The 63,114-nt window shown below is 42.1% G+C and overlaps 2 protein-coding genes across 2 annotated transcripts; both read right to left on the reverse strand.

Annotated features, from left to right (window-relative positions):
- Positions 1–9,596: 9,596 nt before the first annotated feature.
- Positions 9,597–16,543, reverse strand: TTR (transthyretin). The gene is made up of 4 exons (XM_069960067.1): positions 16,419–16,543; positions 13,249–13,397; positions 12,961–13,096; positions 9,597–9,886 (listed from the first exon to the last, which is right to left on the reverse strand). The coding sequence occupies exons 1-4, from the start codon at positions 16,482–16,484 to the stop codon at positions 9,770–9,772; spliced, it is 468 nt and encodes a 155-aa protein (XP_069816168.1). The 5' UTR covers positions 16,485–16,543; the 3' UTR covers positions 9,597–9,769.
- Positions 16,544–25,435: 8,892 nt separating this feature from the next.
- On the reverse strand, positions 25,436–59,906 carry DSG2 (desmoglein 2). The gene is made up of 15 exons (XM_069957668.1): positions 59,662–59,906; positions 44,781–44,816; positions 44,147–44,275; positions 43,812–43,973; positions 43,409–43,553; positions 42,056–42,216; positions 39,805–39,942; positions 38,813–38,998; positions 36,805–37,211; positions 36,179–36,321; positions 35,724–35,951; positions 34,086–34,316; positions 33,339–33,466; positions 32,489–32,851; positions 25,436–27,723 (listed from the first exon to the last, which is right to left on the reverse strand). Exons 1-15 carry the CDS (start codon positions 59,713–59,715, stop codon positions 26,821–26,823), a joined length of 3,414 nt encoding a protein of 1,137 aa, XP_069813769.1. The 5' UTR covers positions 59,716–59,906; the 3' UTR covers positions 25,436–26,820.
- Positions 59,907–63,114: the final 3,208 nt, after the last annotated feature.

The raw sequence follows: 63,114 nt of genomic DNA on the forward strand, positions 1-63,114 counted from the left end.
TTCCGCCCGCTTTTTATGGCGGAATTCGGGCAGAATTCCGCTAGAATTGCTCAGTGTGCACATACCCTTGCAGGAGGAATTTCAAGCAGAATTTAAGAGCGGATTCCTCAATTCCTTGTCTTTTGCTCAGTGTGGGTATGTGCACACTGAGCAATTCTTGAGGAATTGAAGCAGAAAGTTTTCAGGCAGAATTCAAGCAGAATTTAAGCCCCCCATTGACTTCTATAGGATTCCTCTAGCAGATCTACAGCAGAAAATTCTGCTCGGAAATTCTGCAGTGTGAACAGCAGAGCAGAAAACCCATTGAACACAATGGGACTTTGCTCTGTACATATTTTACAGGAGGAATTTGAAGCTGAATTTGAAGCTGAATTCCTCGCCTTTTCCTCAGTGTGCACATAGCCTGTGCATGAGCCCTATGTGTGTCTGAAACATGTTCATTATAGTGTTTTGGTTTTTTTTGTAAGCTGCTGACATCTAGTGGCCATTTTGTATATTACAATTAAACACTTCTGATAAGTTTTCCTTTAAAGGGAACCAATAATACAGCCCAGAAAAACAATGTCTTTAAATATATATCTAATAGCTTGTACATGTCCTGCTATTGCCATTGAAAATGTAGTTTGATTCCCGCACCATATGCTATTTACAATTATTTTGGCACCTGGGTGGTCTTTGCCTCAGAACTAGTCCTGACTGGCAGGAACATTCGCCTGTAATCACGTCTCTCTGGGTGTGATCACTGTGCAGGAGCCTGCAGCGTCACAGAGGGGCCATCCCATAACTTTTGCTGAGCTCTGACACATTAGCTGAGCTACACATGTGCACTACAGGAAAACAGCAGCAGGGATTGGTTGCCGATGTCCAGCCCAGAGAGACCAGATTACAGACACTAGCCGTCACTAGATCAATGCTCCAATGCTTAGTTAAGGGTATTAGCATGGGAAATAATCACAGCACATTTTCAGGTAATAGCAGGGCATGTGAACGTGATAAGATATATGCTTAGAGGCATGGCAGGAGGCTGGTATATTAGGCTATATTTTGACATTAGTACCGCAATTGTGATTCCCTTTAGAGATGAGCAAATTTACAGTAATATTGCTGAGCTTCTGGATGGTTGGCTTCTCAACCTGCTGCTTTTAAACTCTGTGTTGCTCCTCCCTGGTTGCCTGGAAAAGCTGGATCCAGTCCTAGGAACTTCTCCTAGTTTCCTAGGATTGGATACAGCTTTCTCAGGCACCTGGAGCAGAGCGTCATGAAGGTCAAATGCAGCCGGCTGACAAGCTGACCGCAAATAGCTATTGCGAGTGACCTGCTCTATGAGGTTGCAGGTATGCATAATGGAGCTGGTTGACTTGCTGTAAAATAAAATATTCCACTCACCCCCTGAAGTGTCTCAGAGCGGGTGTGGCCCCTGCCAGGGCCCCATACTGCCAACTTGTCTGGGCCCCCACCTTACCAAAGACATTAATCCAAAAAATCAGGACATACGTTTGGCTATTTAAAGCCCATAATATGTGTTAAATTATGAGTCAATTAAGTCATGTTTTCAGCCTTAAAAATAACTATTGTTTTATAAGAGTGGCTGAAAAATGTCATGTTTTTTTCCACAAATAATACTGACACATCATAATCACAATAATGTTTTGCCTGACTTCTCCTTTAATATACTGTATATAGACAATAGATGCACAAACCCATACTGTACAAATAGGCAGATACACACACACTCACACAAATACATATAGATCCACAATACATGTATACACACATATAGGCATATTACAAGATGTACAAATATACCAACATAGAGAAATTACACAGATACAAACACATGCAGATTCCATATATACCTCTACACAGACACACAGCATAGATGCAGACACACACATGCAGATTCCATATATACCTCTACACAGACACATAGCATAGATGCAGACACACACATGCAGATTCCATATATACCTATATACACAGACACATAGCATAGATGCAGAAACACACATGCAGATTCCATATATACACAGACACAGCATAGATGCAGACACACACATGCAGATTCCATATATACCTATATACACAGACACATAGCATAGATGCAGACACACACATGCAGATTCCATATATACCTCTACACAGACACATAGCATAGATGCAGACACACACATGCAGATTCTATATATACCTATATACACAGACACATAGCATAGATGCAGACACACATGCAGATTCAATATATACCTATATACACAGACACATAGCATAGATGCAGACACACACATGCAGATTCCATATATACCTATATACACAGACACATAGCATAGATGCAGACACACACATGCAGATTCTGTATATACCTCTACACAGACACATAGCATAGATGCAGATACACATGCAGATTCCATATATACCTATATACACAGACACATAGCATAGATGCACACACATGCAGATTCCATATATACCTATATACACACACAGACACATAGCATAGATGCAGACACACACATGCAGATTCTGTATATACCTCTACACAGACACATAGCATAGATGCAGATACACACATGCAGATTCTATATATACCTATATACACAGACACATAGCATAGATGCAGACACACACATGCAGATTCCATATATACCTCTACACAGACACATAGCGTAGATGCAGACACACACATGCAGATTCCATATATACCTCTGCACAGACACATAGCATAGATGCAGACACACACATGCAGATTCCATATATACCTCTACACAGACACATAGCATAGATGCAGACACACACATGCAGATTCCATATATACCTCTGCACAGACACATAGCATAGATGCAGACACACACATGCAGATTCCATATATACACAGACACAGCATAGATGCAGACACACACATGCAGATTCCATATATACCTCTGCACAGACACATAGCATAGATGCAGATAAACATGCAGATTCCATATATAACTATATACACAGACACATAGCATAGATGCAGATACACACATGCAGATTCCATATATACCTATATACACACATAGCATAGATGCAGAAACACACATGCAGATTACCCAGATACAAACACATGCAGATGACATGTATACCTCTACTAGCACACAGACAGACACACACATTCATCCAGAAGCACACACATGCAGATTGCACAGATATATGATCAGGGGCTCAAACACACACACACACACACTTTTTATCCTTGAGGCCCCCAGTGATACAGTGCTCAAATACAGATTATAAGTGACACGTCTATAGCTCAGATACAGATATGAGTGACACGTTTATAGCTCAGATATGGATATCAGTGACACGTCTATAGCTCAAATACAGATTATAAGTGACACGTCTATAGCTCAGATGTGGATATCAGTGACACGTCTATAGCTCAGATACAGATATCAGTGACTCGTCTATAGCTCAGATACGGATATCAGTGACACGTCTATAGCTCAGATACGGATATCAGTGACACGTCTATAGCTCAGATACGGATATCAGTGACACGTCTATAGCTCAGATACGGATATCAGTGACACGTCTATAGCTCAGATACGGATATCAGTGACACGTCTATAGCTCAGATACGGATATCAGTGACTCGTCTATAGCTCAGATACGGATATCAGTGACACGTCTATAGCTCAGATACGGATATCAGTGACACGTCTATAGCTCAGATACGGATATCAGTGACACGTCTATAGCTCAGATACGGATATCAGTGACACGTCTATAGCTCAGATACGGATATCAGTGACACGTCTATAGCTCAGATACGGATATCAGTGACACGTCTATAGCTCAGATACGGATATCAGTGACACGTCTATAGCTCAGATACGGATATCAGTGACTCGTCTATAGCTCAGATACGGATATCAGTGACACGTCTATAGCTCAGATACGGATATCAGTGACACGTCTATAGCTCAGATACGGATATCAGTGACTCGTCTATAGCTCAGATACAGATATCAGTGACACGTCTATAGCTCAGATACGGATATCAGTGACACGTCTATAGCTCAGATACGGATATCAGTGACACATCTATAGCTCAGATACGGATATCAGTGACACGTCTATAGCTCAGATACGGATATCAGTGACACGTCTATAGCTCAGATACGGATATCAGTGACTCGTCTATAGCTCAGATACGGATATCAGTGACACGTCTATAGCTCAGATACGGATATCAGTGACTCGTCTATAGCTCAGATACAGATATCAGTGACATGTCTATAGCTCAGATACGGATATCAGTGACACGTCTATAGCTCAGATACAGATATCAGTGACACACACTACACACTCTCTCACACACTGTCTCACATACACTCTCTCTCACATACACACTGTCTCACATACACACTTACTTTTAATCCTTGAGGCCCCCAGTGAGTGAAGTCTCTGCTCCCAGTCAGCAGCCTGCAGCCCCTCCTCCTTTGCCCCGACTGCAGAGCTGTATACTGGAGGGAACAGACGTCACAGCTGGGAGGGAGGGGGAGGCAGGAGAGAGGAGAGGGGGCCCGCTGCATCTTCCTGTCACCTGGGAAAGCACACAGGCCGGAAGTCACCAGCTCCGCACCAGCCTGGGAGCTGCTGAGGAGGGGGCCGGTCCATTGTGAAGGGAGGGGGCGGATTCTGCAGCCCGGTCCACAGACAGTGCAGGGGGGAGGAGGGCCTAATGATTTTAGTTAAGTAGAAGGGGCCCCTTGCATCTGCGGGTGCTCTCCCCTCTCCCTGCACTGTCTGTATACCAGGCTTCTCATAAAGTGAAGTGTGTGGGAGACCCGGGCCCCCCCATAGGCCGGGCCCCATACACCTGTACTGCCAATAATGCCCTGTTGGCGGCCCAGGCCCCTGCTATGTTTCTTGTCCACCTGTAGTTGACAAGGTGAGATTTACATTTTATCTTTCTTATTCCCAAGTGACTATCCCTGTCCAAACTGAGTAAGCTGAGCGCTAGCGAAGAGGACATGACACCAGGCAAAAAATCTCCTCTCTCAGTTGAGTTAAGAAGTGCGCACTCACGCTTTATTTGGTTTCACAAGAAATATATATAACTTTTAATACAGGCACATACATGTTACACTCTGATTGGTCAGTCCATAAATGGTCAGTGGCTTCCTATCCTGCGCAGTCAGGCTGACACAACGTGATGTTTACCATATATATTGTTTATATAACAGTCTGGTTCTTGTGTTTGTGTTATGGCTACGATGTAGGTTCATGGTGCTTTTCTCATCGGCCTGCTGCCAGCATTCCTCTCCTTCTTCTAGAAGCAGTTACAAGGCTGAATCCATTTTACAATGTTTTTACCCAAAGTAATAACCCCTTAATGGCCACCTTCACATAGTCACCTATGTATAGGACCCCCAGGGTGAAGGGAATCTACACTCTGCCTGTATTTCCTAGTTATGCCTGCACTTCTTATTTTATGCCACTAGATGCCACTGAATTGTATGAACAGTCATGGCCAAAAGTTTTGAGAATGACACAAATATTATATTTTGACATGATCTGCTGCTCTCTGGTTTTTATGTGTGTTTGTCAGATGTTTAAAATCACATACAGAAATATAATTGCAATCATATTATGAGTAACAAAAGCTTATATTGACAGTTAGAATGAGTTAATGCAGCAAGTCAATATTTGCAGTGTTGACCCTTCTTCTTCAGGACCTCTGCAATTCTCAATCAACTTCTGGACCAAATCCTGACTGATAGCAGTCCATTCTTGCACAATCAATGCTTGCATTTTGTCAGAATTTGTTGGTTTTTGTTTGTCCACCCGTCTCTTGATGATTGACCACAAGTTCTAAATGTAATTGAGATCTGGGGAGTTTTCAGACCATGGACCCAAAATCTCTATGTTTTGTTCCCTGAGCCACTTAGTTATCGCCTTTGCTTTATGGCAAGGTGCTCCATCATGCTGGAAAAGGCACTGCTCTTGGGCAGTTGGGAGAAGCTGCTATTGGAGGACATTCTGGTACCATTCTTTATTCATGACTGTGTTTTTAGGCAAGACTGTGAGAGAGGCGATTCCCTTGGCTGAGAAGCAACCCCACACATGAATGGTTTCAGGATGCTTTACAGTTGGCATGAGACAAGACTGGTGGTAGCGCTCCCCTTGTCTTCTCCGAATAAGCTGTTTTCCAGATGTCCCAAACAATCGGAAAGGGGATTTATCAGAGAAAATGGCTTTACCCCAGTCCTCAGCAGTCCACTCCCTGTACCTTCTGCAGAATATCAGTCTGTCCCTGATGTTTTTTCTGGAGAGAAGTGGCTTCTTTGCTGCCCTCCTTGAGACCAGGCCTTGCTCCAAGAGTCTCCGCCTCACAGTGCGTGCAGATGCCCTCACACCTGCCTGCTGCCATTCCTGAGCAAGCTCTGCACTGCTGGTAGCCCGATCCCGCAGCTGAAACACTTTTAAGAGACGGTCCTGGCGCTTGCTTGTCTTTCTTTGGCGCCCTGGAGCCTTTTTGGCAACAATGGAACCTCTCTCCTTGAAGTTCTTGATGATGCGATAGATTTTTGACTGAGGTGCAATCTTTCTAGCTGCGATACTCTTTCCTGTTTGGCCATTTTTGTGCAGTGCAATGATGACTGCACATGTTTCTTTAGAGATAATAGAAGGGTTAACAGAAGAGAAACAATGATGCCAAGCACCAACCTCCTTTTAAAGTGTCCAGTGGTGTCATTCTTACTTAATCATGACAGGTTGATCTCCAGCCCTGTCCTCATCAACACCCACACCTGTGTTAATAGAGCAATCACTGAAACGATGTTATCTGGTCCTTTTAAGGCAGGGCTGCAATGATGTTGAAATGTGTTTTGGGGGATAAAGTTCATATTTTAGGCAAATATTGTCTTTGAAAGTAATTGCTGTTAAGCTGATCACTCTTTATAACATTCTGGAGTATATGCAAATTGTCATTTTAAAAACTGAAGCAGTAGACTTTGTAAAAATTAATATTTGTATCATTTTCAAAACTTTTGGCCAGAACTGTACTGTATGCACAGCCGAAGAACATTGTTCACAAAGGGTTACCTTACCAACTGCCACTGTGGTATAAGGTGATATTCTCCTGACCAATCAATGAGCTGCGTACCTAAAGTGATCTCACCAATCACTGGCTAGAGTAAAGGCGTTCCAGTTGTGTTCTGCCCAATCAGGGAGTAGTTTATTCCCTAAGGGAGATCCAGTGAGTTGCTGTGAGGATTTCTGTGAAGGAGCTGCTGCTATGGCTCCCCTGTACAAGACCCCAAACCATGGATTCCTTCATCATTTCTTTTCAAGCATCTCAATCTTGGCCATGTCAGGCTAAAGGCACATAGAGGAGACTGAGGTGAACAGGGACTAAAGGGAATAACTCTACCTATGCTAGACGGCTGCTCTCTATTCAACCTGATAACCAAGATAGGATCACAAGTCAGTGACTAGGTAAGAGGATAAAGCCCAAAAGACTCCACTGTGAATGCTAGGTTTTCTTAGGCCCCCCCTGGCGGCTAGCTTCACCCACAAAGTTGGGGCCTACGTTCCTGTTTTATGTCACTATGCGCCCATAGACAGCAAGGTGGAAGTTCATACCCATGGGTGTAGGTACTTTTTCTCTAAGCCCACAGCTAAGTACCTAGGGGTCTAGGTAGGGCCCCCAAATATCCCTGAAGTAGCTCTTAGTCACTCCTCTCTCCTAAAGCCAGTCTATCTAACCTATTCAACTAAATTCAAGCTACAGTATCCAAAGACTTTTCAATTAAATAGATATAAAACATTATTCCTCCAGCAAGAAGCTGTATTCAAGTCTAAGTACCCAGCTCAAGGGATTGGATTTTATGTATTACACCTCTATTGAAAAAGAGAACTTTTTACTCTGTACTGCATCTCCTGTTCAAATTCAAACAAGACTACACCTATACTAAAATAAAGTGTGTGTTGGTGTATCCAGGGGTGGGGGCATACCACTCCTAGCCACCATGACAAGTGCCTCAGGTACACCACCATCTTGCCCAGCTATACATCACCACCTAGCAACCCCTGGTCACCACAACTTACCCCCCGACATGTTTCACCACAAACAAATAACATCCTCAGAGGAAAATGCGTCTGAGTAATTGCTGTTGCTGACTGGCAAAGAAATTGAGCTTAATTTAACCGAACCCTTGCTGGGTTTTTAGTTTCAGAGACTTACAACACAAAGTTAGGTTTCAAGATAATACATTACGTGAATGAGAAACAAGGGTTTTCATTTACTAATTGGAAACAAGAGAATTAAATCATTATTTTTTAATCACCTAGACCATTGTAAATTAAATATGAAAGCCCTATATTTATATTATTGTCCTGACTGTTTTTACTTACACATCCCTCATGAAGAGTGCAGACTGTTCTTACTTTAGAAGACTTATGGTACTTTTACATGGAGCGATAATTCGCCCGATCGCACGATTAACGATTTTGAATTAACTATTTTTTTTTTTATAACGATCAGCGTTTAGACGGAGCGATACATCGTACGGAAAAATCGTTATGTGATCGTTTAAGCCTATCTCACACATACGTGAAATCGTTGAACGACTGTTTACACTGAACGATCTGCAAAGTTTTTGCGAACGATCAACGATGATTTGAGAACATGTTGAAAGATAAAAATAAACGATTTCTCGCTTGTTGCTTGATCGTTCGCTGCGTTTACACGTACGATAATCGTTCGAATTCGATCGTTATTGTGCAAATTCGAACTATAAATCGTTCAGTGTAAAAGGACCATTAATTGGTGCCGCCAACACAGGTGAAGTAAGGTAGGAGGAGGTGCAGGCTGTTTAGGGGAATGTCATTTTCTGACAGCCTCCATCTTGTCCCTTCTTACTTCAGACGTTTCTGTTCCTCTAAGGCTTTGCGGGAACACAGAAACATAGAATGTTTTTCAGCAGAAGAACACTTGGTTAATCGAGTATGCACTTTTAGTATTTCCTTTCTTATTATCTTAGAATAGATATATTTTTATCCCATGTATGTTTACATTCAGTTATTGTGGATTTACCTACCACATCTGCTGGAAGTTTGTTCCAAGTATCTACTACTATTTCACTAAAGTGATATTTCCGTGTGTTGTTCCTGATCTTTCCCCCAACTAACCTCAGATTGTGCCTCCCTGTTTTTGTGTTCAGTTTTTTTTTTTTAAATCAAAACACTTCCCTCTTGAACCTAATTTAGTCCTTTAAAGGTTTCGATCATGTCCCCCCTTTCCCTTCATACCTCCAGCTTATACAGATTTTGATCCTTAAAGCATACCTGTCATGAAAACTAACTTTTGACATGTTATTAGAGGTACCGTATTAAGGAAAATGTTTAGAGAAATAACAGTAATATTTATATATTTTTTATTATCTAATTTCCTTTGTTTCCCAGGGAAGCCCTTTAATAAACAAGAAAAAAAGCTTGTTTCATAAATATTTTATCCCGCTGCTCTTCTCTATGTCATGGACTCATGTTAGTACTTAAAATTCATGTTCATTTCCACTGAATATTTTACCACCGTGTAAGTATCAGGAAATAAATAAAACCTTAGCTGAATACAAATACAACATTTAATGTCATAGCTAGAACAAAACTTTATTTAAATTTGAAGTTAACATATGGACATCAGATTGTTTTGAAGAGATAAAAAATAATAATGTTAGCTACAAAATATCATGTAATACTTGCATATAGTTGAGGACAAGTAGAGGAGACTGCATATATGTTATACATGGGCCTCCACTTGCTCACTGACCACAGCGGTTGTGGAGAAGGAGTAAGGAGTGAGGAGTACAGCGATGGTGTAGTGGCGGTGACCGGCATCATTAGCAGTAAACACCACCTAGGATAGAAGCAATAGACACTTAGCGTTACAGGAAAATATGTGGTGACCATGGTGATCTACTGTACCTACATAGGGTGGAAATGAGTGAGTTATGACCATGGAGTAACTATCAGAGAAGCAGTTGCCAATACGGCCAACAACTAGGGGTCCATTCCATTTAGACATAAGGAGCAATCATCAGCTGGGAGGAAGGGGCACATGGAGGAGGCAATGGCACACAAATGGAAAGCTAAATATCCAGTTAATTGCTGCAGGGAACTGGTCTATGCCATATTACTACACAGCTAAAGAAATGGAATGCAATGGAAACTACTGAAACATAAGTAATTCTGCTGTAAATTTTTCTTATATATGCCTATATATTAAAGGGAATGTCACCAAGTATGGACCTATTATTTGAATACATTTTTGTCTGTTAAACATAAGAGCAGGGGGGACCGCGGGAGGGCTGCCTGGGTGATTGCTAGATCGTCCGGGCAGCCCATAGAAGATTACAGGGTCTGCTGCTGCTGCTCCTATTCCATGGAGCGACGGCAGCAGATCGCTGATATATTAGTCTTTTGCCTTTAACATGTTGAAAGACGACAGACATCTATCAGCCAACATCGGTCATGTCGGCTGATCGTTGACTTCTATTACACCGTGTAATCTATTTCGTGTAATAGGGCCTTAACACTCCAGATTGGCTAAAAGCTCCACCGCTGCAACTGTCCTCTCTGGAGCTGGTAGTGTGAGGCAGAGAGATTACCAGCTTCAGAGAGGACACAGCTGCAACAGTGGAGCTTTTAGTCAATCCGGAGTGTTATGGTGTGTTTACACAGAGAGATTTATCTGACAGATTTTTGGAGCCAAAGTCAGGAACAGACTATAAACAGGGAACAGGTCATAAAAGAAATACTGAGATTTCTCCTCTTTTCAACTCCATTCCTGGCTTTGGCTTCAAAATCTGTCAGATAAATCTCTCTGTGTAAACGCACCAATACTCTTGGTCAAGGTGATCTAGGCCCAGAGGGGAGTGTTTACTATACTCCCAGGAGTGAGTAAATGCATCTTCTTCCTTTTTAGTCCTGTATTGTTATGATTATATTTAGATTACTATCACTGTCGGCTATCCATTTTTCTATTTTGTAATTTTTTATTATTGCCATACCGGAGGGAGAGATCTCAGTAACCCAGGAGGATAGCAGCAGATCTGATTAAGGAGATAATTTGGGCATTGTCTATTATGAGAATGGTGAGCCTCAGCACTCGATAAGTGTAAGTGCGATTTTTCTAGTTTGGTACCAATTCATATTGTAGGAACGATTCCACTCCCGTTTGTTTTCTTCTTATAGAACCAGTAGATAGTTCTAGAATAAAGGTGCCCATACACCTTTAGTAACAGTTACTTATCTCTCCCTTCCTCCCCCTACACATGAACATTCTTTATAGGGAAAGAACATGTCAAGAGAATAACGGGGTCTGGAAGTGAAATTCTATCACACCTGACCTCTATCTCCACCTGCATCATCTGTTGGTGGAGTCTTAGGAGACCCCCCATTCACTTAATACTTAGGGCCATGAGCAGTGGGTTTCAGCAGACATAAGTATAATGTGTATGGAAACCTTAAAGGGGTACTCCAGTGGGGGGGGGCACTTTTTCACTGGGACCGGGGAGGAGGTGGCTGAGGGAAAAGACGTCCACTCACCTCCCCCGATCCAGTGGCGCTCCGGTGCCCGGTTCCCAGCCGCTTCCTGGTGTCTTACGTGACGTGACGTCTCAGGTCCGCTCAGCCAGTCAGTGAAGGAGGCGGGATCCGTTTCAAGTCAGCTCAGATCCCGCCTCTGTCACTGACTGGCTGAGAGTACCTGAGATGCATCGTCTCAGGCCTGCGTCAGACACCAGGAAGCGTCTGGGAACCGGGGACCGGAGCGCCGCGATGCGGAACCCGCCGGGTCCCAGCGTAAAATTGCCCCCCGCTGGAGTCCCCCTTTAAGACTGCAGCTCACTGTAGAATGACCTTGGTAATGTTTAACATTCATTTCAAAAGGACAGGTCCTGTCTATTGTTTTCTATGTCCCTGGGGCTTCCTGTAAAGCATATCAGCAAATGCTGTTAAAAACAGCTTAGGAAAGATGGCTGCCCCCTATAACAATGTTGAAAAAATTTAATCTGCAAAGAATACTGGAGCACCTCTACAATGACGTCTGCTGCAGAGGAGTGTCTGAGAATTCATCAGAGGGTATTGCTAAAGGAATGGACATTTCAGCTAACAGGAAAATGTGATGTGGTGAATGTTCATAGTACTTGTGGAGTTGAGGGTAATTATGTTGAAGGGAAAACATATATTCAGCAAGTAGAAGTAGTTATGTTCTATGTGCAATGCTCTGTAGTTATGATAGTCTGCAGAATAGCTGCAGAGGGAGAGCCCCCTGCTCCAAGTTATGTTATATGGTTGATAAAAATGTAGCCACCAAGCCAAGAACATCAGTTTCTTATCTGGTATATGTGAGAAGATGTGAAATGTTAGACACAGGATATGTAACTGCTGGTAGAAGAAGGCATGTACTTTGAAACTGTTTCTTTTTGCTTATCTTTGCTTATAACAAGACTCTCACCGCCCAAATAAACAGAAATCTTTCAGCTTGAACACAGTGTTTTCTCATGTGTCCTTTCTGAACTTGGGCAGACTGCTGCTGCCTTAAAAGGGTTATGCAGTGCTACATAAACACGACCACTTTCTTCCAGAGACAGCACCCCTCTTGTCTCCAGTTTGGGTGGGGTTTTGCAACTTAGTTCCATTGAAGTGAATGGAGCATAATTGCAAACCCTACCTGAACTAGAGACAAGAGTGGTGTTGTCTTTGAAGGAAAGTGGCCATGTTTTTGTAGCGCTGGATAACCCCTTTAACTTAATAATTCGAAGCAGTCAAGTATACCTATGTTAGGTGTAAATACATCAACATATCATACTATATATCTTCCATATCAATTTCTCTTTGCTCTGTGAGAAATCCTGAGTCCCAGAAACTCCTATAATTTTATGTTTCCTTTCATATTGTCACAATATATACTATGCGTTGTATACTTACATCAACATATTCATGAAATGGGGAAAGCCCAAGCTTGCTCCAAAAACGCTTAGTTGCAAGTTCTAGCTTATAAACTCCTTCAACAAAATCTGCTTCGCTGATGAGATTATGGATTTCTCCTTCTTCAGATGTTACTCTTTAAACATAAAGTCAGAGAATTACTTTTGTTATCATGTTTTCTTTTCTCAGCATCATATAACAGAATTGTTAAAAACAAACAGAGGGACAGGATCTTCTTTAACAATCTAGACTAGAGTGAAAGTAATGGCTCTAGTCAGAATGACATACTTTGTAGTAAGCAGGTCCCAGCTCTTGTCTTCCTTCTGCCTGTAAACCTTGACAGATAGTTTAGCTGCCGGGATTCCTCTTACAGCATCCAGTGCTTTGACCATTAGTGGACACTTAGAATACGCCTCCCCATGTTCTGAGGCTTGTGCCTTTAAATAAGAAGAAGAAATGACAATGACTCTACCTTGTGTCTTATGGATACACACATTTGTCAGCACTCTACCGCCCACCACTGTCTCTTAGAGTAGGTGACTCATTCTGAGCATGGCCCTATAAGTATTATACAGTCATTTATACAGCATGATCTATTTAAGGATCGTCCACCAAGACTCTTCAGCCAAGCAGCTCCACCTCCATGACCACAAGTATGTAATAAGCATACAGCGATAAAAGTTTTTTTCTAAACTAATGCAACTACTATTAATACTTATAAAGCCTTTTTCCTTACACTATATGGCAGTTATATTTCGGATAGTGTATTGGAAGATGTTATAGAATATTGTACAGAATGCTCTTCATGCTGCCCCAGGGAAACCATGATAGTGGTAGACCATGCAGTATGATGATAGTTATGCAGTTGCTTCTCAATGATGTCTTCTACATTAAATAACAAAATGATTAAAAGGTCTTCTCCAATCATGCCAACCCGGAATTTACTATTATGTTTAGGGAAACCTGGCAGCAAAGGTCCCTTTATATTTCTGACGCTCGAACCCCCAAAAAATGATGTTGGTGGAGATAGGGGTTGGGCGTGATGGAAAACCCCTGCCCACCCTTTTGTTTCCAGAGAGATAAGCTGCAGCCAGAGCTGTGTGGCTTAACCCTCTGATTCCCATAGAAAGCACTGGAATGCTTGGCCATGGCAAATGTTTATAAGTATGGGCAAGGCCGTATTAACAGCTGCTGCTGCCCTAGGCACTAAACCTGAAGACGCCCCATCTTGGGGAGCGTGATTTCGGCCACATGTATTTCTCTACATGTAGAAACATGTCTGAATGGCATTTTCATGGTTTTTAACTGCCTAAAACATAAATTTCCATATAGAATGAATGATTACAACCGTCTGCATATTGTCTGAAGGAATTCTCACCACAGGATTGGTAGATTTGTAGGTAATAGCTCCAGGCATCACAGCCATACCAGACCTGACTAGGGATGGTCCGAACCGAGTTCGGTTCGGGTTCGTACGAACCCGAACCCTCCGCAATGATTACCGCTGTCTGCCCGCTCCGTGCAGCGGGCGGATCCAGCAGGAGGACCGGCCGGAAAACTGGGATACAGCCATAGCCATAGGATGTATCCCAGTTTTCCAGGCATTCCTCCCGCTGTATCCGCCCTCTCCACGGAGCGGGCAGACAGCGGGAGTCTGCTGCCGAGCATTCGGGTTCATACGAACCCGAATCTCGGCAGGTTCGGACCATCCCTAGACCTGACCATACTTCCCCCTCCTCAAAAAGTCACCAGATTTAATGGCAAGTCTGACCGGGAGGTGGGAGACTAAAAAAATAAAAACAAAAAAAAAAGTTGTTTTTCCCCCTCCCCCCCTGCAAGGTGCTGCCCTAGGCACCAGACCACAGGTGCCTAGTGGTAAATACTGCCCTGTGTATGGGGAGGACAGGGGAAAAATGTATGGCCATCTTTAGAGCTCCGTTTTCCAGCAGTGCCGACACAGGAAAAATAAGGTGCTTATTCAAATCAATGGCTTATCTAAGTAGCACAGGAAAAGACAGATCATCCAGAGTGAGAGGCGCACTTTATAACCACTCCACCCTAAGGCTGCATTCACACGTTCTGTGATTTTCCCAGTCCATGATTGTGGTCCGGCAGCTACCTCTGTGATTCGTGCAAAACAGTCTGTTTTGCATCCGTGTCCATTTTTTTCATGGATCTGTTTTACAGCATTTTAAATTGCATTGATTACATCACGTCCGTGTATGTCAAGGATGAACACGGATTTCACATCCGTGTACATCCAAGAAAAACACGGATCTCGTTGATTTCTATGGGGAATCCGTTCTGTGCTTTCGTTCCGAGTAATGACACGTCCAATTTTTAAACGGAACGGATCACGGATCCGTGAAATCACAGAACGTCTGAATAGCCCAATAGAAAGCAATGGTCTGTAAAATTATCCGTGCGTACGGATCAGTGAGCACGGACAACTTCCCTGATCGTGTGAATGAAGCCTCAGAGATGCAGAATGTAAAGGAACATGCCATAATTTTTTTAGGGACTCTATATAAAAGTCTATATTTCCACATTTCCAGCCTCAAAAATGAATTTAAAAGCAAGCAGAGGTACAGTATGAGATTGACAGACTTCTATGAGTGCTACATTATCGATTTGTTTAGGGATTTTTGGCAGAGATAGCAGAGTTCTGCACTTGGCTATCTCTAGTGGATCATATAGAGAATGAATAGAGCAGAGACCTCCCCGATCATTTTGTTATCCCCTATTCTGTATATAACAGATAACTAGATTTTGTGGGACAACCCCTTTTACACAGATCTGTAATGCAGCCTTGCAAAGGAGACCTTAGGGAAATTTATTTTGAGCAATGTGGCATCTTACAAAAATATCTCACAGATATCAGGCATAATAAAGGGGTATACTGTCAAAAAGTGGTGTATTTTTTCCAGTCTGACATGGTGCTCTCTACTGCCACCTCTGTCTGTAACAGGAACGGTCCGGAGCAGTAGCAAATCCCCATAGAAAATCTCTCCTGCTTTGGACAGTTCCTGACATGGACAGAGGTGGCAGCAGAGAACAGTGTGTCAGGCTGGAAAGAATAAACCACTTCCTGCAGAACATACAGCAGCTGATAAGTACTAGAAAGCTTGCTTTTTGTAACATATGTTCCCCCACGGTTCTGCTAAATCAAACTTGGATTATTATGAGATCTGCAGGGGGTCCACTGTGTTACATCTGAAATACAGTCAGAGAAACAATATGTCAGTCTACTTTACATTCTTTATATGGCATATGACTCATTTGCTGCAAATATGCTTCTGATATTTGTTGTAACAAAAATGTATAAATTTCCCTTGAAGCATTCAATGTTATGATTTCATATATTACGTATTACAACATATGATTCCAAAACCGTTTTAGACTCAAGCATTGTCCAAGTATGGACCCCAACATAAATAGTATAGATCTGATTCACTCACCCACTGGACTGTATCAGAGAAAACAAGGGCAGCCATCAATACCGCAAGGACCTTAAAGTAAGTCATCTTTGTGTTCAAAGTAAACCAAACTCCAGCATAGAGAATGGAGAGAAGTACAACTCATTGCCTATATAAAGGAGAACCTGCTGATTCAGGTTATTGACTTAGTAAACAAGAGGAGAATAAGTAACTCATACAAAGCTCCTATTTGAAGAGGGAATTCATTTGGGCTGTGTTAAAATCCAGTACTTTTAGTAAGATATTCTGTTGCCTATGGAAAAAAGAAGCAAAAAAAAAAAAAAATTACAATTGGAACTGAAGGTCTAGGCAGCCATAGACATGAAGGGACTCCATAGCAAAGGAAATTGGATCTCACGTCTGGTACTGCCGGACGCTGCTTGTTTACCCTATAAGTGACAGGAACATCACTTTAATTTATTTGGATTGCGGGCACATTTGGGTGTGCCTGCAATCTAATTAACTATTGAAGTCCATGCAATGTATGGCCGTCAGTACGGCCATACATTGTATGAACAGAGCAGAAACAGCGGCCGTTGTTCCTGCATTAGCGCACGCAAATAATTGACAAGGCAATTATTTGTGCGGCCGCAGGGGAGCAACAGCCGTTGTTCCCTGTAGACTTCAATACAGTGCATTATTTTAAGGCAAGAAGATGTTTTAATATCAAACAATGGCCATACGTGTCTTAAAGAATACAGTGTGTGAACATGGCCTTATAATACTCATAGTTGGACAAGATAAAGACATAGGCACAATACTTTAGGGAGAAAAAAACAAAACAATGGAATGCGCCAATGGAAATGGTGTAATTCTCCAATTTACCTGTGGTGGTGCTGCAAAGAGAGGTAATCACTTGCTGCTGGGTCCCCCTACTTATTGTAGTTTTCTAGTTTCTGGGGGCTCCAGTAGTAGGAAACTCTGGGAGCAGTAGGTAACTGTTCAAACAAAAAGCCATTGTCTAAGCATACATCCTCTTTAACCATGTCCAGCAGAACGTCATACACCTCAGCAGGTACATAAATGTGAATGTAAAAGGTCACTTGTTGCAGGACATTGCCATTAAAGTTTATGATGTTCATGATAAGTTAATCAAACAAAGAATTATCAGAAGTACACAGTCCTGTTGGTCACTAAAGTCTGATGTGGAGAGGGGGTGGCTACTTGGACATATATGCCAGACCATGAACTCACAGACCAGGGTTCACAGATTTGTACATCCTTGTGCAATACTTGGAAAAACTAAATTTAAAAGGAATATTTTTTTTTTTTGTTTTAGTACATAAAAAATGATATTCAAGTTCTGACCAACAGCTCCATTTGACTACTTCTCCAGTTCCATCATTGCTGGGGTGTCCCACTGCCTGACTGGTTTAGTCACCAGGGATCCCTGGTGAAAGACTTTACACCTAACTTAACAATCAGTGCCAGACTGGTTGCAGCGTAAGCTTCCACCCTATTAAATGGGCACTCTGAGTACTCACTGTGCAGAGGCCGCTGGGATCCTGTTAGGCAGCCTCCCCCCCATACACAGGATAGGGAGGAATAAACGCTGCTTCCTGCTTTGTAAAGAGCTCAGCAGTGCTAGAACAGAGCAGTTAATGCAGTTCCCGACACAAACAGCGGTGGCAGCAGAGAGGCTGTGCCTCCCCTTACTGTTTCTTACAAGTTTCTTTGTAAAAAAAAAAATATATATATTTCTCTTGTTTTAAAAAAAAAAAAAATTATATTACAAAGTAATACTGTGTTTCCCCGGAAATAAGACTGCATTTACTCAAAAACAGGCACTATGGGGGAGATTTATCAGACTGGTGTAAAGTAGAATTGTCTTAGTTGCCCCTAGCAACCAACCAGATTTCACTTTTCATTCCTGACAGATTCTTTCAAAAATGGAAGGTGGAATCTGATTTGTTGCTAGGGGCAACTAAGACAATTCTACTTTATACCAGTTTGATAAATCTCCTCCTATGTCATTTTCGGAGTATGTCCTATTTCACTCCCCCCGGCTAGGGGGAGAGAAATAAGACATCCCCCCACTCCCCGGATGTCCCTGAAATACCCTGAGTCCTGCGTGGCCTTAATTTTGGAGGCGCCTCACTTTTGGGGGGTGCCCTAGTTGAGGGTAGGTGGTTTCTTTTTTTTTTGGGGGGGGGGGGTTGCGCCTTACTTTAAAGAGTAGGGTGGTTGGTATCAGCAGCTGGCTGGTGTTAAAGGATACCTCTCACTTCTTGACTGTGGCAAGATCCTCTGCCAAAAATCTTACAGGTGAGTGGCCCTCTTAACATGAACAGTGGTACGGAACTCCCGGAAGTACCGTAGATTGGATAGGTTGGATTTATTTTGGAGGATCCTGCCGTGGTCACAAAGTGAGAGGTATCCTTTGACCCCTTAATTGTCCTTTTTGCATTTTAGTTTTTTCCTCCTCGCTTTCTAAGACCCATAACTCTTTTATTTTTCCACCTACAGGGCCATTAGAGGTCTTGTTTTTTTCAGATTCAGGTGTACTTTGTAATGGCATCTTTCAATCTGCCATAAAATGAGTGATGGGACCCCCAAAATATCATTTATGGGGTTAATTTGGCTCAAAAAATGTGATTCCGCAAATTTTTTTGGGGGGTTTCCATGTTTACATAATGCACTTTACGGTAAAACTGACATTTTTTCTTTATTCTATAGGTCAGTCTAAACACAGCGATATAGGAGAAATTAAAAAACACTGAGGGCGCACATAGTGTGTTACTGCAAACTGGACATTCAAATAGAAATGGTGGCTTTGGAGCCACTCACCTGGGGTGGTCGTGCTACGAGCCAGACACCGCCGATCGCATAATCAAATAACGAGCCTCTTGCATCCAGTCCGCGGGCCGGGAGATCCCGGTGGAGAATCAATGGAAGGTTATGCCAGCTGGAGGTACAACCGTGCAGGAAGATCCCATACTTTTGGTGGCACTGACGGCATCAGATAAACATCACTCCTTCAATGATGGGAGTAGTAGTACTTGATGTAAAATCAAAGCTTGATGTAAAATTAAAGTTTTATTGCAGGAATTCCGCGTTTCAAGGCACAGCCTCTTCATCAGATTCGCATGGTAATGGGATGTACACCCTGGATTTAAAAAAAAAAAAAAAAAAAAAAAAAAAAAAAATCGGGAAAACACTGTTTGAATTGCCCGGGAATCACTCTCATAGGTCATTTGCATAAACACTTAAAACATGAATTCCAATGTAAGAAATAATAAAATTATTAGATTACAACATCATTGAGTCTATGTCATGATTAAAAAGTAATAAATAGTAATAATAATGTGTGTGGTTAAAAAGAACAGCATTAAAACACGGTGTCGGCATAGACTTGGGATAGGGACTTTATGTAGTAAAGCAGGGCTGAGTTTATGAATGGCTTTGTGGAGTAATGGTATCGTACCAGCCTGCCATACACAGGGTCCTGAGTTCAATTACACTGAATTGATGTGTTTACAATACAATAAAAAAAAAGCATAAAGGAGTTTACTAATATGTGGGATACAATTAAGTAGGTAATGTATTTACAGCTAAATTGGAAAATTGACGTTAATTATGATGGAAAGCATGAGACTCTTTAGTATAGAGTAGTATAGGAGTAAGTATAGCATTAAAGGGAACCAATCACCTCAAAAATGCATATAAAGCTAAGTACATGTGCTGTTAGAGCACACAGCACACTTCCCACACATGTATTCATAGCCTCCTTGCCTCCCCCGTGTAAGCCACAAAGTCACTTTATAAAACTGGCGCCCTGTATGCAAATTACCTGAGGTAGTCATCGGGGCGGTGTGCGGATAGCAGGTAGTCACGGTCTGCTGGGCGTCTCCTATCGTCCTGGGCGTTCTTCCGCTTTAATCACGCCTCTGTGGGCGTGATTCAAATTGCCCAGTAGCATGTAAGGGAAACATGTATGGGAAGTGTGCTGTGTGCTCTAACAGCACATGTACTTAGCTTTATATGAAAGAGAAAAGATTCGTCTCCAGCTCTTCAATAAAAGTCCAAAGTTTTATTTCAAGGCATCATAAAAAATACAGAAATTTAAAAACACGCCCGTGTTTTTAAATTTCTGTATTTTTTATGATGCCTTGAAATAAAACTTTGGATTTTTATTGAAGAGCTGCAGACGAATCTTTTCTCTTTCATATTGGACTATACGGGATACGGCCCGCAATATCTTAGTCTCTCGTGCTCGGAATCAGGAGAGCCATATGCACCATCTGAACAAGGTCTGGTGAGCTGATTTACATTTTTCTGGTTTGCTGAGGTTACTTAGCTTTATATGCATTTTTTAGGTGATTGGTTCAACCCTCTGTTTGGTTCAACCCTCTGATAGATCCCCCTATACTTACGTGATCCCGCTTCCTGAGCCGGCCGGGTCCCGGAGATATCAGCGCCCGAAGCCCGGCGCGCGCTGACAGCAGAGTCAGATGCCCATAGAGAATGAATGGGGAGTCTGATGCTCCGTCATTCTCTATAGGCATCGGACTCATCTCTCAGCGCGCGCGCCGGGCTTCGGGTGCTGAAATCTCCGGGACCCGGCGGGATCACGTAAGTATAGGGGATCTAACAGGGGGTCGGGAGCCTGTCACCCCGGCACGGGGGGTGACAGGTCCTCTTTAAGTTCCAACATAGCTACTACAGCAAAGGTGGCTGTGGTACAGTGGAAAGTCTATTGCCCTTGGAGCATGAGGTCCAGAGTAAACACAGCGATATGCATGTTTACTAGGTTTTATTAGTAACTTTTTTCTAGATTAGACATATTGATTGCTTTTTATTAATTTTTTATTACATAAAATGTAATTTAAAAAAGCAATCCCTTTGTTTTTTTATCGCTTTTTGTTCACGCCGTTCACCGTGCAGGAACAATATTGTTTTATTTTAATAGATCGGACAATTATACACACTACGGTATATATTGACTAACTTTATTATTTTTATGTGTTTTATGTATAAAATGGGAAGGGGGTGATTTTCACTTTTATTGGGGAGGAGCTTTGGGACATTTTTTAAACCTTTCACTGATTCTTTTTTTCACACTTTTTAAGTCCCCTTAGGGGACTTTTACATTAATACATTGGATTTCATACACTGATCAGTGTTATCTGCGATCTTCTGATAGAGCCTGCCTGTGGAAAATCAGACTGCATGGAGGTAAGCATAGTATAGTCAGACAGTAGGATCAGGATCCCTGCAGACACACTGCGGGGGTCCCGATCGGTAAGTGACAGGAAATGCTCCTGTCACTTACATTTAAACACCGCGATTGTAGCACCCTGCCATTGAGGGTGAGGGCCTTGCTGCAGATAGCAGCTGATCCTTACCCACTATGGAGGGGGCTCAGCTCCTGAGCCCGCTTAATAGCCCGGGACCCTGGCAGGGCATACATTTACACCCTCTTGCGCCAAGGCCTAGGCTGCAGGGGCGTAAATGTACACCTGTGGTAAGGGCTGGATTAAAGGGAGGGCACCAGGGGCACGTGCCTAGGGGCCTCCACCACTTAGGGGCCCCCACCAGCCCGAACCCTAGCAGACCAGTGCTGCTTACCCAGGATAGCAGGCCATGTAATAGGGCCCTAACACAGTGGGCAACAGCGCACAGAAAGTGCTGTGTTCTCACATTGCGTTATTAACACAAACACAATGTGGGAATACACTCTGATACTTAGCCCTCCCCGCTCCTGTCTCTAGGGCCTTGTATCTTCCTCTGCACTGCAGCCCCTAGTGACCATTACGTGGGCAACAGAGGAGGATACTGAGCCATACAGCCAGGAGCGAGAAGGGGTCTGTGCTAAGTCACCTACAGTAAACAGCCATCTTTATAGATTGCGGAAGTTTATTTATTTATTTTGGGGGGAATTGTCGCCCGGGGCCTCCACCAACCTTAATCCGGCCCTGCCTGTGGTCCTTAAGGGGTTAAAAGGGAACGATGAGCAGATTAACCTGCCTATAGCTCCTTATTGCACATGTGCTGAGGATAAAGGTATGTTTGTTACCCTTATCTTCAGTGCTCTTCCTGTGCAGTTTTAATGTAGTGCTCTGTCATGTAAGGCTGTTAGGAGCACTGCTCCGCCCCCAGAGCACCGATCCACCGCCAGCCAGCCAGTGGAACGGGCCAGCCAGAGGAGGGCCGGATCAGAGCTCTGGGGATGGGGCAGTGCTTCAAACTGCCTAACTGGACAGAGCATTACACTGCACAGGAATGGTGATGAGGATGAAGGCAAGACACATACCACATATCCTCAGTGCCCCATTCGCAATAGGAAGCTATCAGCAGGTTTGATTAGTCTAACCCGCTGATAGTTCCCTTTTAAAAGGTAGGGCTTACGTGAGCAACACAACCATAAAGAAAAACAAAAAACATGCTTTTTTTTTTTAAAACAAACTTTATTTGCTAACCAAAAATAGTGGTGCAAAACCAGTGCAAAACATTGTAATTTACACAAAGCATAAAAAGTAGCCATTTTACAATCCTTTGTAATAAACGCATAGCTTAAAGCTGTTAAAGGATTACTTATAAAAACCAAGCGTCAACGTTTTAGTCAGGAAAACACAAGTACATATGCATTCATTCTAAAAGATGAGAGACATTGTTCTTTTAACAGCTCTAACATTTACCGAACCACAGTAGAAAAGCAAAAAGAACCAGACCTATTAGACAGATGTAAAAATCCCATATTAAAAATGCAGGTTTTTAGTGTTATACAGGGACGCAATATACTAAGGAAAACATTCAACCAATAAAAGTGCCTTTAAGTACAGAATTAACAAATAATGGTTAGTAAGATTTTACATGACTTGTTATGTTTATTCCCAGATTCTCTTTATTGCATGCGTAGATTATACGGTCATCAGCTCCTCTTTCTATAGTATAAAAACTGCTTTCATGTGAACATTTTAAAGCAAAACATTATGGTAGAGCAAGAGGCACTAAAAACCAATAGACATTACATGAATGTGTGCAGATCCTTTTACATTTGGACCTGGCAATGCTACAATGAATATGACATATGCTTCTTAGGCACCATACTGGAGTTTCCACCCATTCAAATTAATTTGTTTGGTCAAGGTAGGTATCACCACATACGACCGGGAAATGTGCTCTTCCCCTTAGAAATTACCAAGCACTTGGCCAAACCAAATGGGCATGCCAGTTAGTTGTAATTGCATAATTTAACTGCGTTATTATGTTTCCACTAAGTTATTCTATTAATATATGCCAATAGGTTGAGGTCACATTGACATGTCTATACTGTAAGTATATAAAAACCTCAGGTCACTTGTGAGAAGGGGAGACAGGTGCTTTATAGACATGATGTCCTGCTCAGCAGCAGTTTGTGGCCACTGTAGTTGGTGCACTCAGTGCTTACTATTCGACTAAAAGATGTCTGTATCAAAGCAACCTTTTGAAATAACAGGCTTACTTTAATTCCACAAAAATTGGCAGTCTATAAAAATTTTTTACAAAAACACACACTTCAATGGACGTAAGGATAACATCTATAGCTATTAACATCATTTGTTTTCCCCTCCCTCCCATTTCTCTTTTTACAAAATTTCATCAAAAGTCAAAACATTTTTTATACGATTATAGTAGATAGCATTCTTCTAAAAGTCAAACAGCCAAGAATAATTTCCAGTGATTGACAGTTCAGGTCATAAAATGTACAATATATACATAAAGCCATTTCTGGAAAAGGTATAGTTACCCTTCACAAACAAAAAGCTATATTAAGAGCAAAAACAACAACAACAACAAAATAAGAAATATTTTCTCGGTATGTACTTCACAGAATCAGACTATTTTTTTTTTTCAGTTTTTTCGTACTAGAATAATTCTTAGTTGTTGGCAGATGTTGGCCTAAACCAAAATAATGTAAACATGGAACGCTCTGCAGGTTTGTCGAGATGCAAACGCCTTACTATGCAATGCACATTCTTTTATTGTCATTACTATTGATTGCACAAGTTTGTGTGTTATTGTTTAAACATTTCTTTAAAAAGTAAAGAATATTTAAAAAAGACAAAAACAAACAAACACGCACACAATGCTAAGTGTCCCAAGCAGAAATATAAAATTTTCTTTGCAGAATTGAGCACTAGTGTGTTAATTATCCAACAAAATATAAAAAAAAAACCTAACTGGTTATGTATTGGGTCCCATAAAGTTTTAAAAATACAGCATTTTATTTACAAATCAGCTGCTTTATTGAATGGGGTATTTCCTTTTTAAAATTAGGTAGGAATTACATAAAATTACAGCAGTATTTTCGTAAGCAAATCTAAAATGAGTGTTTGCTGTAGTGAAAACTAAAAAACAGAATAAAAGTCAAGGATAAATCAGGAATGTGTTCAACCATGTGTGCAAACAGTCAAAGGTGGATATGTAATGCAACATACTTAAGCAAGCATATAGGCTTTTATCAGATGTCACAAACAGGGGAAACCTGAAAGTTCTTACTAACTCATAAGTCTGCCGCTTTATGGGGAGAAATAGTTTAGCAGATGTAAGTTTCTTTTCAAATCACTCCAACTACTTTCATAACAAAGGCTAGCATAAAACCCCAGTCTAAGGTCACAGGGCTATTAGGGGGAATTTATCAAACTTGCAACTGGTGTACTTTAAAGGGAACCTGTCACCCCCCGTACCGGGGTGACAGGCTCCCGACCCCCCGCTACAGCCCCCTATACTCACCTGATCCCACCGGGTCCCGGAGATCTCAGCCGCTGCAGCCCGGCGCGCGTGCTGAGAGATGAGTCCAACGTTCATAGAGAATGACAGGAGAGTCCAGCGCTCCGTCATTCTCTATGAGCGTTGGACTCATCTCTCAGCACGCGCGCCGGGCTGCAGCGGCTGATATCTCCGTGACCCGACTAGATCCAGAAGCGGGACCCGGCGGGATCAGGTGAGTATAGGGAGCTGTAGCGGGGGGTCGGGAGCCTGTCACCCCGGCACGGGGGGTGACAGGTTCCCTTTAAGAAAAGGCACAGATCGCTGTTTTCGCAAAAATCAGCACCTCAAATCTGCCGGATTTACTGAGCTGCCTCCTAATATTTCCAGTAGGGATGGTCCGAACAGAGTTCGGTTCGGGTTTGTACGAACCCGAACTCTCGGCAATGATTCCAGCTGTCTGCCCTCTCCATGGAGAGCGTGGATACAGCCATAGGCTGTATCCCAGTTTTCCAGGCGGTCCTCCCGCTGTATCCACCCGCTGCACGGAGCAGGCAGACAGCGGGAATCTGATGCCGAGCGTTCGGGTTCATACGAACCCGAACCTCGGCAGTTTCGGACCATCCCTAATTTCCAGCATGGGTCATGGGGACGGGGCTTTATGTCAGACTTGTACACCAGGGTTTATAAATTCCTACCATTGTATTTTATTAGAAAAAGTCTGACAAAAGCCATTTAATCAAATAGAATTGTAGAAGAAGGGAGGAGGGGGATGCAGCTGCAGCCTTCATGCCTCATACTGTTCTAGGCAATGTTCACACTACGTAAAGGGCCGCAAAGAACTGACATTGTGGCCGTAGGAAACCCTGTCAGTTCACACAATGAAGCGAGAGGCTTCAGTCGCTAGCTTCATTGTGTGCTATGGGGAGTTCTCGCATCAGAATACTACGGCCATAAAGATCATCCCGGGCGGTACTGCAGTACCGGCCGGGATGATCTTGGCAGAAACCGGCCAATCCGATGATCTTTTCGGAGACCGGCCAGGTCAGCCGGCCTTATTCGTTGTGTGAACATAGCCCTAGACTGCATGCTATGAGGGGGGGGGGGGGGGAGCAGCAATGGTCTGAAAAAAAAGCAGCCTGAAAAGAAACATGAGCTCAAGATGTGCAGAGGAAAAAGAAAGTACTTATTTAGAATACATCTATTGTGGTCTAAGGCTTCATCCACACATCAGTTTTTTGGAGAATCAGCGTGGCATCAGTTTTTGCAGCTCAGCAAAAACAGATAGAAGGGCAATAATAGTCCACAGGGTGGAGTCAGCCTAGGGCTTGCTAGGCAATGCTTCAGTAAAAAATGGACAGCACATGAATGGTGCATCCATGTATCATTCTTTAAAAATGGACCCATTGACTCCAATTGGTCCTTCCAAACTGATTTGTAGGACCTGCACTTATACAGGCTGTTTTTGTGGAACAAATCAGTTTTCAAAAAGGATGTGTGGATGACCACATTATAATCCATGGGTCCTTTTTCTGTCAGTGATTCAGATTCCTAATTCACGAACAGAAAAGAATTGTGTGGATGGGGCCTGAGGAGGGATTGTAACTTTGTATTTGTTTGAATGATGAAACTTCCATAATAAAACATCTGTTATCTTAAAACAAAATTATTAAAAGGAAAAAAAACCTTCCCATTAGGAACGTGTATACTGTACAGTGCTGAATTTAGTCACCCTGCTTGTTGACTTCTCTACATTATTACCTGCAGGGTGTAGATCATCCGCTAAATAAGCCCCCTGTTTGAAATGCGTCTGTCCTTGCACTCCACCATCTAAGATAGAGACGCTCTCCTTGAGTAGGTTTTGTGACCCAGACACCTCTAGTGGAATCCCTGCGCTCCCATTAATAGCAGTTACAGGAGTGTAATGCCTCTCTGTCACTACCACATTCTGCCCCATGGAAACATCAGGAATGCTTAAGGAAGAATTCAGATTAGAGCCAGGGGCCAGGAACCGCTCTGTTACCAGCATATACTGGGAATCGTCAACAACGTTATGTAAACTGGCGGCCGGACGAATGATCCTCTCTGTCACCAATAAATTCTGTTGACGTACTGGCTCGAGAATTATTGTGGGAGCTGTGGTATACTTTTCGGTCACAAGCACATTACTCCGCACAACCTGTGGTTGTACGTATCTAGAAGACGACTCGTAAGACTCCTCAGTCACCACACGCTCAGGTTCTAACCTTTGAACCAGAGTTTCGAATTCAGAATTTTCCATTTCCTGGTAATGTTCTTCTACAGTCTCTTCCTTCTGGGCTACACGGATGTCTGTAATGGCTTCAGACACAAAGGCACCTTGGTTAAGCGCCTCATAGGATTTGTACTGAATATTCACATCTACACCATGACAAATATCTGCTAGGGTCTTAAACTTCAGTCCTAAGTCATCCAGGAAGTCTTCTTCAAATTCACTTTCAATCATACTGCAGCAACCAACTGAGCCAGCAATTGAGCCCGTCCCTTCTTGGGAATAAATAAGAATACAGTCCTTTGCAGGCTCGGCTACATCTTCATCGGCACATCCCATGACTTTCTATAAAAGGATAAAGAATAAAAGTATGGTTAACTGTAATGACAAGAACATGCTACCGATATGGTCACATATCACTAATATAGCATAGCATTAAATTAGATAAAATTATGGTAGCCACCATTTAGGCTATGTTCACGATACGTATGAGACTGGCCTTTCCATGACCCGGCCGGGTCACGGAACGGACGGTCTCTGAAAAGATCATCCCAGAAGGTACTGCAGTACGTGCGCGCCCGCATCAGAACTCCCCACTGCACACCATAGAGCAAGCGGCCAGAGCCGCTCGCTCCACTGTGCGTACAGACAGGGTTTTCTGCGGCCGCTATTCAATGAATAGCGGCCACAGAAAACTGACATGTCAGTTTTTTACGGTGCCGCTAGGGATCCTGGGCGGAATGTATACACTTCAGCCGGATTCCCTCAGAAGGCAGCACTACGCAAGTTCCGTGGGAATCACGGTTGTTGTAACAACGGCCGTGATTCCCACGGAACCTACGTTGTGTGAACATAGCCCTAGGGTAAAATCTAATCATATGCTATGAGAATTGTTTGAGAAGGCAATAATCCTCAGCCATGTGCAGCGCTGTGCTACTGCTCCCTGTGAACTGCAGACAACGCAACAAGGTCTTGTCATGACTCTCTCATCGATATCTATGGAAGCTTCAAAGTAGGATTGTGTAGGGGGAGTTGCATATCTCCTATTGAGATTAGCACTGAAACTGTGCAGTTTTTAAAGGGATAAACCTGTGTAGACTATGCATGTGTGAATATACCCTAATCTTTTTAAGCTTTGAAACCATGTTCAGTCGTGATGGTTTGTTGTAGATTTTCCCAAAACAATAAAAATAAATGTAGTCTTCAAAAGCAATTTGTATATAGTAAAAAAAAAAAAGAAAAAGAAAAAACAAACAAATCTAAAATATTTCAGGGCAGGTTGCAGAAACTTAAAGTGTCACTGTTGTGAATTTTTTTTTTTTGCAGTAATCAATAGTCCAGGCGATTTTAAGAAACTTTGTAATTGGGTTTATTACCCGAAAAATGAATTTTTATCATGAAAAAGCAGTTTGAAGCTCTCCCCCTGTCTTCATTGTTCTCCTATGGAGAGAGCTAAATAAGAAATCTAAACAGGACAACAAAGAGTTAATTAAAAGCTACAACATGGGCTCTTTCCTCTGAAGTCAGCACTGAGCTATCTGACAGCTGAATAGCTCCCCTGCTGAGGAATCCTTTGTTCTCTGTTTTCTGCTGTTGACATTTCTGCTCTGTCTCTTTTCCCCCCTCCCCTCTTCATAGAACAAACAGGATGCGTCTGATTTAGGTCTCCTGATTCTGAGCAGTGGATGACAGAAAGGAGAGGAGGAGGGGGGACCTGGTAAAAGGCTTTTTAAATGCAGATAATGGCATATTTGGCTAATAAACCCAATTACAAAGTTTCTTAAAATTGCCTGGACTATTGATTTCTGCAAAAAAAAAAATTTCACGACAGTGATTTTTTAACCTCTTAAGGACATATGACGTACCGGTACGTCATATGTCCTCACTTGCACTTCAAAGCGGGGCCGCTCGTCGGCCCCGCTTTGAAGTGCCGCGATCCCGGGTGCCGCGAGTAGCCCGGGACCGCTGCTATTAGCGGGCACGGTCTGATCGCCGTGCCCGCTAATTAGCTAATCGGAGGCAGCTGTCAAAGTTGACAGCTGCCTCCGATTACCGTAGGCAACGTTTCCCTGGTGTCTAGTGGGGGAGATCGCTCCTCCGGGACCTTGTCCCGGAGGAGCGATCTCCGTTACTGATGCCGGCCGGGGACGCGTCCAAGATGGCGCCGTCCTCGGCTCGGCACTCGTTCGTTTTCGGCTGCAGCAGCCGAAAGCAAACGAGTGCCGATCTCATGGATCTCTGCAGCATATCTATGCTGCAGAGATCTCAATGAGAGATCACAGTGTATATACTAGAAGTCCCCCAGGGAGGCTTCTAGTATATGTGTAAAAAAAAAAAAAAAAGTGTTGTTTATAGTAAAAAGCCCCCTCCCCTAATAAAAGTCTGAATCACCCCCCTTTTCCCAGGTTTTAAATAAAAGTAAACAAATAAATAAACATGTTTGGTATCGCCGCGTGCGTAATCGCCCGAACTATTAATCACATTCCTGATCTCGTACGGTAAACGGCGTCAGCGCAAAAAAATCCCAAAGTGCAAAATTGCGCATTTTTGGTCGCATCAAATCCAGAAAAAATGTAATAAAAAGCGATCAAAAAGACGTATATGGGCAATCAAGGTACCGATAGAAAGATCACATCATGGCGCAAAAAATGATACCTCGCACAGCCCCATAGACCAAAGGATAAAAGCGCTATAAGCCTGGGAATGGAGCGATTTTAAGGAACGTATATTGGTTAACAACGGTTTGAATTTTTTACAGGCCATCAGATACAATATAAGTTATACATGTTATATATCGTTTTAATCGTAACAACTTGAGGAACATGCATAACAAGTCAGTTTTACCCCAGGGCGAATGGCGTAAAAACACATTTCCCCCAAATAAAAGAAATGCGTTTTTTTTTTCAATTTCACCACACTTTGAATTTTTTTCTGGTTTCGCAGTGTACTTTATGCAAAAATTCAGCCTGTAATTGCAAAGTACAATTAGTGACGCAAAAAATAAGGGGTCATATGGGTTTCTAGGTGGAAAAATGCAAGTGCTATGACCTTTTATGCACAAGGAGGAAAAACCGAAAACGTAAAAACGAAAATGGGCCATGTCCTTAACCTCTTAAGGACATAGGACGTACCGGTACGTCCTATGTCCTCACTTGCACTTCAAAGCGGGGCCGCGCGGCGCGCGGCGCGCTTGAAGTGCCGCGATCCCGGGTGCCGCGTGTAGCCCGGGACCGCTGCTATTAGCGGGCACGGTCTGATCGCCGTGCCCGCTAATTAGCTAATTGGAGGCAGCTGTCAAAGTTGACAGCTGCCTCCGATTACCGGAGGCAACGTTTCCCTGGTGTCTAGTGGGGGAGATCGCTCCTCCGGGACCTTGTCCCGGAGGAGCGATCTCCGTTACTGATGCCGGCCGGGGACGCGTCCAAGATGGCGCCGTCCTCGGCTCGGCACTCGTTCGTTTTCGGCTGCAGCAGCCGAAAGCAAACGAGTGCCGATCTCAAGGATCTCTGCAGCATATCTATGCTGCAGAGATCTCAATGAGAGATCCAAGTGTATATACTAGAAGTCCCCCAGGGGGGCTTCTAGTATATGTGTAAAAAAAAAAAAAAAAGTGTTGTTAATAGTAAAAAGCCCCCTCCCCTAATAAAAGTCTGAATCACCCCCCTTTTCCCAGGTTTTAAATAAAAGTAAACAAATAAATAAATAAATAAACATGTTTGCTATCGCCGCGTGCGTAATCGCCCGAACTATTAATTAATCACATTCCTGATCTCGTACGGTAAACGGCGTCAGCGCAAAAAAATCCCAAAGTGCAAAATTGCGCATTTTTGGTCGCATCAAATCCAGAAAAAATTTAATAAAAAGCGATCAAAAAGACGTATATGGGCAATCAAGGTACCGATAGAAAGGTCACATCATGGCGCAAAAAATGACACCTCGCACAGCCCCATAGACCAAAGGATAAAAGCGCTATAAGCCTGGGAATGGAGCGATTTTAAGGAACGTATATTGGTTAACAACGGTTTGAATTTTTTACAGGCCATCAGATACAATATAAGTTATACATGTTATATATCGTTTTAATCGTAACGACTTGAGGAACATGCATAACAAGTCAGTTTTACCCCAGGGCGAATGGCGTAAAAACACAGTTCCCCCAAATAAAAGAAATGCGTTTTTTTTTTCAATTTCACCACACTTTGAATTTTTTTCTGGTTTCGCAGTGTACTTTATGCAAAAATTCAGCCTGTTACTGCAAAGTACAATTAGTGACGCAAAAAATAAGGGGTCATGTGGGTTTCTAGGTGGAAAAATGCAAGTGCTATGACCTTTTAAACACAAGGAGGAAAAACCGAAAACGTAAAAACGAAAATGGGCCATGTCCTTAAAGGGTTAAAGGGTTAAAGCAGTATTTCAGTAAATGTTACATACTGCCTATTCTGTCCTGACATGTCAGAAATGGCCACACAGCCAATCACTGTCTGCAGTGACCAACCCGCCTAGATCGGTGATTGAAGTCAGGTCATCAATAATGAACTTAAAGGGCCATATAAATGAGCCAGCCTGTGACTGACCCATGTGAAGTCTCCACATGAGATCAGCAGATTATCATGTCCCTATAAGCCTGTGTAAAAAGAGCCTAAAAGTAGCAGCATAGACCACTTTAGACCATTTTATGTTATACTGCCAACTTGGGCACTTTTAAATGTGAAATGTGTTCTCTGGAATACCCTTTTAAGTTGCATAATTGCTATGGATATAGATTTACAGATTTCCAAACCTGCAGCATTACCTGCCTCATCTGTATGTAGTCTAAATCTTTATTTAAATTTTTTTTTTTTAAATCATGTCAGTGAGGCGACCACTTGTGGTGTAGTGAAGATACAGTAGGCTAGGAGGAGTAGTTTTCTTTTAATTAAGTCGCCCTAGTGTTGGTGGCAAGCAACTACATTTTTGTTTGTATATTTGAGGAATAACTTCTATACAAAAATAGGGAGCTCCAATACACATAATATATAGCTAACCAGATTTTTTTTTTTTTCAGATACATTAAAAGCAGTAAATGCCATAATCCATGAGACAGAACGTAACACAATAAAGAGTTACTTACATCATAAAAATATCCTCTAATGAATTCTTCATTCAGGGCTGCCTGACTCCCGGAACCAGTAGCAATGGCATAACTTTGTCCAAATCCGAATCCTGCTGCACCACCAGCTGCTCCACCCATCATTCTCATACCACCAGCAGCAACAGCTCCTGCGCCAGCTCCACTTGTCATTTCCCCTCCACTCATAAAAACATGGTTTTCGTCATAATGTCTATCCATTACCAAGCTGGAATGGTACATATCCTTGGAGTAGCCATAACCTTCCATAGTCTGCATACCATAGGCATCTCTCATGCCAGCCCCAACTCCAGCACCAGCAAGTCCTGCAGAACCAACTGTTCCAATGACTGCTGGAATTGCTGCCTAGGATGATAAAGGAGAAATTCAGGATAATTTATAAAATATAGACAAAAGATATTTTTCACACATTTTAGGCATCTTTGAACATTTGTACCATAATGCACACGCATATCCTCAAGACTATTAATTGCATAACCTTTTTGCTTGTCATACTATAAATTCCCATACACAGAAAATCCTACTGGGTACTGCTTCTACTATGGCTTGACATAGTGCTTAGATTGAAGTTGACCAAGCCCACTGATTTTGATGGAGTCGACCATCTAACATGTATAGTGGCCTCCTGAATCTTCCCAATTTTTTAATACAAGAGTCGTCTGGTTGACCCACATTAAAGATGCAATACTTTAGCACAGAATATTGCTATCCTTGACAGAAAGGCCCAGAGCGTTTCTTCCTCTAATGCTCTATCACATTTAGTTAAATTCTTTACCCCTAACTAAAAATAATTCCAATCAGTTTTCTAAAAAGTAAGCAAAATACTACTCACTGTATCCACAGGCTCTGGACCTTCTTTGTTGTGTATGAGAATGGACTGGTCAGCAACATCTAAAGTCAAAAATTTCTTCCCTGCTGAACCTCCAGAACAGGAGCATAACAGCAACAAGAGTGGCACCACTAGAGAAACATACAAGAAAAAAAAATGAATGTGAATTTAGGATACAAAGCAACACATCTTAAAATTTTTTAACCAAGCAAAGCACAGAACAACCAAAAATGCTTTATGGTATGAGGTTACTCATCTTGGGCATTTATGGCATATCCACAGGAAATGTCCATAAACACCTAATAGGTGCAAATCCCAGGACTGGTGAGTTAGTGGGGGTCCTTGGATCAACATTTGTTTAATTCTCCAACGGTCTTTTTCCAGTTTATTTCTCCAGGTCTTTTTACACAGTCCGATGTGTAGGGACGCAAGACAAGTGGAGATCAGAGGTCGGCACTCACTTGCAGCGTCTTTAGACGGTACAATCAATTGAGCAACCAGGCCACACAAACAACCTCTGTATCGTTCCTGTGGCCATTAACATTCATTGTTATCAGTTGCACCCCGATTACATCTAGAGAAATGTGAAACTAATAACTATAATATTTACTACCACAGAAATGGTGGATGACCGTAGCCTCATTCCCCTGAAAAGTAAGGATCCCAGATGATGGAACACCTCCTATAATGCATTTTGGCATATCTGTATATTTTCAATTAAATCATGTAACAATGCTATTGTATACTTACATAGTAATAATAGACAAGCAAGTATCATGAGAGCAATCGCGCCACCTCCGAGGGCTGCAGAAGTGTCAACCATCCTCTCGCTACAGGCGTAACCAGCATCATTACAAGTGCACACTGTCAGTTTTAGGACTTGCTTTTCTGGGCAGCTTAATCCTTGGTTGTCTGTTATTACAACTTTTACTTGATGTGGTCCTTCCCATAGCTCTTTTGGAATCAATTGTGCACTAACAGCTAGGGGAAAAATAAAGAAATTTAACATTCAAAGGAGATTATCACAGATACCTGCAGAATACAAAAATGTTAATAAGGTATCTGCCAGTTTGCTGCACTACCAGTCCCAGGGAGAAGACTGACCTGGCCTTGAGGGGTCATTGGTATCAGTACAGACGAGACCCACACACTTGCAATCAGACACCAATAAAATAGTAGGGAGTAAAATAAGCCAAACAATAATCCATGGACTACAGAAGGGACTGGTTAAGTCATTACTAAAGTATCTCACCCATGTTTAACAAATATTGCTTTTCTAGTTAAAGAGGATCAGTCGTCAACCCTAAAATTTACTTCAATTCCTTGTTACGTTTCCCTCATTCCTGAGGTACAGGGGGTTAAAGGGGTATTCCGAGAAGGTTTACTTTTCTCCAGTCCACAGGATAGGGGAAAAGCAGATAATCGCGGGGGTCCAACCCCCGAACCCCCCGGCCATCTCTGTATTGGACCTTGGTGGTTCTGCACAGGATAGAGGAAAAGCAGGAGGAGATCGGGGGGCGTCCGACCCCTGAACCCCCTGTCCGCTGTGTTATTAGTAGAACACCGGGTCTGCAAGTGACCCGTGGCTCTATTCATTTCTATGGAGCGACAGAAAAAAAACAAGTATACCGGAAGAGCTATGTACTCTGCTCTTTTCGTCGCTCCATAGGAATGAATAGAACCGCAGGTCACGTGCAGACCTGGTGTTCTACTAATAACACAGCGGACAGGGGGTTTAGGGGTCGGACGCCCCCCGATCTCCTACTTTTCCTCTATCCTGTGCATAGGGGAAATGTAAATTGTTTCCCGGAATACCCATTTAACTATTTAGCTGACTATCTGCAGTTTTCACTGAATAGTCAGATGGGCAGGAAATTCATTGCAGAATTGGGTTTTGCAATAAAGTTTCTGCCCATCTGACAATACAACTAAAAGCACAGTTAATCAAATAGATAGTAAAACCCATATGTTTTGGAAATGGAAGGTACTGCAAAAAAGTTAAAGCACTTAGAATTGGGGCGCCTGAGGCTACAACATAATATAAAACTGGACTTTCTTTCTGAGGAGTTACAAGCATTACCGTGTAAAAGAGCATGCCTAATACAGGGGAAACTATGGTGGACACACTCAACAGTCAAGCGATCACTTCTCATAAAGACTATTTCCATGATCATAAAAGGAAGGCAGAAGAAAGAGAAGGGAAACCCCCCCCCCCAAAAAAAACCATGCCATTAGTAAATTACTTTTCTATCTGATTCATAATAGAGAAACGTTACTATATTTTACAATTTTAGGATATGTAATAAGCAAAAACAAAATAACAAGTAAAATGTGTAATATCTATGGGTTTTTATATTTTGGAAAGACAATGGGTAAATAGTTTCTTACCATCAGTCTTCCCAATTGACCACAGCTTGGCATTCCCGGGAGGTTCATCCACAATCATAAATTTCAGTGGAGGACCATTGGGAAAGTCATCCGTATCTTTTGCTGTCAAGTTGATGAACTGTGCATTACTACAAACCGTCTGCACTGGATTTACTAGTTGAGGGCAGTTGTCATTCACATCTTCCACCTCTATAGCTATGGTTCCAGTAGCAGTTTTTCCTGGAATATCTAATAGAAAAACAATAGTTTTCGTTTTATAGTTTATTAAACAAAATCTTGGTGACAATCAGAAATGGGAAAGTGTGTAGCACGTCTGGCAATTTTTGCCAAATGAATCATTCTTGTGTGTGTCATTCTGACATATTCAGAGCTAATTAACACTAGAACTCATACGTTGGACCCTGTATGTTTAGGAGAAAAGATGGAGAGAGGGTTGTGTGGGAAGTGACTCTTACCTTCACTAATAGCCAAGATTTTGGCTATGTATGATCCGTTGACTACATATATAGACTCCCGATCAGGTATTTTTATAAGTTTAATATCAGCTGTACTTGAATCAATCATAAACCAGTTATCTGGATCATATTCTTTTGCATACCTGTTAAAAAAATAGGAACATGGAAATAAGCCACATGGAAATACAAAGCATTGTCGGCATCATACAAAGCTTATGGGCTGTGGAGCGGTTTCTTTACAGTATGAATAGGCCTGTTTTAGTGTCAAGCACTAAAGGTGCTTTTACACAGACAGATTTATCTGACAGATTTTTTAAGCCAAAGCCAGAAATGGATGTGAAAAGAGGAGAAATCTCAGAGTTTCCTTTATGACCTGTTCTCTGTTTATAGTCTGTTCCTGGTTTTGGCTTTAAGGATCTGTCAGATAAATCTCTCAGTGTAAAGGCACCCTTATATCTGTGCATTTAGATGGAATACCACCTAGATTTCCATCCAGCTCTGTCTAAGCAGAGTTGTGCTGAAAACGTGGAATGATTAAATAGCTTCTTTTAGTACATTTTATTGTGCAATTTTGCATTGAAACATGAAATAAGATTTTTTTTCCTTGAAAATATAAAAACACTTACTTCACATTGTCAGCAACTTTCCCAGAGTCTCCATCATATGCTTTATACGATCCAATGACTTTATTTATTACATTCTTTCCTTCAGGAACATTAAGAATCTTCTTCCGGGGCTTGAACACAGGACCCTCCCGTACATTCTTCACCTTTACTCTTATGGGAATAGCTTTTGCTCCCCCCCCACCTGCTATCACTCCTCCTGCGCCTCCTATTGTTCCACCTGTTCCACCGACTCCACCTGCTCCTCCTATTCCACCTGCTCCTCCTATTCCACCTGCTCCTCCTATTCCACCTGCTCCTCCTATTCCACCTGCTCCACCCATTATATACTTAATGGAGCTGTGATATTCCGCTCGGTTTGAAACAACGACACTCAGCTCAGCAGACTGCATGAATTCATAATCAGCTTCCTAAAAAAGAAAATATGAATATCATTTTACAGGGGTAACTTAGAATAGTACTATGGCATCAAAGTAGGGGATACTCTTCAAAGTAGGCATACTCTTTTGTTAAAGCGACTCTCCACCCACAATCTGACCCCCCCGAAACCACTTGTACCTTCGGATAGCTGCTTTTAATCCAAAATCTGTCCTGCGGTCTGTTCGGCAGGTGATACAGTCATTGTCCTAAAAAACAACTTTTAAACTGGCAGGCACGTGCCCAACGGGCGTGGCCTAGCTTGTGTATGCATTAGGCTGGCACACCCTCTCAGTCCCTCCTCCCCATCATCATTAGGAATGCTCCAGGAAGATTGCCTCCTATTAATCATCTGTGTTAGCACGGCTAATGGGCTGGATCGTTAAGCAGCTGTGCAATGTTCAAACAGCAGTAAATGTTTCAGTGGCATTCCTAATGGTGAAGAGGGTGGGAGGAGGGATAAAGAGGTGGTGGAAAGTTAGGGCACAGATACTCCAGTTGGGCACAGGGCTGCAAGTTTAAAAGTTTTTTTTTTTAGGACAATAACTGCATCACCTGCCGAACGGACCCCAGGACAGATCTTGGATTAAAAGCAGCTATCCGAAGGTACAAGTGGTTTTTTTTTGGGGGGGGGGGGGGGTCAGATTGTGGGTACAGAGTCACTAACTTCAGTATTAAAAGAATGCAAATAACCACAGTTACCAATCTTTCTACCTTCCAAAGGCTAAAAAAAAAAAACAAATGAGAAAAACCCCAAACCAAACCAAAATATAACATACAGATTTATAGCGGTTATCCAGGATTAGAAAAAACAGCTACTTTCTTTCTGAGACAGCACCACCCGTGTCCTCAGGTTGTGTGTGGTATTACAATTCAGCTCTATTCCCTTTAATGAAACTCAGCTGCAAAACCATACACAAACTGAGGACAGGAGAGGTGCCGTTTCTGTAAAAGAATGCCCATGTTTTTGTGCACTCTTCAATAATTAATGAGTTTCTGTGACCCAAATTAAAACTAGCGGCAGCACAGATTTCTATTACATAGTTAATTTTTTCATGTAGGTGAAACATGGAGTATAGATGATAACCTAGCCTTGAAATATTTGCAGCAAGTGCCCAGTGTTGAGAAGTGTTAGGCTAGGTCCACCTTGCATTAACGCAATACATCAGAGAGGTATGACGACATCCAAAGAAGGGATGCTGACATATACCATGGCAAACTGCAGCAGGCTCCATTCACTTTCATATCTGGAAGATGTTGGGGTCATAAAAGTGAACGAGACCTGCTGCATTGCATCATATGACGTAAGGCATTCACACAGTTTGGGCTGTATGTTGCTGGCCTGGTATATGCCAAAATATCAGCAAAAAGGTATGCTTACATATCAGGTGACCCATTAACTTTAATAGACTTGTGCATAGACAATAGCAAGACAGTAAAATGGAAGACTACAGTAATCATTTGCCCATCTTTAGTAGCCCTGATCTGCCTGATTATTTGCACCAAAATGAGCAATTTAAGCTAACTAGTGTGCATATGGGGAATCTACATAACCAAGAACAGTTTTGCTATGTGCTCAGTTAGTTCATATTACCTTCACCAACATCAGAATTCCTTCATTGGTTTGAGTGTCTGTTATGATTTCAAAGAAGTTGCCTTCATTGCCCGACAATATAGTAAAGTTAGCAAGCCAGTTATCGGTGAATTCTTCATCATCATCAAACACCTTCATACGTAATATTTCAACATTGGCAACATTTTCTTCAACATCTCCAGAATACTAAAATGGAGATTAGATAGACCATGAAATAATATAGCAATATTTAAATAAAAAAAACAAACAAACAAACAAAATTTTATAGAAAAAAAACAAAAACACAAACAGCAAAAAAGTCAACAAAGGCAAAAAGGTTGTGATCCAGGAAATGAGGCCCCTCTTCCAGCTCTATTAAACAGTTGGTTCTTAATACCTAGACTATGTTTTTACAAAGTGTTTTTTTGACCATTGCGATTTCAGAATGATGGGCGTTTTTGTTTTATACAATCACAGATTGCTGTCCTAAAAGACGGCCATCAAATGGCATTAAAAAAAAGGAAAAAAAAAAGACTGTTTGAACATAGCCCTGGACTGCAATAGACCCAAACTTTTGACATGTCTCTGATGTGTTAAAAGTTTTTGTAAATGACAGGGTCTCTAATTTTTGCTTTGTTACAATTTATTGTAATGCATGTACAGCATATTCTTTAATTGGGGTGGCCTGTAACTCTACACCTATTTGGCTATGACACGACAAAAGTTTTGATTGGTCAGGTTCTGGGTGTTCAGACCGCCACGACTGCTAGAACTAGCAGGGAGTAGCATGTAGTTCCTCCCCCCATTCTTTGTGTATGTGGCCCAAGGCAATGCCATAAGTGAGATTACATTACAAGTTCATCTTCACCAAGCGGCAAAAAGTCAGGGGAAAACACATAAGGACTGTTTTTGGAAAACTCAATGACCCTTTTAAGTCCTGTTAAATCTTATATGTAAAAGTTTCCTTCTGTTCCGAAGCGATCACATTGAATCAGTCCTTCTGCTCAGCATACCTGTTCCTTTTCAAGTACTGGAATATGATCATTCACATCCTTTATTCTAATTTTAACAGTAGCTGTTTCGGCTCTGCCTTGGTCAAGATCTCCATCTCGATCTCTCACTTCAACCACCAGGCTGTAGCTGGTTTGTTTCTAAATGGAAACAAAAACGGATCACAGACTATTACCACCATAAAAGAAAATTCTCACCAATATTTTACCAGTTGTCAATGCCAATTGGTATTCATCTTATCCATACAAAAATAGTAATATTTAGCATTCATGAGGATGTCGCATCCCTCTAACAGTGATACAATCTTGTGTTGCCTACTGCATAATCATGCCTTGGAGCTTTTAAATACCCCTTTAGACTACCATAATAAAACCCTTAATAATCTGATTGTAAGCGAGGACACACTGTACTCCTTGCCTCTTGGTTACATTCATGTGCAGCAGATACAGTATGATGCAAAAACTTCTTATGAGTGAATATACTCTAAAATCTAAGTATTTGTGTACAATCATTTATGTGTACCTATCATTTTACCAAATTTCTGACATGTCAGAAGTTTTGATCAATGAGAAGCTCCACGATCTCTAAACTGAGGGGTTGGAAAAGCATGGTTTTATGAGACCCCCTGCAAGTATACCACTTGCTTTACCTACCCAAGGTGCGCAAAGTGGAGATGAATGGGCAGGGGCGGTCTTGGCATTTCTGTCTGGGCCCCCCCCCCTCGACATGCCCTCCACAATAGAACGCTGTGTGCTGCCCCAGTAGTAAATACCTCTTGTGTGCTGCCCCCAGTAGTATATAGCCCCCCGTGTGCTCCCCCGATTTATATAGACCCTCCCTGTGTGATCCCCCCGTTTATATAGACCCCTGCTGTGCGCTCCCCCAGTTAAACAGACCCCTGTGTGCTCCCCCTCCCATAGCACGATAAAACAGTCACCTGGGTCCGGGCGTATCCTCTTCTCTTAACTCTTGTGGCCGCAAGAAGGGTTTTCCCTGCAATCACAAGAGGCCGCACTCCCCTTGTCCTGGCGCCGATTCTCCAGTGATGTCAATGGAGCGCCAGCACCACAAGGACAAAGCGGCCACTTGTGACCACAGGGAAAACACTTTCTGCGGCCACAAGAGTGACTGACAGGAAGGGAGCCAACGGCTCCCACCCTGTCAGTGCTACTGCTGTATGTAACTATGAGCGCTCATTGCGAGTGCTCATAGTTACATTTCAAATCGCAGCAGCGAGCGGGGCAGTGGCCCTGTCCAGCGGTCTTAAGCACAAGAGCGGGCCGTGGGGGCCCCCTTGGATGTTGGGGGCCCCAAGCGATCGCTTGGGTTTGCTTGGTGCCAAAGACTGCCACTGTGAATGGGTACAGCGTATGCAGCCCTACACTTCCGCTCATTTATTCTAGGAGTCAATGGGGGCTCTCAGCACCCAGACCCCACTGATGTAAACTTCTGACATGTCAGAAGTGTGATGAAATGACAATAAAGGGAATGTATCATCAGAAAATTACCTATAGTTTAAACATTTCTTATGTTAAACATAGGCTTACAGAATTTTTTAATTAATGTCCATGTTACTATTTATATTTTCCAACTTTTCTTTACCAAAACCTTGCAGTTTTCAATCTGGCCACTCGACCCATTTATAAGGCACTTTCTGTTCTGTACAGCTCACTGTCCAGCAGTGCCCTGCTTATCCACAGACATGAGTCTAAGATAAGATGGGATCAGGTCATTCACAAGTTAGGGTCCATTTACACAGAAATATTATCTGACAGATTATCTGCCAAAGATTTGAAGCCAAAGCCAGAAACAAACAGGGATCAGGTCATAAAGGAAAGCTTTCTCTTTTCAAATCCATTCCTGGCTTTGGCTTCAAATCTTTGGCAGATAATCTGACAGATGATCTTTCTGTGTATATGGCCCCTTATACTCAGAGTTTAGCCTCCCCCTTTCTACTCAATGATCTCTGCACAGGTCAAAGACCATGCCTTGAAAACTCTCCCACATAAATGAATAGGGTCCCTTCCAGTCAACTGTGTGTATGTCCATGGGTCTTTGCTGTAAAGCATATTCCTAAATGCTGTTAAAAGCACTTTAGAAAACATGGCGCCCAGCCCCCCACCCCCAACCATAATGAAGTACTAAAATAAAATTTAAAAAAATTACAAATTATAAAGCAAAAAAAATAAAATAAATAAGGAACATTTTTCAGTATTCGACTCTTATCTGTAAAAAACCACTCAAGTAACTTACCTCTCTATCAAGTGTAGCCACAGTTGTGCGAATTTCACCATTCTTGTATACCACAAATTCAGATCCTTCTGGTTCTTGAGACAAAATTCTGTAGGCAAGTTTTGTATTGATGGTATCGGGTTCATCTGCGTCACTTGCATTTAGGACAAAAACAAGACTGTCTAAAGGAAATAAAAAATATACTTATTGCAGATTATGGCAGGATTAGTACTAATATAAATGTTTATTTTCATCTCAGTTATAACTTTTTCACTATAAATATAGGTGTATATACTCTTTAGTAGCATTAATGGCTATACCTGGTATTGCAGCTTGTCCCATTTACAGCAATACCATTATAGCTAATACTAATAATATAGCTGATACTAAGTGTAGAGCAATAAGATAAATATAAAATGTAGTGTTTAATATAAGCTATAGGGGGTCGTCGCTTATTAGGGGGTTTAACCCAATAGTTCCCTGAGCAAGTAGGGCTAGACTGGTGCACCATGCTTAGGTGCATGAATAGGGACAGGACCTCCTTAACCGTTCTGATACGTGACACCCTGTTCCAGTGCGATTTATACTGAACATCGTCATGTCTGTTGCCATCTGAGGTGGTAAGATTGCCAATTTGCTACCGTTTCTCTCACTGCCTACTACCTTGTTTGTGTGTGATGTTGGCATATGGCCATATGTATATAATTAAAGCTTTTTCTATTTATTCTATCACATGTATTGGAGGGGAACACAGTTGTTTTGTATTTTTGATGATTTTATATAGCTTATATTAAACGCTACGTTTTATGTATATCTTATTGGGTTACCTATCAGTGATTACATATAGTATCCGGGTACGCAAGCCTGTAGACTATTGTTTCTGTTATTCTATATACTAAAGGTACAGAACTGTGTCTTATAAACAAAGTAGAGGCTGCAGCACTCATACAAGCACCAAGGCACCTTTAATATTCAGAGGGGGTTTGTCCAAGAGTAGAAAATCATGGCTGCTTTCTTAAAGAAACAGCACCTCTACTGTCCTCAGTTCGTGTGCGGTATTGCAGTTCTGTTCCTTTGAAGTGAACTGTAATACCACACAGAAACCAAGGAGAAAACCCAATTTAAAAGTGCTTACGGCAGTCTACATACCCTGTTGACCTAAAAATTAGGCAAAAATAAGTTCATTGGCAAACCTAAAAGCTAAATGTATTTCTACGATCCCCCCCCCCCAAAAAAAAAACAAAAAAAAAAACAAAAAAAAAAGATATTAGCATATATGACCAGAAATAAGTATTTTCTGAGATGGTAAGTACTCCCTTATAGCTGATGAAATATTAACGGACAAGTAATAGGTGTACGAAGAGATAGACTTACTTGCAGAACTCAATTCTTCCACTGACGCAAAGAAAATGTCATCTGAAAAAACTGGGTTGTTGTCGTTGATGTCAATAACTTTCACTCTGATGTCTATGGGCGGCTCAACGTCCACATTGTTTTGGTCTAGAGCGTAGCCTCTCAACTGAAACAATTCAGACAATTTCAAGATGACACGACCAGCTTTACACAACTTCCCGCCTTAGCTTGTATATTAGAGAAATGAACTGTCAACAGTTCTCAACTAAACATAACCCATTATACTTAGGTAACTACTTACATTGCAGCTCCCCAATATAAAGGAAGGTTTAGCTTTAAATGAATAGCAAATAGCATAAAATACAACAATAAGCAATTAGTATATTAGTTATAAGAAGTCCTGGCTGGGTGGTGCCCAACTTACAAAGAACACTGGGATTTCTTCTCTGTCCACGATTCCGGTTATGTTTAGGTCGCCAGTATTTTCATTTATAATAAATATACCTAGTGGAGGTTCTGTAACTCCCGGACCAATAATCTTATAGCGAATTCTACGACTTTTGTCCAGTTTAACGTCTGATTGTATCTGGGAAGGAGAACATGGGAAACAAATGAGTTGGCAGCATGGCATAGCAAGGGATATATCAGAAACTAACCCAGACATTTCTTTAGCTCCAATCAAATGTATATGAAAATAAATAATAATAATAAATAACGATAATAATAATAATTTATTTCTTCCACTGTATAAGCACTTACTTTTGCGATAGGATTCTTAAAAGAATTGTCCTGCTCCTCATATATCGGGATGGGTGGGATGATCCACTCTCGTTTCTGCCTCAAGAGTTGTACATTTTTGTTACCGGCTCTTCTGTTTCTCTTTCCAATCTTTAATAGAGCAAAGGATCTCATGTAAAGTCATGCAGACAACATGGCTGTGCGTTTTGTCATTTAATTAAGATGACTCTTACAAAGTACACATAAAACAATTGATTATTAAAATCCTTGAAAAGATTCTGTAAGCTCAAAAAGAACTACATAATCAGACAGCAGAGGGCGCCAACAGCAAATGATACTACAAAGGGTGCACAAAAGGCCTATTTGCTGCCTTTGGAAAATGCACTCATACTTTACATAATTCATTTTAAAGGCGTCATATTATTTCCAGGTTCCCCTTTGATGCAGTCTATCACATATTATGAGTAAACTGCTTACTCACAGTGCTCTAATACTCTTGTCATTGGGATACAACATGCAGAACCATGTGAGTATGGATATATATGTATGAGTATGGGTTGCTGCCACATAAAAAAGTTCCTATTTCTGGAAGACAGTACCCAAAAAGTTTCAAAACACCTGGATTGTTTAAAGAGTTCCAAAGTTGGTTGCTTACCTCTAAATGGAGGCAATGCCCACAACCGATAATGATCTGCAAAGAGAAGAAAAACAGTGTTAGTATTAGGCAATGTTCACACAAAGTCAAAGTAAAACAAGGCAGTGAAATAGGTATATTTCACCCCCACCATATTTGACCCTACTTGGGACTCCACTTTCAGCTGACTGTCAATCAAAGCAGAGACAAGAATGGGAGGGGGTGTGGGGAGAATTTTCAGCTTGCAGATCAGGAGCTTGGGAAAACCTCTCTGACACTGTGCATGAGAATATATGAAAGGCACCATTTGTCTGACCAAACAGCTATTTAACAGTGTCAGCAGTTTAATATGTGAATTGAAGCTGACAGATTTACTTTAATATGTATAAAGCCTTGGATTTCTGACAATGAAATATTTCTTTACTATCTAATAAATTAAGACACATTCATAAATAAAATAATTTACTATCTTTCTGTGGTCTTTCATGGCTTCAGGCAAACTGTCTGCTCTTTTCTTTTAATTACCCAATTTCCTGACTAGTGTACTGCCTGTTGTACAGTCTAGCTCAAAACTCAGCCAACTTCCTTCCACTTCACCTGCATGACTATAACCCACCAACTACATCCACAGGAACCTCCCACGTTGTGGGAGGGAAATAAAGTTAGCTGTATTCCCAGTTAGTGTCCAGCAGAAGGAGAGCAAAAAAGATTCACTTAAGATTAGTGAAATAAATTTACTAATAGTCGTTATTAGAAAGTTAAAATGAGTTTCATTGTCTGACAACCAATTTAACTATTATTTTTTTATTATTTGTTTGTAGGGTAAAAGGATCCAGTGAACTTTTTGACATGGTCTTCCTGAGTACTGAGTAAACGCCTTTAAGTCCGTCCGCCCCCCCCCCTCCCCCACACACAGTTTATGACATAATACAGCAAACAGAGCCATCTGGGATATCACTAGGAAGCAAATTTACAGCTTGAGGCTGGGTTCACACTATGTATATTTCAGTCAGTATTGTGGTCCTCAAATTGCAACCAAAACCAGGAGTGGATTAAAAACACAGAAAGGCACTGTTCACACAATGTTGAAATTGAGTGGATGGCTGCCATTTAATGGCAAATATTTGCTGTTAGTTTAAAACAACAGCTTTTGTATTGAAATAATGGCTGTTATTTACTGTTATATGGCGGCCATCCACTCAATTTCACCATTGTGTGAACAGATCCTTTCTGTGTTTTTAATCCACTCCTGGTTTTGGTTGCAATACTGACTGAAATATACGTAGTGTGAACCCAGCCTGAAACTGCTAGGGCTAGTGAGAGAGCAGAAGTTCAGGAGACAAGATAGCAGTTCCATCTCTTATCGCTATTGTTGCTACACAACCCTCCCTTCTTGGTTGCAGACTTTGTACAGAACTTTTCCCATGCGATCAGGCGTCTGGAATCCCACTGCATGCTGAGCTCTGCACACTCCCTCACTTTTATTTCTCGCTAGGTTGTGTGGGTGTGTACGGTGCTTTGTTCAATCTTTACTTAACTTACACTTGGCAGGAATAGTTGCTTACTGTAGGGTTTTCATTTTCTTTTATTTTTTTTATCATCTTGTGTCTAAATCAATGAGCATTGAATAGGACGTATAGACCGTGTATAGTAAGCCCTACATTATGGATACATCTGAATATCCCCTTATACCAGAAGAGTCGCACTGACTGCTGGAACGCCCGCTCTTCACACAAGGTTTTCACATGATTAACCTGGAAGCTGATCAGCCTGTTCTCTTCCAAAAGGCCTGTATAAACCTGTTTCATGTCACTTGGATTTCACATGAGTAGTAACCATATCCCCTTCCTCAAAGCAAATCACAGGTCTAGTGAAAGAATTGTAGAAGTAAAAGGAGAGTAGGGTAAGAGCTTCCAGGCCTGGAGAATAACGTCAGACAGCAAGGCTATAGATCAGTTCCTAGAGACGCCTATAAACAAACCGGGCATCTACTTTACTGGCAAGATCTATTTCCTACTGCAGCTTCTGCTTTGCTTTCAAATCATCACACATTTTAGCCTTATTTGGGTATCAAAAATTGCAAAGTCACATGTTTTGACCTTTATTATTACAATGGGAAATCACCATCTAAAGTGTATGGGACCTCCTGACTCCGAAACCAGCAGATGATGTCAGGGGGAAAGAGAATAGAGCTGCTCCATCCTTTTATTATTGGGGAGATAGGCTGCTGCCAGGAAATGTCATTTTATCCTCACAGCATAAGGACGGTGAAGGCAAATGGCTGTGCTTACCTGGCAATTATTTTACCATGATACGGTGCTACTTATAGTGCATGCTACATGCCAGTGTGACTAGCCCATTCACAGTGTGATTTTCCTATTGTCTATGCATCTTCTGGCAAATTCTGGGTCACACAGCAGAGCAGATGCCATAACAGATAAACAGAGCAATCAAAGTGAACAAGGGTGCTGCTTACCATCACCAACCTTCTACTGGGAGGGTAGAATGATTTTGTCACTAGAGAGGTTCCATGGCCTCTTTATTCCAGAATTAGCACTACGCGTCTCCAGTTTCCCACAAAACCTCATCCAAACCCCTTTAATTTCAACAGAAAAGAAATATCATCGCTTTCGTGCTGTTTGAAGTACTGGGACAGTCTTTAGAGGCTTCTGCTTGCCCTACCGGCCTTGATTGATAGATCTCTCCCTATACCCAAATAGAGATCTGTCAATCAGTACTGGCAGGTGAGAAAAAGCCTTCAGGGGCCGACTCGCAATGACTCGGTTTCCTTTAAATGGTTATGCAAGAACAGTAATGGAATTGTTAATATTCTTATATATTGTTAAAGGAGAAGTCCAGCGATTTGAAAAATTTCACAGCTGGCAGGGTCAGGGGAGAATGTAATAAGCAATCAATACTTACCTCTCCTCCTACCCGTAAAGTGCCGGTTCCCAAGCTCTGGGGCCCCCACCACAATGCCTGTCCCAACTGATGGTCTGCCCGTTCAGCCAATCAGTGACTGCAGCGGGGGTCTGCCCCAGTCACTGACTTCCTGAGTGGGCAGATCAACTGGGCCATTATGTCAGTTGTGCAGGAAATCCCAGAGTGGCAATCCATTGCTGCAGCGGCAAGGGGAGAGGCTACGAAACCTAAGTGCATTCTCCAAAAATGAACAGTGACCTGAGCGTCAGAAGGTCACTTTCTGGCTGTGAAAGCTCCGGGTGTTTAAAATAAACATATCCATAGACCCCTATTTATTGTCGGAGGCTAGAATGAACATAGGATACTTTGAGCTTTTCATTTATTTGCTTTATGGAATAGTGTAGTAGACTTTGTCAAATATATACCATGCGTTATCAAGACATGTAGATAGTATAAGGGGAGGCAAGCTTTCTAAAACACAATCCGTTTTAATGGGGGTCATTGAATTTCTCTGAATATGCCACAATACATTGCTGAATGTGTGTGTTTAAATATAGGCCATGCATGCCAAACATAAGCTCAATGTTACGGAATATTAGCCAAGCTTCTTTGTACTCTTAGGGCCCTATTACACACTATGTAATATGCCTAACAATAAGCCAGAGACTGAGAAAACACTAAGGCCGGGTTTACATTTATCAATTGCATCCGTTTCAGAAAGTGAAAAGCTGTCATGCGGCTTTCTATCAACAGGTAGGCCATAAGGCAGAACACATTCTGATGTATGGGGTGTTTGGCAATCCAACAGCACTATTAGCAAACCGGATGCTTAAAACCGTCCCCTTGAAATGATAAGGATGAGTTTAAAGATGTGTTACCCTTTGGCACTTTTCTACTGTGCCGGAGGGAAACAACACCGAATCACCAGATGAATGTAAACCCGGCCTTATAACTTGGCTGATTGCACGGTTTTGACACACACAAAAAAAAAAAAGTTCACGTTGGGATACTAAAATATATATATATATATAAAAAACATAGCTGCGGTACAATTAACACACCAAGAGGTAACTTTGTTTCTTCACCTACAGACTCAAAGGTGTAAGGTTACTCTAAAGACAGGCCTGTCAAGTTCTGTGTAAAAAGGATGTCTAGATCCAGTGCTGAATTTGGAGGCCATGTTCCCTGGCATAGTAGTGAACTTATAATAATTATCTATTAGGTTACCAATAATAGTAAAAGCTTGCAGTACGATCACGAGTTAATCAAATAGTAACTGTGAACTGCTTAGATGGCATAATGGACTTTGTTTAAGATTTGACCTTGAAAGAAGGACAGACATGCGCAATAGAGAATTCTAACAAAACCATATAAAAATCACTATAACAAAATATGTTTATCCTGTTAACCATAGTGCTATAGTAATTTGGAATATATAATATATGCATGCTTTACTTATCTCTTATGTGTAGATTTATATTCAAAGTATGTTCTAATGTATTCAAGGAAAGCTGCGGGTGGATTTCCCTGACTTCATTATACAGTACGTACACCTGTGTTATGTTTCCCTATGATATAGCTTTGTTAGCCTTAGCCTTTTTTTTTTTTTTTTGGAGAGGAGCGGGGCTTGTTAATTTTCTATAATGTATATAGTGTGTACGTGTCAGATTGGTCCTCTATTCAGGTGATGCCCCAGCCACTTCTATAACATGCTGGCAATGACAGAGGTTAGTGGATGTAATAAATAGCAATTCACCACTTTTACTAAAAGGTCACGTTGAACATCAGGCAGAGCACAGAACCTGCGTTATATAACACAGCCACCCACAATTTCAGTTATACGTCATTTTTAGACAGACTCACTTTTCAGCTTAGCATTAGCTGTGGCAAAATTCCTTTTCTTTCTACTGTCCCTCCCAACCCAGAGGCAAACTTGTACATTCTTCTTTAGACCAAAGCATTTATAGCAAAACATATATTTCCACTAATCTAAAGGACATCAATCAAATGCGCTGTGCACAATGCAGCTTTTATTGTGTGTATGTATATAGAATCTCACTTGCTAATAGCACGCCCACTCCTGATTAGCAGATAAAGGACAGAGTATTGGGGTATGGGTTGTTGGGTCAAGTTACAGGATCCTCACTCATCTAGTTTGTAGGAAACACCAGTATCACAGATATAAAATGAAGGCATAGACTAGGGCCCTATTCCACCGGACGATTATTGTTTAGATTTGAACGATTTAATGGTAATCTGAACGATAATCATCCGGTGGAATAGGGCCCTTACCCATGTGAAGTACATAAAAACAAAAACATGCAAAATCATCCGGATGCAGATGAGCCCCAATGAATGGGCTAAATCCTTGTCAGGAGTGAGGGAACTTTTGCTATGTTTATTTCATATTGGATATTGTGGACTTATTATAGCCAAGTGGAAATGTTCAACGGGGATTTGGCCTTTTTCATAATTATTCTTCACACAACTTATAATAAACACCTCCTATAAAGCCTATGTAATCTAGAATATGTATATATGGTAGAATCAACTTTATTGTAAATTGACCTGTCACTTGGAATAAATGGCTCTGTTTTGCCTTTAGGCTATACATATGTTATACACTAGCAGTCCTGGATACATTATCTGACATTAGCAGCGGAGAACCACCAATTTTGCATGCTGCTGCCGACTAGACTGAGGGTTATTTTCTATATTGTGAGAATATGTCTTGAAGTCCTCCAAACTGGGTGCAGGATTTTTTTTTTCGTTAGCCCGCCTAACCGTAACCTTGCTCTAAGGAGAGCTTGCGACTGTACAATGAGCTGTTCCAATATAGCAGAACTATAGTCTTTATTCCAGTGTGAGAAATGAGGCAGTTGCTTGGAGCCTCTGAAGGTGTGAAATTGTAAAAACGTTTTACCAGTGTCGCCACGACATGTGTCTGCCTATGGCCTCCAAGCAGGACGAATACATACTGTCGTAGTGGATTTGCTGACAACAAAACCACTGATCCGTTGGCATGGGCAGTCCAGAGAGCGTCTATAGTTCTATTGTGCTCCCGATTTGTGAATGTGGAAGCCTGGACTAAACTTTTTGCAGTCCAGGGTGCAGGCAAATGCACGGACCATGGAAGTGTGCATTGGCCCATAGAACAGAATGGGTCCTATATAATCTGTAATTGAAGAGAGTAAACAGACTAGGAGATCTCTCACTAATCATAGTCACTGGCGCCACATGGTACAGTGTATAGAAACTAAACACAATATCTGTCTTCTATTCAGGTTGTGTAAAGTAGATTCCTTACTACAACCTAAGTTACACTTTTTTAGGTGTGTTTATAAGATACACAAATAAGAAAATTATTAAGAACCATTACAGGTTTTGGCTGCAAAATACTGACCAAACTACTAAGAAAAATACTGTGTGGGAATATAGTTTCTGTCAGGCACATAGCCTGGAGATAAACCGCAGCACAATCCTACAGTGCCATTCAGCTACTCATTTTAAGCAGTAGTAGTCATCACTCCGCAGTATTGTCAGTAATCATGTCCTCTTCATAGAGATGTTTTATTTATTCATTTATTTTTAACTTCACTGTTATAAAAAAAAAAAGTTAGGGAATTGCATGGGTTGACGGCTACCAGGCAGTTAGTTTTTTTTTTGCATTGCCTACAAAAGTGTTATTGTGGCTTTAGAAATTTGATACAGACAATCTCTACCTATTCTGTTACAGATAGCAGGTCTACCAGACATTTCACATCACTGAAGTCTTTAGCTGGAGGCCAAAACGCCACTTTGAGGGGAGCAGAGAGAAGGCACCGCGTTTGTTACTTGTTAGATCACACTTTCTTTTTTCTAAGGCAACAGCACTCAGGTCAATGAGATTGGGACTTTCTCCACCACTGACATTTAAGAAATATTTACAGGATATGCCATGAAAGTCTGCAAAGTTAAGTTTCCTAATTTTGGGAATCTCAGGAACAATGGTGCTCTGACTAGTGTCAGCATTTGACTCCCGGTGTCTGGAGAAGTTTATTGCCAACCTAGAGAGTCCAGGAAAATGTGGATACAGACATAGGCTGTTCACATGGCGTAAGACACCGGCCGTTCCATGAACCGGCCGGGTCACGGAACGACCGGTATCAGAGAAGATCATCCCAGCCGGTACTGCAGGACCGGCCGGATGACCTTAACTGTTGCTGAATTCGGATGCCGACACATCTGTGCCCGCCCGCATCCAAGTTTACCGCTATACACAATAGAGCACGAATGTGATGATGGACAGACCGAAAAGTCCAGGGACATATAACATCTGACAGCTGAGCAAGTGATTCTAATGGTTTTCAAGCTACCACCTAGTCTAAATGCACAAAATAAAAAAAAAATAAAAAAAAAACAAACATTGCTATTGTTAGCCATATCAATCAGTGACAGTTGTTTGACACCATCTTGTATAGTGCATATGCCGCTACGGTACTTCTAATGTCCATTAGGTTGCAGGAGATATTGTAGGACATGGCAGTCATGCTTTCAGCAGATTAGGAAGACTTATAGCTTGCAATGTATAATATTCCTTTAAGGGCCCTTCAGAAACAGGTGTATTACACTGGTATTTAAAGAGAAACTGTCTACCCTCCTGACCTTTTCGGTAATTCAGTATTTCCCATCAAACAACAATTTTGGATCACGTTTTCTGTGTGTTCACACTGAGTGTTCTGACTTTTTCTATTTTAACATGTTTTTTTTAAATTTTTTTATTGGTGAACTCGAACAGAAGTTGAAAGTTAAAACATAATAAAAATGCACAGTATAAACCCAGCCCTACTGTGCTTTGTGGCGTTCCTAAGATATTCCTTCTGAATATTTATAAATTAATTGACAACGTAAAGGGGTTATTCCAACATCAAAAGGTATATCCTATCCACAGTATAGGGAGTATCTAGCTTAATGTGTGGGCTTGACCACTGGGACCACCACTGTTCCTGACAAAGGTCTCTTGTCCCCTATTTATTCTCTATGAGATTTCCAGGCATTTCAGATAGGCTTTCTAAATGAGTGATTTTTATGCTGCGTTTACACGAAACGATAATTGGCCCGATCGTATGGTTAACGATGTTGGAGTAACGTTTTTTTTTTTTTCAGAACGATCAGCGTTTAGACGGTACGATATATCTTACTGAAAATTCGTTTTGTGATCGTTTAAGCCTATCTAACACATTGGTTAAATCGGCGAATGACTGTTCACACGGAACGATCTGCAAATTTTTTGCTAACGATCAACGACCATTTGAGAACATGTTCAAAGATCAAAATAAACGATTTCTCGCTCGTCGTTTGATCGTTCGCTGCGTTTACACGTACGATTATCGTTCGAATTCGATCGTTGTTGCGCAAATTTGCACGCAGCATTACATGGCTCAATGATTGTGTAGCCAGGGCTGCATCAACAACCATTGTTAGGGTGCCTTTACAAAGAGATTTATCTAACAGATTTTTGAAGCCAAAGCCAGGAATGGATTTGAGAGGAGGAGAAATCTCAGTCTTTCCTTTATGACCTGTTCTGTTTATAGTCTGTTTCTGGCTTTGGCTTAAAAAATCTGTCAGATAAATCTCTCTGTGTAAAGGCACACTTAGGAAGCACATCCCTTTGCCAGGTGAGAGAAGCGGCCAACCAACAAAGATTTTTAGGGCCTCATGAACCCAGCGATCAGCTGATAGATGGGCAATTGCTGTTCGGCCAATAATTGCCCAAGGTTTATTAAACTTTTTTTTCTTGCCTCACCAGACAGACCAACATGATGCGCCTGCGACTCACCAAACAATTTACCTTTGATTTGTCTCCTGAACTCTGTATAACATTATAACGAGTCAGTGTCTTGCTAAACCAGAGACTATTGCAGCTTGTGGTCACCTCTGTGAAATCTTCCTCCCCAGCTATGGCTCACCAACACCACATCAGCCATTTTTTTCAAACAGCAGTTTTTAAGGGATGGAAATACTGACTAGAAAAACGGCTGAAAATTAATGTGTGCATGCGCTGATGGCCATTTTATTATTGAGTTAAAGCCATACAGTCTACTTACGGCCCTGTGGGCAGGAATGGACAGTTGCATGAGCAATTGCTGGAGCGTTTGTGTGGCCATTCACTTTCATTACTGAATGAGGATTTTTTTAGGTCTGCTCAAAACAGTCATCGGCTTTGTAGGGTATTAGCTCATTCACTGTAATGACCACTGGGTAATAATTGGAAACAAGTCATTGTTTAACAGGAAATCCCCCATGTTAAAGAACATTTTTATTTACAGTTTAGTACTGAAGTCTTACTATAGAAGTACAAAAACACAGAACACAAATAGTTAAACCTTTTAGGTCAAATGTAGTGGAGGATCGTAAATAACAGATGTAAAGAGTGTCTGTCACAAGGTGTGGTAACATTCTTCATGGGCCTTCCCTGGAGGCATCACCTAGTAGCGAAAACTTCTAGAAAACTACTAACTGTATGGTATGCGCACATGCTAAAAAACATTTTGAACAATGCTGTTTAAACAATGCAGATTTTTTAAAATGTGAATCTGAAATTGTTTTATCCTTCTCCCCAACATGGATTGTTTGGAGGTAGATCAGCCCCATGGAAGGCCATGCTACCAGTCACCTTTTGGGTCTGTACTATTAACCATTTATTAGACATGTCCCAACACCCCTTTTTAGCAAGTTCTCATGTTATTATCAGACTTTTTTTCTGGCAAAATTTGTCTCAGCCTAAAAATCTTAATCTGCCACCAAACCCTCATCTGAGGTTTATGCCACAGATAGATCCACAGATTTTTTCCAACAGAAAAACACATAATCTAAACAAAAACTTAGTGGAGCCTTCAAAAGCCAAATTATAATGGAAAATAAAATGTTTTCTAGTGTCTTTACACTGAAATGGCGTTTGAGCGAAAGCCAGAAATTATTCTAAAAGGAGCAAAAGACTTTACCCTTCTACTCTTTTTTGCATATACTCCAGTTATTGGACTTTTGAGCCAAGAGTGGATCCAGCAGGAAGGAGAAGTATCCCTCCTCTGTATTATCTATTCCTACTAAATCCACTTCTGGCTTTAGCTCAAAAATTAAATAAAATCTGTCACAAAAAGACGTGTGTAAAATCCCCTAAAGGCCCCTTAAAGGGAACCTGTCACCCCCCGTGCCGGGGTGACAGGCTCCCGACCCCCCGTTAGAGCCCCTATACTCACCTAATCCCGCCGGGTCCCGCTTCTGGAGGTGGTCAGGTGATGAAGATCTCAGCCGCTGCAGCCCGGCGCGCGCTGAGAGATGAGTCCAACACCCATAGAGAATGACAGGAGAGTCCAGCGCTCCGTCATTCTTTATGAGCGTTGGACTCATCTCTCAGTGCGCGCGCCGGGCTGCAGCGGCTTAGATCTCCGGGACCCGACCGAATCCAGAAGCGGGACCCGGCGGGATTAGGTGAGTATAGGGGGCTCTAACGGGGGGTCAGGAGCATGTCACCCCGGCACAGGGGGTGACAGGTTCCCTTTAAAGACCTAAGCCATGCTGTAACCAAGTGCTGATCTCCTACTTCTATGCTTGGTAATAGACAAAAAGGCGGCATAATAATTGCAAGATTGGTCATCGGCCCCCGGCTTAAAGGGAATCTGTCAATCACAATTTAAATCAAGGAGACACATTGCACCTTTCATATATCTGTCTGCGCTTCCAAAATGTAGAAACATTCTTTTATTAGGGAGTACAAAAAGTCAGAGGTTTTCCTAAAATCCTGAAGTTCAGCATGATGTAACACCTCCCTACTCCTCTTCCCATATTGGACCCAACTTCCAGGTGTCAACCAAGCAGGAAGGAGATCTGGCTTGTAGCTATTCAGGAGCTTGGAAAAGCCTTTTTGACTGGATGGACATATGAAACGTACTAGAGATCTCCCATATCTAACAGTCCTCTAATAGTGTCAGCAGTTTGGAACATGGATTACAGGTGACACAGGAAGCTGTGCGGTCAATGGCAGATTTTTTGATGTGTCAGAAGTGATCAGCCAATGAAGAAGCGTTTGCTGATCGCTGGCTTTATTGTATAGGGTAATATCTGCCTGATTGAGCAGAAAATCGGCCCATGTAATAAGACCTTTAGGGCTGGAATCGCATGTTACCTGTAATGTAGTCTTTCACAGAAAGCTACAGAAGAGGATACACAAGCAGAAAAAGGACAACAGTCTCTTGTTGGATCCACTTCTGGCTTTGAATTATAAAAGGCACATCAGATTCCACCCCACGGCAGAATTTATACATTTTTGCAACTCTTATAGAACATTGACACGCAACATGTTTAATGATGTCTTCAGTCACTTAATTATATTGATTTACACAGCACCAAATCCGCAGGAAATGCAATACATGTGAATGTACTCTTAAAGGGGGATTCTCATCTTGTCTTGTTAAATATGTTTCCAAATACATTCAATTAGCAAACCTGTCTCGTCCTGATATGCTGCTCTTTCCCTCCCTTTGTTGACAGCTTGTTGTATGTAGGTTCCCAACCACCACTCTGCTCTAAAAGCAGCGTCCTGGCTGGTGAATATATTTTATCTATCTATAATGTAGATGCATATATACTTTACCAGAGTGGTGGTTGGTAACCTAGACAGTGTGCTGTCATTAATGGGAGGAAAAGAGCAGCATATTAGGAGGAGGAAAGTGTGCCAAATGAAAAATATCCTTGCAGATTTAAACCTGAGAAGCCTATAGGTTTAACTGTGTTAGTTAAGATGAGAATACCCCTTTAAAGCGACTCTGTACCCACAATCTGTCCCCCCCAAATCACTTGTACCTTGGGATAGCTGCTTTTAATCCAAGATCTGTCCTGGGGTCTGTTTGGCAGGGGATGCAGTTTTTCTCCTAAAAACAACTTTTAATCCTGCAGCCCTGTGTCTAATGGCCGGGGCTTACATTTGTATATGCATTAGGCTGGCACCACCTCTCCCTCCTTTCTCCCTACCCTCATCATTAGGAATGATCGAGGAACATTTACTGCTGTTTGAGCTTTGCACAGGTGTATTAACGATCCAGCCCATGTGCCGGGCTCACACAGCTGACGAATAGGAAGCAATCTGCCTACAGCTTTCCTAATGATGAGGAGGGCGGAGAGGAAGGACAGAGAGGGTGTGCCAGCCTAATGCATATACAAATGTAAGCCCTGGCCGTTAGACACAGCGCTGCCGGATTAAAAGTTGTTTTTATGACAATAACTGCATCACCTGCCAAACGGACCCCAGGACAGATCTTGGATTAAAAGCAGCTATCCGAAGGTACAAGTGGTTTGGGGGGGTCAGATTGTGGGTACAAAGTCGCTAAGACAAACTGAGAAAAAGTAAGGAACATCAGTTTGTTCTTTATGCTTTCATCCTTTTGGATCTACTTATGACTGGTAATGGAACTGCACCAAAAACTGCATGTGTGAATACAGTGTAATGGAAATGTGCATTAAAAGAGAAGTCTGGCAAAATTTTTTATTAAAGTATTGTATTGCCCCCCACAAGTTATACAAATTACCAATATACACTTAGAAGGGGAAATGCTCATAAAGTGCTTTTTTCCCTGCACTTACTACTGCATCAAGGCTTCACTTCCTGGATAACATGGTGATGTCACGACCCGACTCCCAGAGCTGTGCGGCTGTGGCTGCTGGAGAGGATGATGGCAGAGAGATGCTCAGTGTCCCTCCAGTGTCCTGTGTCCCTCAGTGTCCCCCTGCCATCATCCTCTCCAGCAGCCACAGCCCGCACAGCTCTGGGAGTCGGGTCGTGACATCACCATGTTATCCAGGAAGTGAAGCCTTGATGCAGTAGTAAGTGCAGGGGAAAAAAGCACTTTATAAGCATTTCCTGTAATAAGTGTATATTGGTAATTTGTATAACTTTTGGGGGGCAATACAATACTTTAATAAAACATTTTGCCAGACTTCTTCTTTACAGAGCTTTTCTGGGAAACAAAATTTCAGCTTAACATGTTAAAATAATAAATGTCCCAATATACTAACCTTTCAAACATCTCCCCACCCCTGTGCTGTTTCTGCTCAGCTCCCAAGCTGCGTCTATTTTTATTCTCCTATGTGATACCATATCAGTATAGCATGCCGCGCTGATATCACTATAAGAAGCTAATCAAAAAATGTGCCTGCTGCTGGGCACTGTGGTAAAATATGAAAAGAAGCTATATCTACCAGTATGATCCACACCCAGCACTGCCATCCCAGTTGACCCAGCTGGGCTATGTTTACTTGTCTATAGCAATGATGTACTGATAATCTGGTGCAGTCAGTCAGACCACCGATGCCTCTGATTGGCTATGGGAGAGGACAATGCAATTCTAGGTATATGGTGGGAGAAGCTAACAGTGACAGCAAATATGTTTTTACAATATATAATGACTATTAGGTTGGGCCTACACAACAACTCTGATTGCCGGACAAGTCTCATCCAAGTCAGGCAACCAAAATATTTTGCGTGACTTGCATTTACGCAACTTTATTACAGTTGTGACTAGGCTGCTAACAAAATAGCCAAGTCACAGTTGCATGCGAATTGCATTTAAGTCTATGGTAGCAAAGTCGCGTGAATCTTGCGACCTGTCAAAAAAAAAAAAACATCAAGGATTTTACTAACATTAGGTGTGACCTTTGAGCAATTAAAGTCACTATGCAGACCTAGCTTTAACCTAGAACATCCTTTTAATGGGCAACGATAGCAGGGGGGGGGGAATTCTCTAGCAATTTGTTTTTTTTCATTCAAATCAACTGGTGTCAGAAACTTGAAATTTACCTATATAAAAAAAAACAAAAAAAAAAACCTTAAGTCTTACCAGTACTTATCAGCTGCTGTAATAGATAACAGGACATACAGCAACTTATAAGTACTGGAAGAGTTGAGATTTTTTAATGGGAGTAAATAACAAATCTCTAGCACCAGTTGATTTGAAAGAAATAATTTTTCGCCAGAGTTGCCCTTTAAAGCAATAAAAGTTGTTTTTATGAGCAAATCAACTTCTCAATGGGAATAGTCACAAAGACAAGTAACAAAACAACCATCCCTTAAAAAAAAAAAAAAAAAAAGAAAGCAGTTGGCAGCGTGTACTGGAGCCGCAGGCGGGCGTTTTATAATCCTGTGTGAAAACTTTTGAGCAATTAACTGGTTCAAACATTGTTTGACTCCACTTTCCACAGCTTCGATATAAACAAAACAATAACAAAAAACAAACAGAAAAAAAAAAAAAATCAGTAAATAAAAATATATGAATAACTAAACAATGATACAGAGGAATAGCTGAAGAGCCATAAAATACAGAGGCTTAGTGAAGGAGATGTATACAAAGTAGCATCCCTTCTCCAGGCCTTTGTTTCCCAGCATTCCTCACATTTTTTCACAGGATACAAGACTGATTAATGACAAAACTCTATCAATGGTCACAGCACTGACCTACAGCGAAGCCGGAGACCAACTTTCCATTCCCACTAGCCATATACATAGGGTAAGAAGGTCATCATGGCTACTAAGAAAACCATATACTGAGGGCACCTGTATCTACATAGGAGAAGTTTAGGGAACACACAAGTATATACTGTTGTGTTCCAGTCCTAGCAGTATATCTAGGTGCCTCACTCAGGACCAGGAATTACACCCAATAAGATGGTGTCCATGCCATTCTACAACACTACAGTGCACAGCAGCAGGTAACATGATCCCTATGACCAGGGCAGTTACTCACCACATTGTATAACTCTACCCCTCTGTAACAAAGTACAACACAGGGGCCAAGTCCTAAGAAGTAGTCGGCACAGGGCTGGGATCTAGCAGCTGCTGTCCTACCACTCTCCCCATGCTGCGAGAGTCCCGGGCTACCTGGCCGGTGACAGGGTGTGGTCTCCCCGGTTACACAGTCCTCAGAGCCCCCAGCTCCGGGTGGTCACTCACCAGTAGCTGCAGTAGCAGCAGCCAGACGCCCCCAGCAGCCGGGCTCCGCTTCATCCTCAGTCCCAGTAAGGAAGGTGAGTGCCGCGCTGCAGGTACAGGTGCAGAGAGCAGCCGGGCACACCGCAAAATGGAGCCCTGTGGGAGAGGGGAGGAAAGGTGTAGTGTCTGGGGGAGGGGGACACGGAGCACAGAGGAGGAGGGACAGTGCTGACCAGGAGGGGACGGCCTAGCTCCCACAGCTCCGTGCTGGGCTCCAGGTGATGCTTCCCGCCCTCTGACTGATGTCACCATGTCGTAGTCATTAGGTGTGTCAGAAACCGGAGGGGGCTCTGCGCTTTCTATAGCAGCCTGAGAAGTTTTACTCTCTGTTTACAAGGGACCTTGGTGACTACCTTGGTGCTAGCAGCATATCAGGGATTGTTCATGGAGAGAAAACATGGCGGCTTCTGTCTGATCTGGAATTAATAATAGCTAGATGACCCTGTCATTAGTCCTGTATCAGGAGCCAGGCATATATCACCAGTCCTGTATCAGGAGCCAGGCATGTAGTCATACAGTCCTGTATCAGGAGCCAGGCATGTATCACCAGTCCTGTATCAGGAGCCAGGCATGTATCACCAGTCCTGTATCAGGAGCCAGGCATGTATCACCAGTCCTGTATCAGGAGCCAGGCATGTATCACCAGTCCTGTATCAGGAGCCAGGCATGTATCACCAGTCCTGTATCAGGAGCCAGGCATGTATCACCAGTCCTGTATCAGGAGCCAGGCATGTATCACCAGTCCTGTATCAGGAGCCAGGCATGTATCACCAGTCCTGTATCAGGAGCCAGGCATGTATCACCAGTCCTGTATCAGGAGCCAGGCATGTATCACCAGTCCTGTATCAGGAGCCAGGCATGTATCACCAGTCCTGTATCAGGAGCCAGGCATGTATCACCAGTCCTGTATCAGGAGCCAGGCATGTATCACCAGTCCTGTATCAGGAGCCAGGCATGTATCACCAGTCCTGTATCAGGAGCCAGGCATGTATCACCAGTCCTGTATCAGGAGCCAGGCATGTATCACCAGTCCTGTATCAGGAGCCAGGCATGTATCACCAGTCCTGTATCAGGAGCCAGGCATGTATCACCAGTCCTGTATCAGGAGCCAGGCATGTATCACCAGTCCTGTATCAGGAGCCAGGCATGTATCACCAGTCCTGTATCAGGAGCCAGGCATGTATCACCAGTCCTGTATAAGGAGCCAGGCATGTAGTCATACAGTCCTGTATCAGGAGCCAGGCATGTATCACCAGTCCTGTATCAGGAGCCAGGCATGTAGTCATACAGTCCTGTATCAGGAGCCAGGCATGTATCACCAGTCCTGTATCAGGAGCCAGGCATGTATCACCAGTCCTGTATCAGGAGCCAGGCATGTATCACCAGTCCTGTATCAGGAGCCAGGCATGTATCACCAGTCCTGTATCAGGAGCCAGGCATGTATCACCAGTCCTGTATCAGGAGCCAGGCATGTATCACCAGTCCTGTATCAGGAGCCAGGCATGTATCACCAGTCCTGTATCAGGAGCCAGGCATGTATCACCAGTCCTGTATCAGGAGCCAGGCATGTATCACCAGTCCTGAATCAGGAGCCAGGCATGTATCACCAGTCCTGTATCAGGAGCCAGGCATGTATCACCAGTCCTGTATCAGGAGCCAGGCATGTATCACCAGTCCTGTATCAGGAGCCAGGCATGTATCACCAGTCCTGTATCAGGAGCCAGGCATGTATCACCAGTCCTGTATCAGGAGCCAGGCATGTATCACCAGTCCTGTATCAGGAGCCAGGCATGTATCACCAGTCCTGTATCAGGAGCCAGGCATGTATCACCAGTCCTGTATCAGGAGCCAGGCATGTATCACCAGTCCTGTATCAGGAGCCAGGCATGTATCACCAGCCCTGTATCAGGAGTCAGGCATGTAGTCATACAGTCCTGTATCAGGAGCCAGGCATGTAGTCATACAGTCCTGTATCAGGAGCCAGGCATGTATCACCAGTCCTGTATCAGGAGCCAGGCATGTAGTCATACAGTCCTGTATCAGGAGCCATGCATGTATCACCAGTCCTGTATCAGGAGCCAGGCATGTATCACCAGTCCTGTATCAGGAGCCAGGCATGTATCACCAGTCCTGTATCAGGAGCCAGGCATGTAGTCATACAGTCCAGGCAGTAACCCTTACCCTCCCAGGTGTGTGCACAAGAAACAGGAAAGAAAAGTTATGATAGCAATGAAAGCACATACATAATGTTAGTAGTAGTAATTATAATTATTACTATATAAACACTGCTAAATACTACTACTACTACTACTACTACTACTACTGATAATACTGAATTAATAAGAAGAAAAGTAAATTATATTAATAGAACTACTTGTAAATAATAATAATAGCAACAATAATGCCAGTAACTAATAGCATTTCTAGTAATAATATAATAATAATAATAATAATAATAATAATAATAATAATAATTGCACATAATCTTCTCCCCCAGATTTGAACTATATAATTACCTGAAGAGTAATAGTGGGTTTACACAGAGAGATTTATCTGACAGATTTTTGAAGCCAAAGCCACAAATGGATTTGATAAGAGGAGAAATCTCAGTCTTACCTTTTTGACCTGTTCTCAGTTTATAGTCTGTTCATGGCTTTGGCTTAAAAAATCTGTCAGATAAATCTCTCTGTGTAAAGGCACCATAAGGGCTGTACGACAGCCCAATATTCTGGATAGTATAGGATACTGGGCTTATTACGCGGCCCGATAATCATGCAGCAAGGGCTGTATGTGTGTATATATATATAGTTAGCGATGTCCGTGCAGCCCTTGCCTTAAGTGTAAAATAATAAACTTGATACATACCTGCCCACTCTCCCCGGTGTTCTTCTTGCTTCTTTCTGCTCCCTGCAGCCGCCGCTGGAGCTTCACAGCTGGTCTCTGAAGTGACAGGTCACTCAGCCAATTACTGAGACTGAGACAAGATAGACTGGTATAAAAGCTTCAGCTGCAGCTGGGAGCGGGCAGAGACTAGGAGAACACCGGGAGAATGGGCAGGTATGCAGAATGTTTATTTTTTTTGTTTTTTTTCACACAGTCATCAGCCGCACATCACTATTACACATAGCAATGCAGATTCGATGGCCGATGATTTTTAGGCAGGACCAAAGAACACCTATGACTTCATTCGGCAGATAGTCACTCCGTGTAATAGGGCCCTAAGGATCAAGGTTTATATGAGAAATTACATAAACACATTTAATAAAATGATATCATCCAAAGAAAATCTTATACTATGCCTACTAATAAAAGAGAACACCCCGACACAATTTGTCCATGGCACTTGTTTGTTTAAAAATGCCACAAAAACACACAAAAAATGACATCAGTTTTTACTGCCATTTTTTCTGGTGT

Source organism: Dendropsophus ebraccatus, chromosome 2 (genome assembly GCF_027789765.1).
Source record: "Dendropsophus ebraccatus isolate aDenEbr1 chromosome 2, aDenEbr1.pat, whole genome shotgun sequence".
Classification (NCBI taxonomy): Eukaryota; Metazoa; Chordata; class Amphibia; order Anura; family Hylidae; genus Dendropsophus; species Dendropsophus ebraccatus.

Excerpts from the sequence above, each read along its gene's own strand:
- TTR (XM_069960067.1), bottom strand. The coding sequence starts at position 16,484 with ATGACTTACTTTAAGGTCCTTGCGGTATTGATGGCTGCCCTTGTTTTC. Across the intron at positions 13,398-16,418 it reads TCTCTGATACAGTCCAGTGG|GCACAAGCCTCAGAACATGG; the intron begins GTGAGTGAATCA and ends TCTTATTTAAAG. Across the intron at positions 13,097-13,248 it reads TGGGACCTGCTTACTACAAA|AGTAACATCTGAAGAAGGAG; the intron begins GTATGTCATTCT and ends TTATGTTTAAAG.
- DSG2 (XM_069957668.1), bottom strand. The coding sequence starts at position 59,715 with ATGAAGCGGAGCCCGGCTGCTGGGGGCGTCTGGCTGCTGCTACTGCAG. Across the intron at positions 44,276-44,780 it reads GGCATTGCCTCCATTTAGAG|ATTGGAAAGAGAAACAGAAG; the intron begins GTAAGCAACCAA and ends GCTCTATTAAAG. Across the intron at positions 36,322-36,804 it reads AAAGTTGCTGACAATGTGAA|GTATGCAAAAGAATATGATC; the intron begins GTAAGTGTTTTT and ends TTTTTTTAACAG.